The 72,089-nt window shown below is 34.2% G+C and overlaps 2 protein-coding genes and 1 pseudogene across 2 annotated transcripts; all 3 read left to right on the forward strand.

Moving 5' to 3' along the window:
- Positions 1 to 25,154: 25,154 nt before the first annotated feature.
- On the forward strand, positions 25,155 to 26,105 carry LOC120207310. Its single transcript, XM_039206799.1, has 2 exons — positions 25,155 to 25,283; positions 25,647 to 26,105. Exons 1-2 carry the CDS (start codon positions 25,242 to 25,244, stop codon positions 26,088 to 26,090), a joined length of 486 nt encoding a protein of 161 aa, XP_039062730.1. The 5' UTR covers positions 25,155 to 25,241; the 3' UTR covers positions 26,091 to 26,105.
- Positions 26,106 to 26,153: 48 nt separating this feature from the next.
- On the forward strand, positions 26,154 to 26,724 carry LOC120207275. The gene is made up of 3 exons (XM_039206778.1): positions 26,154 to 26,333; positions 26,377 to 26,587; positions 26,672 to 26,724. Exons 1-3 carry the CDS (start codon positions 26,154 to 26,156, stop codon positions 26,722 to 26,724), a joined length of 444 nt encoding a protein of 147 aa, XP_039062709.1.
- Positions 26,725 to 52,343: 25,619 nt separating this feature from the next.
- On the forward strand, positions 52,344 to 53,004 carry LOC120207291 (annotated as a pseudogene).
- Positions 53,005 to 72,089: the final 19,085 nt, after the last annotated feature.

The following is a 72,089-nucleotide window of genomic DNA, read 5'->3' on the forward strand; positions in this document are numbered from 1 at the left end:
TATCGAAGCGAGGTATCACTTTGTGCGGGAGATCTTTGAAGAAGGAAAGATTCTACTTCAAAAAATTACGACATCAGAAAATCCTGCAGATATGATGACCAAGGTGGTAACAGTAATGAAGTTCAATCATTGTCCAATCAATGTAAAACCACATTATTCATGACATGAAATTATAATAAATTATACTATTAAAACTCAACTCTTAAATATAAAACCAATCAGTAATAAATTAATTTAAAACATATCTTAAAAATCAAAACCACGATAAACTGAATAGTTTTAGCAAAAGTATCATAATTATAAAATCCAATACTTTAAAATAGATCCATGTCACCAGAATAAAGTCAACTTGCAAGTTTAAAATATTACAATCAGATATACTTCAAGAGATATGTTGATCCTCCAAGTGCTCGAACCGAGGTATCTAACCAACAGTATCTGAAAGGTGAAAAAATATTTTCGAAAGGTGAGCTAGGCTCAGTGTGTCCCAACATTACCATAAAATCACAATAGGTACATTAAACAAATTATAGTCCAGTAAATCTCACAAATTCGTAAAAGAGTTTAACTTTTGAAAATCATAGTTTAAACCCTTTTCTGGTACACCATCAGTAGTTCCCAAAATTATTTTCCATATAGCTTACTTTATGCACATAGCCAAAAGAAAGCCGACTTAAGGATAGGCTATGAAGCTTGTATCCTTAAGCCCAAGTCAATAAGTCCATATAGCTTACCCTAAGCACACAGCAAAGGAAAGCCGACCTAATGAAACATCTTGGGGCCCTCAAGAGTCACATTAGGCCCGTTTATTAGCTTGATCAGAGCTATACAATTGTAGTTCAATCATTCCAAAATCAATATCCATATACCAGTCATCAAAGTCCATAAATCATCAACAATAAATCGGTGTACCAACAATAATAAACCATAGATTTCAATGTACCATATTTCAAAACATATAAAACCATTATGTATTAAACAGGAACACACCTCGATAATGGGTTCAGATAATAGATCTACTGATTGTTGGTTTCACCACGCTATATTACAGTTTTTGAACGGGTGAATACTGATATACGTGGTTTAACTGATCTAGAAGAGCTGGGTCGAGCTATCGAACGATCCGAAGAGTCTCTTGTACCTTCAAACAATAATAATTAATCAACCCCAAATCTTACTTAATTGTTCAAAGCTAAAATTCTTAAGAATATAGGCATTTTTTGGGTTTTACTATCATTTTGGGCTATTTCGAGTCTGAATTTGGCCAAACGGATTGCGGAATCGGAATCAGGACGTCGAAAAACATAAAGTATTAATTTTCAAAAATTCAGATTCTTGGTCAAAGTCAAAGTCAACCACTTTGACCGTCAATTTGGAGACCTTCGGGTTTGAATTTGACAAAACGGACTTCAGAAACGGATTCGGGATGTCGAAAACTATCAGAATAGGCATACTCGGAAAAGATTTATGGTCGTTTAAGGTCGGTCAAAGCTATTTTAAGTTTTGGTCAAAGGAAGTCAACGGTCACGGTCAACGGTCGGGTCGGGTCGGGTCGGGTCAGTCGGGTCGGGTCAGACCGGTCAAACTGGTTCAGACCGGTCAAAACCGGTTAAAAACCGGTCGAACCGGTTTCCAGCCCTCCACTCTCCCTACGACGGCGCGTGCGGCGCGTGAAGCGTCCTCCGGGGGTCTAAAAATTTCGAAAAAATTTCTAAAAATTATTTTAAGCGATTTCGAGATACTTACAAAGATCGGTTCAAATTTTTGAACGACGGAGAGCTCGATTTCAACTCGGCCGAATCTTTGACTGCTCCACCTCCTCACGCGCCGCCGTTGACGGCGAATAAGGTTGACACCTGCAGACTCGAAACGACACAAGGAACACGATGGTGCAAGAGGCGTCGAAAACCGATCAACAATCGGAGATGAATTTAAGATTTTCCCGGCGGTGGTGCTAAAACAAACGTCGATACTTTGACTCGAAATTCATGGCGTTTGGCAGCGTTTCACTAAAATTGGTTTATTGGGCTTTGTTCACGAGTCGAAGATGAACACGATGGTGGTTTCAATTTGACGATCAGATGTCGAAAGGCGTCGGGATCAGACTTGCAAGAAGGGTTCGAGAGGAGGAATTTTGTTTACAAAAGTTTCTGATTTTAAAATCAGAAACGCAGTGAATGTATAAAACCACATATCCTGTCGACACTCTTTGGCTAAATTCAGGGCTTAGTCCTTGAATTTCCTTTAACTTCTAAAATGGCCTAAAATTTTGAAAACTTCCGATTAAATCCTCAAATTTTGCCAAATTACTTAATTAATAATTTTTTTTCCAAATTTTATTCCGGGTTGTTACAATTCTCCCCCTCTACAAGCAATTTCGTCCTCAAAATTTACCTTATGAGAATAGTTGAGGAAACTGAGCCTCCATTGACTCCAATGTCTCCCAAGTAGCTTCAGAGGGGCCTCGGTTACTCCATTGAACTTTTACCATTGGAATGCGCCTATTCCGAAGAACTCTCTCATCTCTTTCTAAGATCTGAATAGGCTCCTCCTCATATGAAAAATCAGGTCTTAGCTCTACATTCTCAACCTGAATGATGTGATCTGGTTCTGGACGGTATCGCCTCAACATTGATACATGAAAGACATCATGAATACGATTGAGCTGGGAAGGCAACTCAATCTGATATGCAACAGGTCCTACCCTCTTCAAGATACTAAATGGTTTATCCTTACGCCCGAATCTCAATACTTTCTTCCATGGAGATACCTTGAGAAAAACATGATCTTGAACGTCAAACTATATATCCTTCCTCCTTTGATCTGCATAAGATTTCTGCCTATCAAATGCCTCTTTCAGACGGTCACGGATCAATCTGACTGTGTCCTCTGTCTCCCACACTAACTCAGGTCCCAAAGTCTTCCTATCATGCAACTCAGTCCAACAAATTGGGGTACGACACCTACGCCCATAGAGTGCTTAATAGGGTGCCATACGAATGCTGGTCTGGTAACTGTTATTATAAGTGAATTCAGCCAAAGGCAAACAGTTCTCCCAGCTACCATGAAAATCAATTACACAACCCCGTAACATATCCTCCAGAATCTGAATTACTCTCTCAAATTGACCATCATTTTATGGGTGGAAGGAGGTACTATAATCCAATCTCGTACCCAAAGTCGTATGTAGTGCCTTCCAAAATCTCGAAGTAAATCTCAGATCTCGATCTGAAATGATAGATAACGGAACACCATGCAATCTAACAATCTCTGAAATATACAACCTCACCAACTTGTCCAATGTATAATTTACCCGTACAGGAATGAAGTGAGCTGACTTTGTAAGTCTGTTAACAATCACCCAAATTGAGTCCTTTTTCGAAGGAGTCATAGGTAAACCAGTAACAAAATCCATAGTAATACGCTCCCATTTCCATTCAGGAATCTTGATAGGTTATAACAAACCTGATGGATGTTGATGTTCCGCCTTAACTTGCTGACAAGTCAAACACCTCGCCACAAAATTCGAGATGTCCTTCTTCATGCCGACCCAATGATACCTCTCTCTCAAATTCCGATACATCTTATCTCTATCGGGCTGCATAGCATATGGACTACTATGAGCCTCCGTGAGGATAGTCTGCCTCAACTCAGCATCATCCGGCACACAATACCAACCTTTGAAGCATAAAACTTCATCCTGATCAAGGGCGTAATCTGAGCATGTCCCTTGCTCTACTTGCTCAAAGATGGAAAGCAAGGAGCTATCAAGGGGCTGCTTAGCTTTGATCTCATCAACCAAGGTCGGCTTAACTTGTAATTCTGCTAACAGAGTGCCATTCGTCATATAAATTCATCCTGGCCATTAAAGATCTCAACTCTGTTACTCTCTTTCGACTCAAAGCATCCGCTACAATATTAGCTTTACCAGGGTGATAATCAATCACGCAATCATAATCCTTTAGAAGCTCTAGCCAGCGTCACTGTCTCAAATTAAGCTCCTTCTGGGTCAGAAGATACTTTAAACTCTTATGATCCTTGAAAATGTAACACTTCTCTCCATAAAGATAGTGTCTCCAAATCTTCAAGGCAAAAATCACTGCTACTAACTCCAAATCATGAGTAGGATAATTACACTCATGTGGTCGGAGCTGACGGGATGCATAAGCCACCACCTTACCTTCCTGCATTAGAACACAGCCGAGTCCTGAGTGTGACGCATCATTATACACTGTAAAATCCTTCCCAGACTCTGGTTGAATCAACACTGGTGCTTGAGTCAATACTGCCTTTAATTTCTCAAAGCTCTCATGTTGTGCCTCACCCCAGTCAAACGACACATTCTTCCTTAACAACTTTGTCAAAAGAGAAGCAATGATCGAGAAGCCCTCAACAAAACGTCGATAATAACCAGCCAAGCCCAAGAAACTGTGGATTTCAGAGATATTCTTGGGTCGTTTCCAATTCACAATATCCTCGATCTTGCTTGGATCGACCTGAATACCTCGCGCTGAAATAATATGCCCCAGAAATGACACTTCTTGAAGCCAAAATTCACACTTGCTTAGTTTGGCATATAGACGATGCTCTCTCAAAGTCCGCAGAACAATTTTCAAATGCTCGTCATGCTATGCCTCAATACGAGAATAGATCAGAATATCATCAATAAAGACCACCACAAATTGATCCAAATATGGTTGGAACACCCGATTCATCAAATCCATGAAAGCTGCAGGAGCATTCATCAAACCAAAAGGCATCACTAAGAATTCATAGTGACCATATCTAGTGCGAATGGCCGTCTTGGCAACATCAGATCCTTTAACTTTCAATTGATAATAACCCGAACGAAGATCAATCTTAGAGAATATAGTAGCTCATCGCAACTGATCAAATAAGTCATCAATCCTGGGTAGTGGATATTTATTCTTGACCGTCATCTGATTCAATTTCCGATAGTCAATACATAATCTTAGCGATCCATCCTTCTTTTTCACGAACAGAACTGGAGCTCCCCATGGTGAAGTACTATGCCGAATAAATCCTCGATCGAATAATTCTTGCAATTGGACCTTCAACTCCTTAAGTTCTTTTGGAGCCATACGATAAGGTGCCATAGAAATAGGTGCAGATCCCGGATAAGTCCCTATCTCAAACTCTACCTCTCTATCAGGAGGTAAACCAGGCAACTCCTCTGGAAAGACATCAGGAAACTCGCTAACTGTACGGATCTCTTCGATCGTGGACAATGAACCTTTAGTGTTCAAAATACAAGCAATGAAAGTCTCATACCCCTTCCATATCATACGATCAATTTCCATCGCTGAAACTATATTGGAGAGATAGCCACGCCGTTCACCTATTAACACAACGGTCCGACCATCTGAAGTCTTTAGAGTAGCCCGCTTGTATTCGCAATCCAAATTTACCTTATGTTTATTCAACCAATCCATCCCAAGAATTAGATCGAACTCCTCTAAAGGAAGTTCCATAAGATCAGCGAGAAAAATTTCTCCCTGAACCTCGAGAGGACAACACCGAAATACTTTATTCACTAATACCGCTTGTCCTACTGGACTCGTAACTGTAACAGTATTTTCAGTGTTCTCTATCGAAATCTAAAGGTTTCTAGATACCGAGCTCGATACATAGGAGTGAGTGGAGCCATTGTCCAGTAATGCAAAGTATGGAATAGAATAAATAGTAAATGTACCTGCAATAACCTCATGCTCATCTCTGTCATCCCGACGTCTAGTGGCATAAACCAAAGTTGGTTGTCTAGCCTCAGAAACTGTTGGCCCTCTATTTTACTAAGGTCAGGCTCTATTGTCAGTCCTGGACGCTGAACCATGAGCCTTTACTTGGCTACGATCTCTAATTGGAGTCTGTACTGTAGTCTGAGAACGCACAGGAGTCTGAGTAGCGGTCTGCTCAAACGAAGCTAGCTGAGGATAATCCCTTCGAAAATGACCACTAGATCCACACTGATAGTAAAGACCCATCTTCTTACGACACTCTTCTGTGTGTTGTTTACCACAAAACTCACAGAGGAACCCATGATAATACGACGAGGAACCGCCTCGACTACCAACTAACGGTGAGGATGCTGCAGGCCTGAAACGTGTATTGCTTCTCTGAGGGACTGAAGTACGAGTCCTTTTCCCGGACTGTGCTGATGACTCCATCAGGCCTAAAAATTTCTTAGATCGTTCCTGTTCAACACGCTCTCTACCAGAAGCTAAAACCTCCACCTCTTCACCATCTTTGGCTCTGCCCACCAGCACATCAAATATCTCATCCTGATGGGTTACAACTTGCCTACGCAGCTCGTATCTGAGTCCAAGGGCAAATTTACGACATCGATCTCTCTCAGTAGATACCATACTGAATCCATACCTCAACAACTTCAAGAACTCGATCTCATACTCAGAAACAATCATGTCTCCCTGAACCAGGTCTTGAAACTGCTGACGTCTCTGAGCTAAGTAGCGTTCTCCCAGAAAACGACTCCGAAAGCGATCCTTAAAGAAATTCCAGGTCAAACGAACGGTAGGAACACTACTTGTCACTGACTCCCACCAAGTGTAGGCATTGCCATCTAACATCGCCACAGCACCCTGATATCTCTTAGTTGAGTCTAAACCCAACTGATCCATACGTCTCTCTGTATCCTGGAGCCAATCCTCAGCTTCAGTAGGAGCTCCACCAATCTGTCCCCCAAAAGTTCTAACTCCATTGGCAATCAAAGTCTGCGAAATAGGAACCTCTGATACAATACCAGTAGATCTGACTGCTCCCTGTATCAACTGCAAAAATTGTCTACCAAAATTCTCATCCAAAGCAACTCCGGTAGACTCTGACTCAATATCGGTCGCTCCTATGATCGGTGTAGTCATGCCAATACCAGCGGCAGGAGGCAGATTCGTTGGGGTCGTAGGAGCAGGATCACCTATCGGAGGTGGGGGATCTACCCGTATCTTATCAATCGGATCTGCAAATCTAGCCACTCGACCTCATCCACGGCTAGTTCGACGAGCACGTCTAGCACTCATTTTGATGGATCTCAAGTTTACTACAGAAGATAAAACTTAGAGTTAGATAAGCACTTGGAGTCTCGAACACAATTTAAAAATCTTAATAATTTTGTGACATGGCCTTTGTAACTTGTTTTGTAAAAGATTTCAAAACCGTATTTTCAATATGGACTCATACACGGTCCGAGGGTTAAAAACCAAAAGCTCTGATACCAATAAATGTAACCCCCTAGACCCGGCCTATGCGTTTCGACTAAGTCTAGTGGATCACATACATGATTCTTAAAGACATTTTCTGAAACCGTTATCCAATCAATGTAAAATCACATTATTCATGACATGAAATTATAATAAATTATACTATTAAAACTCAACTCTTAAATATAAAACCAATCAGTAATAAATTAATTTAAAACATATCTTAAAAATCAAAACCACAATAAACTGAATAGTTTTAGCAAAAGTATCATAATTATAAAATCCAATACTTTAAAATAGATCCATTTCACCAGAATAAAGTCAACTTGCAAGTTTAAAATATTACAATCAGATATACTTCAAGAGATATGTTGATCCTCCAAGTGCTCGAACCGAGGTATCTAACCAACAATATCTGAAAGGGGAAAAAATATTTTCGAAAGGTGAGCTAGGCTCAGTGTGTCCCAACATTACCATAAAATCACAATAGGTACATTAAAAAAATTATAGTCCAGTAAATCTCACAAATTCGTAAAAGAGTTTAACTTTTGAAAATCATAGTTTAAACCCTTTTCTGGTACACCATCAGTAGTTCCCAAAATTATTTTCCATATAGCTTACTTTATGCACATAGCAAAAAGAAAGCCGACTTAAGGATAGGCTATGAAGCTTGTATCCTTAAGCCCAAGTAAATAAGTCTATATAGCTTACCCTAAGCACACAGCAAAGGAAAGCCGGCCTAATGAAACATCTTGGAGCCCTCAAGAGTTACATTAGGCCCGTTTATTAGCTTGATCAGAGCTATACAATTGTAGTTCAATCATCCCAAAATCAATATCCATATACCAGTCATCAAAGTCCATTAATCATCAACAATAAATCGGTGTACCAACAATAATAAACCATAGATTTCAATGTACCATATTTCAAAACATATAAAACCATTATGTAGTAAACAGGAACACACCTCGATAATGGGTTCATATAGTAGATCTACTGATTGCTGGTTTCACCACGCTTTGTTACAGTTTTCGAACGGGTGAATACTGATATACGTGGTTTAACTGATCTAGAAGAGCTGGGTCAAGCTGTCGAACGATCCGGAGAGTCTCTTGTACCTTCAAACAATAATAATTAATCAACCCCAAATCCTACTTAATTATTCAAAGCTAAAATTCTTAAGTATATAAGCATTTTTCGGGTTTTACTATAATTTTGGGGTATTTCGAGTCTGAATTTGGCCAAACGGATTGCGGAATCGGAATCAAGACGTCGAAAAACATAAAGTATGAATTTTCGAAAATTCAGATTCTTGGTCAAATTCAACCACTTTGACCATCAATTTGGAGACCTTCGGGTTCGAATTTGATGAAACGGACTTCGGAAATAGATTCGGGACGTCGAAAACTATCAGAATAGGTATACTCGAAAAAGATTTACGGTCGTTTAAGGGTCGGTCAAAGCCATTTTAAGTTTTGGTCAAAGGAAGTCAACGGTCAACGGTCGGGTCGGGTCGGGTCAGACCGGTCAAATCGGTTCAGACCGGTCAAACCGGTCGAAATCGGTCAAACCGATCAGAACCGGCGTCCAGCCCTCCACTCTCCCTGCGGCGGCGCGTGAGGCCTTTCCCGGGGGTCTAAAAATTCCGGAAAAATTTCTAAAAATTATTTTAAGCGATTTCGAGATACTTACAAAGATCGGTTCAAATTTTTGAACGGCGGAGAGCTCTTTTTCAACTCGGCCGAATCTTTGACTGCTCTACCTCCTCACGCGCCGCCGTCGACGGCGAACAAGGTTGACACTGGCGGACGCGAAATGACACAAGGAACACGATGGTGCAGGAGGTGTCGAAAACCGATCAACGATCGGAGATGAATTTAAGATTTTCCTGGCGGTGGTGCTAAAAAAAACATCGATACTTTGACTCGAAATTCACGGCGTTTGGCAGCGTTTCACTAAAATTGGTTTATTGGGCTTTGTTCACGAGTCAAAGATGAACACGATGGTGGTTTCAATTTGACGATCGGATGTCGAACGACGTCGGGATCAGACTTGCAAGAAGGGTGCGAGATGAGGAATTTTGTTTACAAAAGTTTCTGATTTTAAAATCAGAAACGTAGTGAATGTATAAAACCACATATCCTGCCGACACTCTTTGGCTAAATTCAGGGCTTAGTCCCTGAATTTCCTTTAACTTCTAAAATGGCCTAAAATTTTGAAAACTTCCCATTAAATCCACAAATTTTGCTAAATTACTTAATTAATAATTTTTTTTTCCAAATTTTATTCCAGGTTGTTACAGTCAGAGCGCTATTCACTTAGCGAAAAATCAAGTCTATCATTCAAGGACTAAGCATATCGAAGCGAGGTATCACTTTGTGCGAGAGATCTTTGAAGAAGGAAAGATTCTACTTCAGAAAATTGCGACATCAGAAAATCCTGCAGATATGATGACCAAGGTGGTAACAGTAATCAAGTTCAATCATTGTTTGAACTTGATTAACATCCTGAAAGTATGAACACCTTCGGGTGTGTGGCGCTTGTGAGCGCAATTATAGGCACTACAAATTTGGGGAGTTTAAGAAGTTGAGTAGGCTTGGTAATTTCAAGCCAAGGTGGAGATTTGTTAGATTTGTCTATAAATTAAGTTGACAAGTTGGAAATTTCATCTTTGTTGGTGGCCAACTTATTGGAAATTTCATCTTGGTTGGTGGCCAAACTTTGAACATGTGAATTTCATATTTGGTGGCTAACTTGTACACATTGGAAAATTCTTTGGTAGGTGACCAAACTTTGAACATATTGTTCTTGAAACTCAACTATAAATAGGCTTAAGTATTTCCATTAGAAATCATCCCAAAAACAAGTTCTCTCTTCCTCTTGTATTCTTCATTCTCCCACTTTGGGAATTCCAAAGAATTCCATTTGTTGTAATATTGGCGATATAGCGAAGTTATCATCCGGTGTGGTGCCCGAGGAGTAGATGATATTCTCGTCGAACCCCGTAAATTTGGTGTGTTCTCTCCTTTATTGTTTTTTATTCGGTTCTTTTCTATTGTGTTTCAATATTCAATAGTTTGACAGGTTTATCCGCTGTGCAACCTTTGGTGGTTTTAATCTTGACATTTTAGGTCAATTTTAAAACTACGTTCGTGTGGGAAATAACCCGTTTTCCCCAACAAACGAATCAATCCAATCAATAATCAATGGGTCGAATCAATCAACGATCTATTCTGTAGCACTCTAATAACTAATATTATTATAATGGAGAATTCTACGGACAAACTAGAAGAGAATTCACCTTCCACCAAACTGAGAGGATTGTGACGAATCTATCCTTAAATGCACTTGCAAAAGCAAGGCAAATAATTTTACGAGATAAGAAGAATTTGCACAACTTTCATAAGAAATGAGAAGAATTGTTAAACAGTGAAAAATAATATATAAAGCTTAAAATATCACGAGATCAAACCGACTCGTAAAAATATTAATTATTTCAAAATATCCTAAAAACACTGAGGAAGTTGATCAAGAATCACTATTCGAATAATCAATTCACTTTTGGAGGAGGAACTGGTGGTGATCGATGGGATTTCAACGACAATATACATTATCGACGTATGTTCATCACAGCTCACAAAGACATCAAAGATATTTATAAAATACATATTCAAGCCAAAAAATGAAAGTATGAATTAAGTGATTTTAATAATTAAAAAATTGTTGTTTCTTTTGAAATTTTAAGTTCGAGCATTGTGTCTTTAAACATATATTTTGTTATCTTTATTCGATATTTATATATAAAAAAACACGAAAAGAGAAAAAGCATGTGGAGCGAAAGAAGAAAAATCTTACTAGTTGATGGAGACGAACGACGTCAACCAACAAGGCAACAATCAAACAATTGTTTACGTGGTAATATAGAATTAAGAGAAGGTTTAGAAAGATTGAGAGAAAAATCCTTTAGAAAAACTTATAACTTAATAAAAATTATTATTTATAAATTATTTTATTACATAAATTTAATATATTAGTTTATTTGGCGATTGCAAAATTATTTGTCAAATTTTGACTTTTGTTAAATTTAAATTAGGTTAATGTTTAAGTTGATGTTTGAATTTCGTTTTTAAATTTATATTGATATTTTAATTTAATTCTTTTATTTCATTGGTTTTTTAATTTTTAAATTTAATATAAATAATTTTGTGAACTTAAAAAATTAATTTAACTTTCAAAAATGATAAAAAAAAAGTAATTCAATCTATATATGTTACGTAATCAGTTATCATAGATCATTGTGTCAACATTGTGAACCGCATCAATGAAAAAAATATTACTTAAGAGGATCATATTAGATTTTGTTTCTAAATGTAAAAACATTTTAAGTGTTATTTTAAATTTTTGGAAACGTTTGAGGCTTGATATTCCATTAAGCCTTATTTTAATATAAGGTGCCACAAATGTGAACGATCAAAGAAGATAAAAAGTGAATTTATTAAAAAATATAAAAAAAATTCATTTATTACAAAAATGACCCCATTAGAATTTATTTAGAAAAATACCTCTAAATTGTCCATGTAGAAATACCTCACATTCTGCAAAACGCATAAAAAGATCTTGTGTTTTGTGCGAGACTCTTCCGACGTGACAGCACTTTTAAATAATACAATTTAATATTTGAAGAAACGACATCACGTTCTGCAAAACGTGAGGCCCACGAGAAATTGAACCATCTGACCAGTTTATCGCTCTTCAAAATAAAATTTTAAAATTCAAATTAAATTCCCTAGGACCTCGCATTTTGCAAGGCACGAGGTATATCTGAAAAGTTATAGACGTGTCTTTTCAATGGATCTAATGCCTTGCATAACGCAAGGTCCCATTATTCTCGCTTCGTAAGGGGTGCAAGAACTCTTATAAATAGGGTCATCATCAACCCTTTTTTCCTCACACCTTTCGAATCCTCTTTGTTTCTTATCAGAAATTTCTCTAAGAAAAATTCAAATATTCGATATTATGAAAGGATTACTAAGGCTAGATCAAAGACACGTGTTCGATTATTGGCGGATAAATCTAGAGGTGTTATACCAAGTGTTTCACATAACCTCATGATGGTTTCTTCTGTATTTGCATGAAGCCGATTTTGGTGACGTTAGCAATATAATTGGTGGTATCAAGTTGCACCCTCCACTTATAAATGCGTTTCTATTAAGGTGGAGGTTGGAGACGCACACGTTTAATTTTCCGTGTGGGGGAGGTGACTATTACCCTTTAAGATGTTGCATTCCATCTTGGATTACATGTTGACGAAACGACAATTACCGATCTTAGCGAAGATAGTAGGTACGACGTGTGGTTCAAACTACACATAATTCCTCCAAACTATTTGGATGGTATTAAGATAAAAATTAAAATTTTGTACTACATAGCTACCCTTGAATGCTACTTGAGAAATTAAGGAGATAATTTTTTAAATTTATTATTATTTATTTTATTTTTTATTTATAAGTTTGAAATTTTATTTTATGTTATTGTAAAAAAAATTATAATTTTTTTATTTTATGATTTTTTTTATTTTTTGTTTGTTTTTGAGTGATTTGCTTGTACTCATATTTTACGAGTTATTGGGGGATCTTGATGCCAACCAAATCCTGGAATAAAGTGCATTTGATGTGGTTGAATCATCTATGTGTTTTGCGAATTCTAAATTTATCAAACCTCGTGCCCTACAGAACGCGAGACCTATTAACATGTCAAATCAAATGTGTATCACGCTAGGAATCTCGACAAACATCGCGTACTGCAAAACGTGAAGTCCCTCCCTATATAACCATAATCTTCTTGTGACTTCTGGCTTAGAGTTGAACCTCAATTAAAGTGGTTCGTATGTGTTATTGTCATATCCATTTTTAACACGAGTTTATCCCCGTTTATAAAAGGAATCCACTTCTAGTGGCATTCTAATGTTGAATGCGAGGTCTCTACTTATAAGGGGCTAATTTTTTGGTGGCACGACTTAGCACAAAACTTATAGATTCTTATGCCAATATTAGTGCTATAAGTTATGCCACTAGAAGGGGATAACTTTTATAAGGACAAGACCCTTTAAAGTTCTCTTGCATAGTCATGGGTAAATATTTCACATTTCTTCCATCAAACATAACCTTCTCGAAACACTTCTCGTTCCATCAAACTCATCTTTCTCATGAATCTTCTTCTTCAATCAAACTTGGCCTTCTCGAGAAACTTCTCATTTCTAAAAAGGTATCCTCTTCTGGTGGCTTCCACTTCTTCTCATTTTTGACGTTGATCTGACAAATGGCATACCTCCACTCATCTTCTTCATCTTTTTGCTATGCATGAAGTATGGAGGGATTCCTTCAAACTCAGTTTATAATATCGATATTTATGTACCATCAAACACGGAAGATTCAGGAAACTTTCATTCCATCAAAAATCAGTTTATATTATCGATATTTATGTACCATAAATATGTAATTCTATTTTATGGTATTGAAATGTATGTTATTTTAATTTCCAGTACTATATTTTATGTTATTTTATTTTCTATACCATTTTCGTCGAGGGTTTAACTCAGCTTATAGTATCGATATTAAAAAAATTTAAATTATTGAACCTCATAGATTAAGTATCAATATTTAAAATTAATTGTCAGTCGATATTTACAATTAACCATCGATCATCATAGCGTACCAGAATGTAGAGTCGAGTGGAGTTTGCCAAGTCACCATAGAATTTGTGTTTTGTAAAACACGAGTTACGTACACGATTCTCACGTTTTGTAGAACGTGAGTTCTCTTTGAACCTTTATTTATATCAAAAGAAGTGAAGGCAATCAAACCACACATAACTGAATGTGTTGCACGTGATAGAGTGCTAAATTTGATACGCAATTTGTGTAAGTATACACAGTCGCACAAGTAATAAAGAGTGAGCGAGTATCATTCACATGAGGATTGGAGGGATTTCGAGTAAAGATATGCACTTAGAATAAAAATAAACTAAATGAGGGTGATATAAACAAATGAATGGGATGGTTGAGGTAAGTGTCAACTATAATAAATTGTTGAAGCAAAGATTAAATGGAAAATGTTGTAAAAAAATTGTAAGTTGATAAATGATGCAGAAATAAGAACACGATTTGACCTCACACTAAAAAAAGTTAGTAAGGCTAAACGGCTAGGTTTATCCCATAATCCTATGTCTTAGCCTTAACAAATGTTAACAATTTCCAGCTTACACAATGCTCAATAGAGTTTTCTAAGGTGTTTCTAAACTATCTATTGCAAGAAACCTAACAGAATAATGCTAAAGTGATACCTCTCATCGCAAACTCTAGCAAAATACTATGTTTAAGATCCATTCCTTTTAGTCCTTGAAACTTACTCCTTATCACTAAGGTAAGTTATGGTTTTACTTGAAAAATCCACCCCATTGTTCACGTAGATCTAAGCTTAACTCTTTCGATATCAATCATCAAATAAAGATAAAGGCTAACTCTCGAAAGCTCTTACATATCTAACCAATAAAACAGTGAACAAAGCATAAGGTAAACTGAAAAATTCTATGACATTTATCAAAAGAAAAACATGTTCATCCAAAATAAACCCAAGCCAACTTATGTTAGTTCATGACTAGGTAACAAGTGTCCATAAGCATCAGTCCAATACAACACATTCATAAATAAATGGAGGAAATAAAGGCAACAAAAGGAGCGAAGAATACTCTTAAGTTGAGAGTTACAGTGGAAACCGTGAACCACCCTAACGATGATGCTTCTCTCAAAGTCTAACAAGCTCTATCCCCTTAGAGCTTCAACAATGAAGGTCACCTCATTGGAGAATAGAAGGTTGAAGAATGGCCACCTCTTCTTATTTTCTCTTTCATATCTCATGCCTTTTTTATTTCCCCTTAACATGGTTCTTTTTTATTTATATAATAGGGGTTTCTAGGGTTTTGTGCCCTCTTTCTCATTATTGTCCTAAGGGAATGTACCCTTCACATGTGGGGCTCAGCTAACAGGTATCATATGCGTGCTTCCAAATTGAAATATCTTCTGTTTTTGTCTTCTAGTGCACCCAGAAATGTTGTCCCTTATGCTACAACATAATCGTCATCTCCTATGGATTTCCCTTAAGCTATATGCACATTACCAAAACAAAGCAACCTTCCTTAAGAACCATCTATTTCAGAAAAATAAAACTCAATACAACAAAACACCACCAAAATGCAAATGAATTCATTATATGCAACTATATGGAATGAAATGAGCTTTTGAACAACCTATAACCTAAGTGAAAAGGAACAAATTATAACCTTTTTTACGAGGTTATCAGAACACAATCAAACTGACCACAAGTAGTACAAAAATGATGATCATCAACTTAATTTGCTAAAGGTCACTTTCAGATAAGTGTTTTAATTGTAAGATTATGAAAGAGAGACTTTTCATTTCTTACATGGTTTGAAGTCATTACAGTTTATCTAATGTTTATTCTTCTCTATGTATGATCGTAAATACTTTGAAAAATATGTCGAGAAGAGGATTTATTATTGCTTTAGTATTCTATGATGGCCATATGATCGATGATGCATCTCTCGATGTCGTCTTTCAGTCCTCAAACACTATTACAATAATGCTCATGAGGAAATAAATGTAATAAGTTGATGAAGGAAGTGAAGAACAATGTTTCACATGCTCGCAAAAAACAACTCGAAATGTAATACCCCAAACATCGGGTCCGTGACTAAAGTATAAGGATTGAAAACTTAATGGTTTAATTTTTATAAATTGAAAAGTTCAAGGACTGATTTGGAAAATTTTATCTAGGACTTGTTATCAAAGATTGAAGAATTGAAGGACATTATGGTCTTTTAGCAGTAAATGAATTTAGAATTCATTTTTAAATATATTAAAGCATGTGAGGATAGAGAAAGGAAAAGAAATATCTCGAAGATTTGGTTCTCTTCTATTCTTCTTCTTCTCCCACCGTAAACCTCCATTGTTAAGGTAAGTTCCTTTAAAGTTGGTTATTCCTTTCATTTTTGAGTTGGTTTTTAGTCCTTGGGTGATATAAAAGCTTAAGGAATCTTAAATATAACTAAAAACCATGGAATTAATGAGTTATTGGTAAACTAGTAAAATGGGTTTTTAAGAAAATTGATGGAAATTGAGTGTATTTGGATTTTTAAAGGAATATTTGACTTTTTAAGGGCTTCGATAAGATGTTAGAAGTGTTAGAAATGATTGAGAACATGTTTTAAGAATTGATATGATTTTTAGTTTAAAGAGTTTTACGGAGAAATTGAGATGTTAAAGGGATTTTAATGGATATAAATTAGTGGTAATAAGTGTAAATGAGTTTAAAGGCATGAATGAAGTTAAAAGTAGGATATTTAGGTAAAATTGGGTAATTTGTTATGTGAAATACATGATTTCTGGGTAAGGGTATTAGTTGTAACACCCCCAACTCATATCCGACTCGAATACGAGTCTGAAGTGTCACATTGACTTTTTAACCACTTGTTACATGCCAACACTCTATACATAACCAAATACCTACTTTTTCAATTACTTTTGATATGATCTTCTAGTAATGATACTTTCTTTGCCACTTCTATTCTTGCTCTTCTCGTTTCTTGGTACCTACGTGTAAATCACTTACACGCTAAGTCATAGACTTAGTGAGGCATATAAAACATATAATAAAATGCATACATATACATATGCCATTAACATACTTATCAGTACTCATATCATTATTACTAATTTCTTTCTATCATGTAAGCATATATTGAACCTTTCTATACTCACCATCGAATATCCATGTCATTTCACAACAAAGCATATATATAGTATCATAACAAGTTATTTATTATCTTTAAAGCCCTTGCACTAGCCCATGTATACATTTGAGAACTTAAGGTATGTGAGTACATTGAGGTTGTGCACTAATGCTGTCACCACAGCTCGTATCAATTCCCTCATAGGGCACCGAACCTTAGTTCAGTATTCGTCCCGAAGGACCAGTCCATAGATCCCGAAGAACCTAGGTAAATAGTCCATATGTCCCGAAGAACATAGGTAAACAATATCATAACTAATATACTCTAATGGTTCACTCTTTAGACCAAGAGAAAAGTCAATTTCATCTTTTAATGAAGGTATGCATCGATGCACTACTGATGCATCGGTGCATAAAATGTATTCTATGTTGTATTATTACTGGGATGCATCGATGCACGAATTGCATTCGATGTTTCATTATTAATGGGATGCATCGATGCATTACTTATGCATCGATGCACGAATTATATTCGATGTATTTATTTTAAAAGAGTGCATCGATGCACTTCCTGTGCATCGATACACCTTCAAACAATTTCTGGGTTTCAACCTTGATGCATCGATGCACAATGAATATGCATCGATGTACTCTACCCAGAATCCTCTTTTTGAACCCGAAAATTCATTCATTTTGGATTAAATCCTTCATATTTGATCCTCTTTTTCATTCTTAACTCTAGTACACATAATTAAACCAATCTATACTCATTTATTTCATCTTAAACCTCAAAATCATATCTTCCATATGTAATTCAATAAGTACATCAATTTTGTAACATGTTTCAAATCCAATTCTATTACTTCATATCTCTTACTTAGATTGATAACAAGTCAAATCCAACTTTCAATTCTTGTTATGAACTATATTCCAATATTTCATTCAAGAACCTCTAATCTTTAATCTTCTCTATCTCCTTTATCTTTTGATCTTAAGATAACTTAAGCTTTCCTTAAGCTTAGTTATCATCTAATGATCAAAACCCAATCTTAAACTTAACAAATAATTAACTAAGTAGAAGACTCACCTTTGAGCTTGGAGATACGGGAGGAGAGGGAAAAGAAGGAGAATAAGTTCTGGAGAAATATCTCCCTATATGCTTATCTATTAATAAAGAGATAAGATAATTATCTTTTAGATAAAAAGACCATTTTTCCCTTTAATTCCTTTAATAATTAATAATAACTTTTAGGATTTATTTCCAGATAAATCATTGAACTAATCCATTCTTCTACTTTAATCACCAAATTCTGAAACTTTACAATTAAGTCACTAACCCATAGTTTGGGATGTTACATTAGTACTCTAAAAACAATACCGATACTATATGGTTAAATTGCAAGAATTGGTATGAACCGGATGAACAATATCGATATTGATTGAAGTAGTATCGATACTGATGTGGAGGTATCGATACCAAGAGTAAGGTATCGATATTGTAATTGAAAATGGATTTCCAGAATACCAAAAATGGTATCGGTACTGAAATGGGTATCGGTACTGTGGGTAGAGTACCGATACTATTTAGTCTGAAATGTTAAATCAGGTGTTTCATTTCGTTTAAGTAATGGCTAATTGATTAGATGACAATTGAGCTTCGATATTCATATTGATCATGTAATGTGTAGATTCGATCGAAAGAAAATGTTGAACGAAGTGAAGTATAAAGTTGGGGAGTTAAAGTGAAAAAGAGTTGGTTAGGGCTTAAGTGAGGCAAAGATGGGTGTATTTTACTGTACTTTTAAATATAATAGGAGGAAGACTTATGATGAGTCAACCTCGATTATTTTGAAAGAAAAATGATTTAAATTTTACTATGAAGCACTTCTATCATGCTTTGATGAAAATAAATTATAAAATGATATGTGGATTTCAATATAATACTATGTGATATACTATGTAAATATTTTCTACGTGAAAATGTTATGTGAATATGTGCTAAGTGAATATGTTCTATGGAACATAAATGATAAGTGAGAAATATTATAAGGAATGTTATCAATGAATACTCTATGTGAATAAAAGATATTTGAATAATAAATGTGAAATAATTATATGAAATAAGCCAAAAGTATATTTTATGAGAATTAGGGGTATAGTTGGCATGCCAAGAGTCAAGGGTTCTAAGCGGTCCTTCGGGACAAATCTATGTGGTCATTCGGAAGAATTCTACATGGTCTTTCGGGATAAATTCTATGCGGTCCTTCGGGGAAAATCTATGTGGCACTTCGGTACAAATTCTACGCGGTACTTCGGTGCAAATTATATGAGCAGTAGTGACTACATTATTGCACAACCTCAATGTACTTGCATACCTTGAGTTCTCAGCGATATATGTTAGACTAATTAAATAATTGGATATAAATTAAGCAAATTGATATGGAGTGAAAAGTGTATAAGTGTATATGTAATTATATGAAATATAAATTGATTTTCATATTAAGTATTTTTCTTTGAAATGTTTATATAAATGTTTTATGGTTTTATATTGTTCATAACGCCTCACTAAGTCATAGAATTAGTGTCTGATTATTTTCACACGTAGGTTCTGAGATGTCAGTAGAGTAAGCAAGGACAAGACAACATACTGGTGAGAATTATTATATCAGAGAGAGATTTGACTTGTATATGTCTTTGTTATTTGAAATGTTGTTGGCATGTACTAATAATGTTTTAAATTGTAGATGCTCTGATATTATGAAGTTTTCATTTTTCTTTATCAAATAAAAGTTAAAAGTCAATGTAACACCTCAGATTCGTATCTGGGTCAGGTACGGGTTGGGGTGTTACATACACTATTGAAATATCTACTACCGATGTCATTAGAACCATTAACCTACTCAATATACACTGTTCAAGACATTGATGATGTGGACATGATTTTGGATTCTCACTTGTAGTATTCATTTGGAGGGCCCTTTGAGCTATAAGCATTTTTGTTATGATAATTATGATACTAGTTTCCCAAATTAGAGACAGGTAGATTTTGACTTCGACCCTAATGTTTAGAGTCTAACAACCAATTTTCCTAACGACTTCAACATATGAAGTACACATAGTACACGCAATGACTTGGACACATCATTGTCTTCGATGCCAAGACATTCTTGCATAGCTAGCTTTGACCTTAACCTCAACCTGCAAATGATACATCATTTAACGTACAATCCATTCATTACTAGTGTGGCAGAGTCATCTTCTCAGCATGACAAAAGGTCATAAGACCATGAAGTGTTTATCCCCTTCGATGATTTCTCATATAGATGATATTCAACGTATATCCCTAGTGTGGATTACGTGTCAACATCTTTGGGGAGACATTCTTGTGCTAGTAATGTCGACTTTGATCTTTGTAATACAGTTCATGAGCGGTTTCATGATTGACGCACAACTACTACACCTGTTATAAATGCATTCGATGATGTAGAATTATTTCAATTTGAGAGGGATAATTCTGATGAAGAACCGGTAAGGGAGACCGGCTGTAATGGTGAAGAGGTATTCCTCTTTAATGAAAAACCAGAAGACCTTGACATACCAATGGGAGCGAATGATGATGACATTCCATATGCTACCGCTCCTTTTTCTTATTATTAACCACCATCCCACTCCATAACCATTCATAGAAGCTTTCAATGCCTTGAAAATTTTGCAACTACCACAGATTTGATACATGCACCACATGTGACTCCAAGCCCAATTACAAGTGGATGGGCCAAATTACTCAAAGATCAACTCCAAACTGCAATCCTCGCCTTCGTCAGCAAAGGCCTCCATGCCCACATGGAGTTTCAAGAATTCACGGAATGAAAATCACTCATTCTTCCTCCCTCATCAACGTGGATAACAACTCAAGTCCTTTCCAAGCCCAATTGTGAATCCCAAGGAGATATGCCCATAATTGAGTTTGAACCACTCTGAGCCCAACATTTTGTAAAGTTACCTAGTACAACATTTATAAAACTGAGATAACTTGTAGTCTTAGTAATTATTAGTATATTTTATTTTAATTTTAGAATAAGGCCCACTTAAGCCATTGAATGTAACTCTTGATGGCTTATTATCCACCTACATAGCCCATCACGCCAAGCCCACCTTCACAGGCCTTGATAACTTATCAAAACCATTTGCCCATACTTATCATAAGCATGTACATCTATCAAGAGCCCCTTCTTATCTATGCCACCTCTTCACTTTCCAGAAGAAAGATCTGGACCGTTCATCAAGTTTTAAAAGCTCTTCTAATCATATTTCATCTACACCATCAGATCAAAGCTTCATCAATGGCTACTATTTAATTTTGCCCACCATACAAGGATTTAGGATAGCTTTTTTCATTATTTTTCTAATAATTTATTATTATTTTATTCATTAATCATGTTTCCCCAAGGACTCCTCAAACACTATATAAGGAGGCTCCCCCCATTGTAAATCACAACTTTTCTTCTTTTATATGCAATACAACGAGAGTTTGTTTTTGTAAGAGCTGATTGCCTTGTGTATTCTAAGCATATTCTTCTTTAGTTATTATGAGTTCTTGAGAGAGAGTTCTTCGCACTCCACTTTGCCTTTTCATTACGGTTAGGAGGGTTGGTTAGAGTCGTATTATTGGGTTTGCCTTTTCATTACAACTAGGAGGGCTCGATAGGACATATCCATCTAATTTAATCATCCATCATCATTCTTAACCTATCTCCATCATCACACCATTACCATAAATAAACCCTAGGGTTTGCGTTACATACCATACTACCAGGTGTAAATTTTCAAATATGTTTTTCTCTTAATTCAGCCATCCGATCTTAATTCCATTTTCACCATCTTCTTCATCTTTTTATCATCTTTTCATCCAAAATTCATCCATCAAAATCCAACAACCCTAACTTTGGGCACCACCTTCAAAAGTGAAGATCTATTATTTCTTTATTACATGTTGTGTTCCTTGTTTTGTCTTGTCTTTATTCTTCTTTAGTCTTATTACCCTTGTTTTTATTGTCTTAATCTTAACTTCTTTGTATATTTTTCAGTAACTAAAGTTTCTTCAAAACCCTAATCTTATCACCACCTTCAAACATTCCAATCAAAGCCTTTTATTTCTTCATCGAATCTAAAACCTTCCAAGGTTTGTTTCCTCAATGAAGCAATATTCACATCATTCGCTGCCGCTTCTCTATCAATATTGAGAAATAGAACCAATGTATTGAGTAATTTAACCAATGTGGTGATGGTAAACTCTATATTAGAATGACTTTTAGGATAAAAGAAGTCATTATTCTGCCACTAAAAAATATATTATACGCCGCTCAGTCACGTGGACTGTGAAAAAAATAGATGCATCCAAGTACATTGATGAATGTGTCTACAAAAAGAAAAGATATAATTGGAGGGTTTATATATCACGTTTAAAGGCAATGAACAACATGTGGAAGCTCACAAAATACGTCTAACCTTATACATGCACCATCAACAACCTCAATCAGGATCATCATAACTTGGATGCGTACGTGCTTTGTGATGTCTTTATTCCATTGGTCAAAAAAAATCCACGTATAACAGTTGGCACTTGTATTGCTGCAATTACATCGCAATACTACTACATAGTTGATTACCATAAAATATGTCATGCAAGGTCTCAGACTCAACAAAAATTATATGGCCAATGGGAGGAATCGTACAAAGAGTTACGACCATGGTTAAAATTGATGTAAAAACACATACCAAGGATTGTGAAACTGAAAATTGTACCAACGTATGAAAATGATCATGTCATACAAGGTATGTGCCAATTCAACTGCTATTTTGGATATTTTCGTAGTGCGTTAATGCATTTTGCAACTGCAAGCTGATGGTTCAGATCGATGATACTTGGTTGTAAAACAAATACACACAAATACAATTATTATTGCACAAAACAACAATAGGAAAACTATTTTCATCACCTTCACAATAGTCGAAAAGAAATATGTAGACTCTGGGGAATTCTTCCTTAAGAACTTACGAAGACATGTTCTATCACATGTTTTTGTGTGGTAGATATGATGAGATATTTGTTATTTTCGACAGAGGCTCAAGGATCAAATACACAATCCAACGTATGAACCAGTCTTGGAAACCACCCTATATTTATCACTAATATTGCTTATTCCATATTGCTGCAAATTATTTGCAAAAGTTTAAGACTGAAGATGAAAATAGTTCTTCGGATCAATACATATTTCACTCTTTTGGGTTTAAGATATCTTTTCATTTATTATTTCTAATTAACTGTTACAATTTTAAAGGGTAGGCCACACGTATTCCATACGTGAAGTTGATGAGTTGCTTTCAAGAATTGAGAGATAATAATCAATAAGGCTATAAATACCTTGCTAAAATCTTGATGGAGATTTGGCTTCGAGTATTTGATGGAGGTAGATGATATGATCACATAACAACCAACTTGACAAAGGCGATCAATTCATCACTGAAGGGAGTATGAGATTGTCATATCACTTTCGTTGTCAAAGCAACATATTATTGGTTGGTAACCCTTTTTGAAACCTTGAGAAAACAAGCATTTGACTGGATGGCAGGTTGTCAAATAGTCCACCCAAACCTTCTTTCAAAATTCCAAACATTTTTCCAACATTCAAATACGATGAATATGACATGTGTCTGTCGCGAACAAAATGAATTTCATGTTTCAGAATATTCGAGGCCATTGGGAGGCATATAGCACAACACATACGTGGTTAATCTACGAGAATGAACATTCGACTGTGGAGTATTCCAAATATTCAAATATCCATGTGTGCACGTTATTACTACTTTTGTTGTACAAATTCACTACATAACATTTGTTGATCCGGTATACTTACTTGAAACTGTATTTAATGTTTATCAATACGAGTTTCCCCCATTGGAAATGAATGGGATTTGGATGAAGTTGATGATTAATACGGTCATATTTTGCACTACGACGAGCAAAAAGGGTCGTCCACAATCAATGCAAATTTACTATGACGAGGATTTGGTTAAACATCGAGAAAGAACCAAAAAAAATAGAAACTACGTACTATCTATAGGAATCCAGGAAACATGAAGAACAAATGTCATAATCGATCATGTCCTTGTATCAATTAATTGTGTGTTTTCATTTTACTACTTTTGTAATTAACAAAATATATTAACCAATTTTCAATTTCTTTTGGTTTCGAACCATTTTCAATACATTTTTTACACCGTTTACAATGCTAATACTAGCCTCAATTGAAACATAAGTACCAATATTACACCTTTAATATTATAAATTGCAAAAATTTTAATATTAATTTCTTTAAAATACTCATCGAACATGCCTATATAGTCATTTTAGCTTATTCTTCATGCACAAAACAAAGTTTTGGAACCATTTTCAATTCAATTTTTACCCCCTTACAATGTTTTGTATGTGCTGATATTACCCTCAATTGAAAGATAAATTACAATAATACGCCTCTAATCTTATAAATTACAAAAATATTTAGATTAACTACCCGAAAATACCCCTTGTATATGTCTTTTAAACCATTTTAGCTTTTTCTACATGCACGAAACAAGTTTTGGAACCTTTTTCAACGCGATTTTTAATCCGCTTACAATATCCTGTATGTATAGATATTGACCTCTACTAAGATAAGTTCTAATACTACACCTCTAATATTATAAAAAAAATTAGATTAACTACCCAAAAATACATTTTGAACATGCCTATAAACACTTGCAATGTGGGCTGGAAATGTACAAACCTCGTATTCTATAGGATGCGAGGTTAAAAATACAACCCGCTATAAATTGCTCAAGCGATTCAATTTCACGTGGATCTAGTGTTTTGTAAAACGCAAAGTCATTTATCCAAATATTAAATTATTTTCTCTAAAAAGTGCTCGCATGTGGAACTTGTCTCGTGCCTTATAAAATACGAGGTCCTTTTATGTATTTTGTAGAACGCGAGATAAAAGGCAAAAGATCAAAGCGTGTCTATCACGCTCATTGAATGGCGGTGGTTGAAAAATAGAATAGCCGATCTCTTTTGATTTGGTAACTTCATGGCCACATAATACGCTCCCTTTCAGATGTAGATTTCTCTCTGATATCTTCTCTATGGTTGCCACAAAACCGAAGCATGACTATTTCTCTTAACTCAGTGTTCGGCTTCAATTTTAAGGTAATAAACCCAAATCTATACCTTGTTTTATAATAATTACTGTTACTACTTTGCTTTTCGTTTCTCTCCGCTTGTTTTAGACAGTTTCTTGTAAATGGATTGGCTTCTTTTGTTTTTACGAAAGCTTATATGCCATTTTCGATTGTTTTTACAATTGGGTTCTCCAATTTTTCACCTTCTCAGCCTCATCAATAGTTGAAAACTTAAGTGGTCGAAGCAATAAGTAAAACGAAAACAAAAATGGATTAATGGAATAACTTGTTTTCTTTGTCCGATTTCCTTTTCCTTTATTTATGTATACTGGTGGCTCTATTCAGTTTCCGTCTATTATCTTATTAATTGAAGTTGTAATTTGAATATCAGTATGTCTGGAGATCTTCTGTTGGAGCTTCAGTACTTAAGGCCAACCCCATGGTTTCTCCCTTGCAAATGTATGGCTCTGGGGGATTTATACACCAAAAAAGATGGGGACTGTGTCTTTCACTGGCGGGCAGCGACCCACTTTCTGCGGATAGCACCATAAAGGATTCCGGAGAGGCTGAGAGACTGGTTTCCGATGATCGGGTTTCGGCCGTGAATCTTCCATCATTGGATGATCAAAATTCTGAGGTTAGTAATGGTTCAATGGTTTCTTCAAATCCAGAGGAGGAGGTGTCGCCATCTCCAAACTTGCAGTCCACGACAAGAAAAGTTTCTCTAACGGCTAAAGAAAGATTAAGGGCAGCCCGGGTTCTCAGCCGTTACACAGAGTCAGGGCCGGCCCAATACATGTGCCAGATGGGCGACAGCCCAAGGCAGCATATTTGAGGGGGCATCATACTGCTGGGGAGAAACTCAACGGATTTGTTACTTTTTTTTTTTAATAAAAAGATGCAGAATCAGGTGAAGTGTAGATGTGGAGAAGAGAAATGCCCAGAATGGGAAAAAATCGAATTACAGGGCGTGATTGAATCGCAGCCTTCTTTCCAAGATCCTCTCCAAGATCTCCAAATTGAACAGCTCTGCCGCCCTTCTTCCCGGGTTCTTTTTGTTTTGCTGTTTCCTCTCTGGGTTATTTACAGTTTTAGGAACTTTTAAAATAGAAATTCTTCAGGGGATCTACACTTTTACGATCGGGTATCATGATCATGAACTAACGGGGTCGAAAGTGGAGCTGAAAAAGCCCATGGTGGTGCTGAAGAAAACCAAGTGCATGGGCGTTGATCGGAGTGACGGCGCTTCTTCATCAAGTGCGGAGCTCGATGTTGTTGGGGTTATTCGCCACAAGATTTTCTTCAAGTCTAGGCCTATAGCCCTCATTTCTGGTACATCTTTAACTTTGATTTCTTAAATTTTCAAGCTTTTCCACAATTTGCAGTTAATGAAGCATGGGTTTTGATCTTTGGCAGTTAAGGAAAAGGCTAACACTACAGATGCTGCTGCACGGAAGCAATCAGTATGAAATCCATTGATACTACTTTTTGACTAATCATAATCAGATATTATAAATGCTCGTATATTTGTCATTTTGATCAATGTTGGTTGTAATTTACTTGTCTGGATGATGGTGTTTTCAGTCTAAAACTGATGTTTCCAAGGGATATCCTTGAATGTATTTGTTCTTGAGAGTTCCATTGGAGAACAATAATGCAAATACCAAAATGTATCATTGGAGAACAATAATGCTAATAATGCTAGCACCTTTCACATTGAATTCTTTCTCAACTTTTATGTTATAATCAGACGGTATTTGGTTCATTTATCGACTTATTTAGATCGAGTAACGCAAAAGTCTATCATGGAGTGATCGTTCTAATTTAATTTACTTCATTCACAATGTTAGAATTTGAATCTCTTTGTTTAAGAAACCTAAAGTTTCGTTCTGTTAAATCAACTAATAATTTGTAAAAATCGATCAACTTTTAATCAACGATAAAATCTAACGTGAACCCAGAGTTTATTTGAAAGAAAGCTACAAGAGCAGGGCAAAGCCAACTTTAACCTGGTATATTTTCACCCCTCTAAAGCTCTAAGGAGTAAGGACCGGCCACACCTGCACGATTTCTCAACATTTCAGTTTTCTTGCTTCTCTCCATTACCTCCACTAACCACTCCGCGCCTTCTTTAATTCCCGTCCTGCAGTCATAAAACAAAAATGAATGTTCATATCTTTTGTAAATGTAAGTGAAAGATTCTGGTGCATCCAGGTAGGCAAATGGAGCTCAACTTGGAGATGAGATTTTTATGAATAAACAAACATACCCATCAAATGCAGAAAAAGGCTCAAAGGAATATTTGTTGATGCCGGGGCGTAAACCAGCCTTTCACTGCCCTCCATACCAAAATTTAGGTTCAAATTGGCCCTTTTATTTGACTACTTGGTTTAACTTGGTAATTGTATTTGGCTTTTTGGATCAAATAGGTTAAATAAGTATCGAATTAAATGAAGAAGCATTCATGTGACAATGTTAAAGGGACTTTTTTTACCATATGCTTTAAAATTTCACTGCTCGATAAGGATAGCAGCGGAGTGATGAACGTTTCTCGTTTTAGGTTTTTGCAAAGTCTTGATTATCGTAAAATAATAGAGGTTTTTGTTTCAAAAAATGCACGAAGACATCGTTTTAGGTGATATTTGTAGCCTTGTAGGTTTTGGTTTGTATTAGTATTGATATTGTTTGATTATAATTTCTATTACATTTTTGTTTTAAAAAAATTATTTATGTTTTGTCTATTATACGGTACAAGTATAGGGGCATAAAATTATTATTTCGCCCAGGGCATTAAAACTCATTGGACCGGCCCTGCACAGAGTCGAATCCATCAAAATCAGAGATGGGAAGTAAAGTACTGGATGCTATGAGGGAAAGTGATAAGGGGAAAAAGAGAAGTCGACTTCCCGAAGCACCAACGAATTTGTTTGATGACAACAAGAGAGGATTACCAAAGCCAGGCCTCACTTTTCAGTTTCCAGGGGGAAACGATCTACTTCTCATCATATTTTCGGTCGTTTTTATCAGCACGGTAATGTTCACTACAACTTACATAGTATGGAAAGTTGGGGCTATACATTTTAATGAGTACTAGGGAACGCACGGTAGGTACTATTGATTCCCAAGTATTATGTGCCTGAATTTTATATTTTGATGAGCCATCTATACATGAATCTAAAAAAACATCAGTTTAGGTATCGTTGGTTGCCTAAACTTCAGGTTTTTCACTCAGTTTTTCGATTTTCTGTAATTTTTTTTACCTCCAGCTGTAGTTGTATGATGTTATTATGAATGAAGTGAACAATTAGAGATTACAATTTAAGGGAGCTGTTAAATGTCCTGCAGCCAGACTGAGTCCCTGCCTTCTGCGTAGTTTCGGTAGGATTTAGAGCTGCATCGCTCAACACAGCATATCCGGTTTTGGATTTTCAAAAGTGAAATTTTAGCTGCCTGCATATGCATTGTTATGGATTTGCTCCATGTTCTTGTAATGAATGGAGCACGAGTTTTCACTTAACTTGATGAATTTGATCATTGCTTGCTATTAAGTACGTTAAGATTAGAGCTGTAAATGTGTCGAGTCGAGTGCGAGTATTTCGACTTAATCCAAAAAGTTTAAAATTGAGCTCGACTCGACTTGACTCGAACTCAAAAATAAAAAAGAAAATTGAACATATGGTGAACTTTAGAGTTTAAATTGTGAAGCCTAAGGACCTTAAGGACTATTGGTGTAATTTTAGCATTTCCTTTGACTTACAAATAAAAATTTGAAAAGAGAGTGTTGCTTTTCGAACATTAAACGTACATTAAACAAGCATATTCGCGAATGCTAAAAGAACGAATACGAACATTTTCAAAAATTAAATAAACAAACATGAACATGATACTGAAAATTTAAATAAACACGAACTGAACATGAACATCTTCAAAAATAAACAAATTAACACAAATATAACTTTATTCGTTCAAGCTTGAGAAGGAAGAGATGTTTTTAGTTGTTTCTTTTCCCCTCCTATTTAGTGTAAGTCTCTTCTTTTCCATTTAAAATATTCCTTAATATTAACTAATAAATCTATTTTTTCCATTTAAATATTCCTTAATATTATTGAATCCAAGGTCTATTATTAGATATGTAAAGTTCGTCTAGATCCAATGGTCATTAACAATTGTTTGTATAAGTTTCCATAAACTTATAAGTGAAAATTATTCATTAAAAAGTATCACTTTTGTCTTTTTTCACTTTAGACTTAGACTTAAATAATTATTTTCTTTTACTTTAATCCTTATTCTTCTATGAAATCAATTTCTAGAATTTAATCCTTTATTTAATATTCATATTTAACAACGTGATTTAAGGAAATTATTCCACTAGCCATGAACTTGTTTTTAAAAATATTGGTTTTGTCCTTAAAGGATCTCTAAGTTCTTACAACTCTTCCCCTTAAGAAAACTTAGTCCTCAAATTTTCTTATTTGGTCCAAATAGCTATGGATGTTGTTGCTCATAGCTTGTAACACCCTAATCCGATCCGATCTGAAGATGAAAGGATTAAAGCATTAAATGGAACAACCGAAGTGGCTAACCCAAATTTTTTCTTTTGAAACGACATTATAATCATCATAAATTATTGTCATTTGAAATCATGTATGGAAAACATAAGTATAACAAGTTTACAAAAACGGGAAGCTCTCAAATACATCCCAAAATAACATCATAATAATTATATCAAAATAGAGTTACAACTCAAATACATAAAGGTCTATGAATAGTACATGCCCTCTAAGATATACTCAAGACATACTCTGATGCCTCGGTGACTCGGTGAATCTAGAACATGAACCAACGATAAGCTCCTTGAGAAACCTTCTAAGAACCTATGCACAGAAACAAAATTATGAATGTTGAGCTCACAAGCTTAGTGTGACACAAATAACTCTACTATGCTACATGCTTTCATCACAGGGGCATGCTAACAGGTATAACCATAAATATACAAGGACATTAAACACACAAGTTGAGGCAAGCTTCATGGTTTGGTCGGAGGGTTTACTGCTCTTATGACTCACACCCCTTTAGCCTACCTAAGATACCCTAGAGTACCTAAGGTGAGATCTGAATTCCTGCATTAGAAACATGCACCTGGCTAACTTACTCCTTGTGAGTACTAGGGCATATGTGCCTAACTAGAAAAATAAGTGCCTTAGCACTAGCTGAGGTATATCTGAATATTTCTAATCAAACAAGACGATTGTCATACTTATTAAAGTAACTTGGGTGTCCTTGTTATTTCCCGAGCGTCACACAAAGGCATAAGTTTTAGCGTTCTTATTCGTATAACGTATTTAGTCATTGTTCTCAATTGCAAGCTTATTTGAGAAGTTTTGAAAATTTTTAACCCTTTCCCGAGACCCTAAACTAGATCTAGGATTCTTGCCAAAATATGTCTGATGGTATCAATACTAAGCCTTCCAGTATCAATAATAACCCTTGGGTATCAGTACTTACTCTTGGTACTGATACTGTTTTTACATTCGATGTTTTGAGGAAACCCTTTAGTATCAATACTCTTATATGGAGTACCAATACTTCTCTCTTAGGGTACCGATATCATTTTAGATATGTGTAATACCCCAAATTTTGTCTAGTGACTAAAATGTAAGTTTTGAAAATTTAGTGGCTAAAGTATAAACTTTGAAAAGTTTGGAGACCAAAATTATAATTTTTAAAAGTTATATATTTTAGCATTTAAGTGAAAAGTTTGGATTAAAACAAAAAATTTTGTGGGAATTAGATTTTCAGTACGGGGTTTGTGTTAAAAGCTATAAAGTGGTAAAGATCGATATTGAACTCATATATTCGGATCGAACCAAAATTTTACAAAAATTTTAAATATGTTAGAAAATAGTTGGAAATATTATTTTTCATAATTTAGATCAGAGAAAATTGGCTCAGAACAGTGCAATTTTTCAGATTTGATTGAAATAATGGAATTTTAATGATTAAAATGCAATTTTAAAAAAATTGCATGGCCAAAGTGAAAAGTCAAACCCAAGTTGATTCATCTTTGACGAAGGAATATTTTAATGGGTAATATGACAATGGCAATTGATAATTTTTAAGTTTCATTAATGGAAAAATGGAATTTCTTAATAATTGAATAAAAAATTCAATTATATTATTATTAAGCCATGTGTTAGGATTAATTATTATTAGAATAATCAAGAAACTTTATCATTTTCAGCAGCAAACTCTCCAAGGGCCGAAACTTGAAGTTCTTCAAGGTAAGAATTTTTAGTTTTATTTTTGAAGCTATTTACTTTATTTTTGAGTTTAGCTATTACATAGAGAATTAATCTACAGGAAATTCTTCATCATTTGGTACCATAATTTCACGGTGAAGATGATTGTGTGATTAGATTTGATGATTAGGTTTATGAAGAGTTTGTGATTTTAAAGAGTTGTTGAAGGATTTTTTATGTTTTTAATGTTAATGATGATTTGTAAAGCATGTACAATAGTTATAATTAATTGTACATGTGTAAATAAGATTTGGCCATGTTAGGGTTTGTGAGAATGATGAGATTTTGATTCAGTTTGATGTTGTGATGATTGAAAATGAATGAATTTAATCATAGGAGGTTGAATTCATGCTTGAAATTGAACAAAAAGTCTCCCTAGGTGACTTGAATGTATTCGGCCATATGGAAGAAAATTGGGGAAAAATGTTGAAAATTTTCCTATGGATTAGAAATGAAATTAGAAGTATTCTATGTTGTTTGGAGATTGATTTGGATCAATTTAGAACCTTAAAAGTGCAAAAAGGTTAGTTTACAAGTTTTTAGAATTGTGGGATATTATTGTAAGATTGAAATACTTGAAGGATTCAATGTTGATTTTGATATTTATAATACTGGAATTTTAGTTGGAAAGTTTTTGAAAACCAAATTGCAAATTTGGTAAATCTTGAGGTAGAATTCGAAAGGTTCCAAAACCTTGGGGACTTGTTTGCAAGTTCTTAAATGTAGAAGTATTATTTGACTAAATTATTGAATGCTAGAAAATTTATTAGTATGCTGAATTTTGAATTAAATATTGAGTTGGGGTTGAATTACAAATTTATAAAGTTAGGTGGTTGAAAATAAAAAATTAGGAAAGTTTGAGTTGAAATTTTAAATGTTTGGAATGTTGAGGTATTGATTTGAGCATTTTATTAAAGTGCTGGAATTTTTATAATTAATGTGCAATGATCTTAATGGTGAAGGACCATTATGAACTAAATGGAAATGTTGAGGTGAATTCTAAAACGAATTCACAACTTGTGGCTTATTTGTGTAAATTAGCAAAAGACGAAGGGTTAATGATGAAAATAAAATATTCATGGATTTGTATGAGCATTTTGAGAAGTTAGTAATTACAGTAGAGATATGATTTAGTGTGATATCGTTTTAATTCCGATTTTTATTTTATATATTTTTTAATGTTAAAATCAGCTTATATTAGTACGATACTAATATGTAGTTCGAACACTTTGTATTATTATTTGGTTTTTTCAAACCACGATAAATCTAGCAATCTGGATGATTTGAAAGAAAAACGAAAAGCAAGTGATTAGGAATATCGCGTAAAGGGTACTATAGTGAGGCATATGTGAGTGCAGTTTATTTATTTAATTATTTTGATCGAGGATGACTTGCGATAAGTCAACCTCATTCCAATTTACAGTACAATTTATAAAGCTTATAAAGAATGTTTTTATAATATTTTATATCAATTTTATGAATGATTTAGAGTATGAACATCCCAAACATGATATTTTTTTAATGATTGATTGATTTATGATACATGAGCCCATTGTATGTATAATGAGAATTATTGGTAGACTTTACATGCTATTAGTTGAGTACTTATCAATTATCAGCTTTGGTACATTCATGTACCAATGTTATCAGTTATCATAACAGCTTTGGTACATTCGTGTACTAATGTCCAGCACCGTTGGTGCTCAGGTTATGATTGCACTGAAGTGGATCATATCTCAATATCAGTTATGACTTGCAACGTGTTGTGCATAGTGCTCACCTTACTCGTGTATCTTATGTTCTCATAAATATGCATTAGGCTATGAAAATGAAGATGAAAGTTTGAATGATTTCTAGTTCACATAAAGCATGATATGCTTATTTTATCAGATATTCTTTATCAGAATATTCATGAGTTCATGACTTATAAGAAATTGCAAGTCTTAGTGAAGAAATCTACTTGGATAAGTTGGTTTGACAGTTTAATGTTTTAATTTGAATTATTTTATTTATGTTTATGATATTTTCAGATTTTTCTCACCTTAGATTACTACTGCCTCTCTAAGTTATACTTAGCGCGTGATGATTTTCATGCGCAAGTTCTAATAAGGATAAGTACGAGCATCAAGGAGCCACCAAAGCATCTTTTTGCAAAGACATACATATCATCAGTATCAGTAACACATCTATGATGTTACTTTTGACTTTTAGTGGCATGTATAATTCTATCAGTAGTTTCTATTTTAAATAATCTGTAATAGTAACCTAGAACTATTTTAGTTTATTTTACTTAGTCTAGTTTTATCAGTATTTATGCATGAAAAGAACACATTATATTATTATTATGTTTTTAAAAAGATTTCACGAAAAGCCATGAATTGGTATAATCACTGGTTAACAAATGGATTTATTTTTCTACGACAAGAATTTATTTATAAGTTGAGATATCTTTAAAATATTTTTTAAAGTTAAAATAGAAACGTTTTAAAATGAAACAAATTTTTACGTAAATTTCAGTTCAGTAAATGTTTTATGAGTTGATGTAACATATTTGACTCATATATTGAGACGTTACGAGTTAAGGGTGTTACAGTATGATATAAATTTTGGATTTGATGTTCGGAAAAAATTTATTAAGTATCGATACTTCTTCTTTGTGTGGTACTAATACTCCTAGAGTACCGATATCGAATCCGGCTATTGAAATTAGCAATTTAACGATGGTACCGATACCCCACCCTTGGGTATCAATACTCAAGGAAAAATATTAATACTTTATGAACAGAGTACTGATACTATCGAACTAAATCCTTTTGTTTTAGCTATCTGAAGTATAGTATCGATTCTGTTCATCCAGTACCGATACTCAAATCTAAAAATACTTTGTTTTGCAAGAAAATGCCTCTCTAACTCTACCCCTAAGCCCCCTAAGACCCTTAAACATTATTTAAAGCTTATCTAAGATTAAATGGGTCATAATAAGTCATTTAGCATGCTTCATAACATCAAAAGTCATATTCTACCATGAATGCACTTACATTCTATAATAACCCACACAAGCTAACCAACACACATAATGACTTACAAGTGGTATAGACGAGTTAGAAATGCGCTACATTACTCCTAAGTTGCTGGAAAACAACCATAACTCAACCAAGAACAAGCTTCTCATTTCCCTTTCTCTTAGAACTTTCCCCAACCTCTTTCACTAATCATAAGACAAGTAAATGAGTTATTAACTCACTTAGGAGCTTAGAAAGAAATTAATATGGTTTCCCAAGACTCAAAATTAAAAATAAAATAAGCTGGTTTAGTAAGGGTTTCTAAACTCCTGCCTATGACCACAATGGCCAACTAGAGAGAAAAGAAACATGGCAGAAAACTCTTAGGATAGAGATTACAACACTTACCTCAGAATTTCGGACTAAGAAGATGAGAGGATAAAGTTTCTTTCTTTGTTACTCAACTTGAATAAGGAAACGAATGTGAAGAAAAGAAGAAAAGCAGACAAAGAGGTGTGAAGAAAAATGAGAGAGATGGACAACCTATTTTCATCTGTCCCTTTGTTGATTACATCATCAATTTAATAGGACAACATCCTTTACAATTCTCAATCGTATAATTATCTTCTAGGTCTCTTAAACTTTTCCCCCAACACAAAAATATCCCTTTTATCTATATTTGGGCTTAACTCAAGTCCAAACCAAAACTGTTGAAAACATTTTGATGTTTCGATATAACAAATTAAGTTAAATGAATTTTAAGATTTTACAAATGATTTTCTAAGTATATTCGATTTAATTACTCGAATATCAAATTATTACTCCAAGTCTTCAAGATCAATTTCAAACCTTACTAAATGTGTAAAATTGTGTTTTATACTTAATATATATTTTTGAAACAATTTTCACAAAGCATTTTGAACCAAAATCAAGCTTAAAATCAATTTTTCATAGTGATGCACCGATGCACCAATTCATGCATCGATGCACCATGAAATAAATTTGAACATCGAATGCATTTCATGCATCGATGCACATATTATGCATCGATGCACTGAGGATTTTATGAAAACATCGAATGCATTTGATGTATCAATGCACCAGCCATACATCGATGCACTCTGGCTATTTTGAAACATCGAATGCACTTGATGCATTGATGCACTCTTAGTGCATCGATGCACTAAGGGTCCAACCGTAAAAATATTTGAATTTATGCTTGATGCACCGATGTACCATGGATATGCATTAATGCACTGACGCTCCCAACTGAATTTATTAATTGTTTTCACATTAAACGACTCTATTGAATCCACTAAGCATCCCCAACATTCAGAATCAATTGAAGGAGTATTTAAACAAGTTCTAAAGCCATTGATCAACAACAAGAAAGAAGAAATCATAGAGAATCAAAGAGAAAGCATCAAACCTCAAGTTTGAGCATTTTAAGCTTATTTTTTCATTCAATATTTATTTTTCTTTCAATAACACTACTTGTACTCAATTATATTCATTTTTGTGTGTTCTTTTCTTTGTTCTAGAATTGTGCAAACAATCTACCTTGTGAGGATTTCCTTGTAAGTTTGCAAATTTGTAATCTTCTCTTTGAGAAAGAGTGGTCTCAAGAATTGGGGTATATTCTTGAGGGAGTTGTAAGGTTATCTCTTTGGCCTCAAAAGAAAGAACAAATTAGTGAATTTGTTGGAAAAGCCTTAGTATGGATAGCTAAGGTAGTGGACGTAGACTTTGGTTGAGAAAGTCGAACCACTCTAAATCGCTGTACAAATCTTTTTAATTTTCTGCAAAATGTTCCACTAAAATTTTTAATTGTCAATTCACCCCCTCTTGGCCAATTCCGTCGATAGATTAACTCAACAATTGGTATCAGATCCTCACTCATTTGAAGGTTTAATCGCCTCTTGAGTCGATTCGGGAAGAGTTACTTCGATTATCAAGTCATCAATGGCCTCTACTTCAAATGTCGACTCCGATCTCGATTCGATGCCCGTTAACAAGCCTTCTTTCTTCAATAGAGCTAACTATGCCTATTGAAAGAATAGGATGATGTATTTCATTCAAGCAAGTGACATGGGAGTATGGAATGTTGTAGAAGACGGATATATCAAGCCTCTCACTCATCCAAGATTGTGGAGTGAAAGAGAGACAAGAATGTTCCAGCTCAACTCCAAAGCCATCCATATCATATTTTGTGCTCTTGGACCAGATGAATATGGAAGAGTTTCATCTTGTACAACCGCCAAAGATATATGGGATAAACTACAAGTCACTCATGAAGGCACCGACGAGGTAAAAGAATCTAAAATTAGTCTTCTAACACATATCTATGAAAATTTTAGGATGAAACCAAATGAAGATATCAAAGCTATGACGGATAGATTCTCAACGATTGTCAATGGTCTCAAATCATATGGAGAGATCATTCCAAACGAAAAGCTTGTGAGGAAGTTAGTTTACTCACTTCCAAAATCGTGGCAATCCAAGAAGACATCAATCATCGAGGCTAAGAACCTAAAGTCCTTAACTCTTGAAGAGCTTATCAGTTCCCACCTCACTCATAAAATGATGCTTGAATATGAGGTGGACCTCAATAAGATTGACGAGACACCAAAGGAGAAGGAGAAGAAGAAAAACATTAGAGTTGCTCTCAAATCCACAAAAGATGAGAGTGATTCGGATAAAGATGACGATGACGAGGAAATGACATTGTTTGCCAAACGGTTCAGAAAAATGATGAGACCTTACCGAGGAAGAAAATTCAAACGAAATGAAGGCCTCAAAAATGAACCAAAAGAGAAGGACCCTATCATTTGCTATGAATGCAAAAAGTTAGGGCATGTCAAATATGATTACCCATAATTGAAGAGAAAGGGTCAATCAAAGAATAAGCACAAGGCTCATGTGGCTACATGGAACAACGAAGAAGGTTATGATGAAGTGGAACAAGAAGTAGCAAACTTGTGCTTGATGGCATTCGGGGAAGATTCTAAGGTAACGTCTAACTCATTTGAATTAGATGATTTATCTTATGATGAGTTATTAGAGGAATATAATGGTTTGGCTTCGGATTATGAGAAATTGTTTTTAAAATATAAAAATGATGTCTCAAAATTAAAAAATGAAAATAAGCTCATATCCAAGACCAACAATGATTTTGAAAGTAAAATCAAAGATTTGCAAATCAAACTAGAAGAGTTTGAAAAAAATCGGATTTTCAAAATTTACTTTCAAAGGTCAATGATGATCATCAAAAGAAAATTGTTGATCTTAAAGCTTCATTTGATAAAGTTTGAACAAAACGTTTTGAAAATGGAGAAAATTCAAAATCCAACTTTGTTAGAAAAAGTTTTAAAAACTACAATCATAGAGGTTCCCGAAGAACCTCTAATGGAAAAATCGTTAGAAGTATATGGGTTCCTAAAGGACTCATTACTACTAAAGATAAGGATATCCTACATGTCGTAACCGTCTTTCGGTTGGGCCCCGGAATTGGGCTTCGACTTGAAAAATATGGATTGGAGTCGCCACAGACCATTTTAAAACGAATTTAGGTGGGTCGGACACCATTTTACCTAATCTGCGTTTTTACCAGAAATGTGTCAGGTTCGGGAATCGGTTATGGTCAAGGAAGGATTAGCACCCTTGAACCGCCCTTTCGATACCAATTAATTTCCGGTTGTCTTAGTTGCGAAAAATCAAAATTTAAATTAAAATTTAACAGACCCGATTCAAATTACTTTCAATTGATTGATTTGAATACCCTTAAAAGATAAAAACGTTAGATTCGTAGCGGAGTGTAAAATCGAATTACGATAGTAAGTGTTCAAACATGAGAATAATAAATAAAACAAGAAAAAATAGAAAATAACAAAACACGTAAAAAATAATAAAAATAAACAAAATGAATAAAATGTTAAAAAAAATACACAGATAAAGGGAAAAAATTAATGGAGTAAAAAAAAGGTAAAATGAATTAAAAAGGAATAAAAATAATGTGTACTATAAAGTAGTATTTACTAAAACAAATAAAAATAATAAATATATAATACTAAGTAAAACAAGTAAAAAATAAAGATATACATGATATTAAGAAAAAAATAAAATAAAGTAAAAATATAATATATATATATATATAAATAAATAAAAACAAAAATAGAATATTAAGAAAATATATATATATAAACGTATAAAATATAATATTAAGAAAAAATATATATACATAGTAAATGGAGAAAAATTAATACATCTATACATATATATATATATATATATATGTATATATATATAATGATATAAGATATATATAATAAAAATAATATAATATAAATAAAAAAAAAGAGGAATATAGTAAATAAATAAAAAATATAATTAAATATATATAATATAGGAGACGAAATTAATATAAAAGTAAAATTAAAGGGTAAATTTCAAGGTAAATTAAAGATTAAGATTGACTTAGGGGGAATATCAAATACTTAAAAAAATGAACATGCCTCGGGAGTAGATCTAGGTTCGAAACCTCACCCCTTTTTGGTCATCGGCGTAACCCACGCTTTGGGTTATTCAAACCAAATCTCAAGAAACATAACATGCACATGTGAGAAATGAACGAATCAATGTAAAAAAGATACTACCTTTTATTTCCTTTTCGAATCGTTTATAATAGCTTTTTTCTTTGTATTTTTTCGTGTTTTCCTCTGTATCTTGTATGTAAATTGTCCATTACAAATGGGGAGGATTACATGTATTTATAGTGAAAAAAACTAACTATTTTTAGAATCCTATTAACAATAGAATCCTAATGTAACTAGACTCCTTGCTCGGTTGTTGCACGTTTGTTGGTGTGGTTGTTACTTTAAAAGATATGGTGGTGGAAGAGTCCTCTTAGGAGATGAACTCTTACTAGTTCTATCTTTTAAGAAAATGGGTGTCTACACTACACAAATGGATACCTAAGGGGACTAGGATTTTGGAAACTAATGAATATGGACCCAAAAGAATTTGGGTACCAAAAATTAGAAATTAATCTATGTTTGTAGGAAAAGGAGCATTGCTACAAGGCACGGGAAACAAATTCAAACTCATGGTACCTTGATAGTGGATGCTCAAGACACATGACCAGAGACAAAAGCCGGTTCATAGAGCTTAACGCCAAAAATGGAGTAGAAGTGACTTTTGGTGATAATTCAAAAGGTCACATTGAAGGTATAGGTACAATAGGCAATACCTCTTCCATACAAATTAAGAATGTTTTATATGTGAATGGATTAAAGCATAATCTCTTGAGTATTAGTTAATTTTGTGATAAGGGATTCAATGTCATGCTTGAAACTAATAGTTGTAAAGTTATTGACATTGCATCTAATCGGATTATGCTTGTTGGTCATAGAATAAGAAACATTTATATGGTGTATTTAGATTCTATTGATATGACTAATTTCTGCCTAGTTGCTAAGGATGAGCATGATAGTTGGTTATGGTATAGGAGACTAGGACATGCTAGAATGAGCGTTTTGCAACGGCTAATTCAAGGTGATTTAGTTCGAGGGTTGCCTAAACTAAAATTTGATAATGATAAAATTTGTGATGCTTGTGCTAAAGGAAAACAGAAGCGAGTTTCTTTTAAATCCATTAACGATGTATCAACTAGTAGAGTATTACAATTGATCCACTTAGATCTTTTTGGGCCATCTAGAACTACTAGCTTGGGTGGAAAACATTATGCATTTGTCTTGGTAGATGACTATTCTAGATATACTTAGGTTTTATTCTAAAGTACTAAAGATGAAGCACTAGAAAAATTCATCAAGTTTTCAAAAGTAATCCAAAACGAAAAAGGTTACTCTATAACTAGTGTTAGGAGTGATCATGGAACTGAATTTGAAAATCTTGGATTTACTGAATTTTGTAATTCAAATGGTATTAGCCATAATTTTTCAGCACCTAGAACCCCTCAACAAAATGGAGTTGTTGAGAGGAAAATCAAACTTTAGAAGAAATGGCTAGAACCATGCTTTGTGAAAACAATTTGCCAAAATATTTTTGGGCGGAAGCCACAAATACCGCTTGTTATGTTATTAATAGAGTAATTATTAGGACTATTTTAAAGAAAACTCCATATGAACTTTTTAAAAATAAAAAGCCTAACATTAGCTATTTTCATCCTTTTGGATGTAAATGTTTTGTTTTAAACAACGGTAAAGACAATCTTGGCAAATTTGATGCTAAAAGTGATGAAGGAATTTTTCTGGGATATTCCTTAAATTCTAAAGCTTATCGAGTATTTAATAAAAGAACTTTGGTTGTAGAAGAGTCTATACATATTGTTTTCGATGATAATCTCCTTCCGAGGAAGGATTCTTGTTTGAATGATGATGTAGGTGTTATAAATACAAATGACGTTGGAGAATCATCATCAAAGGAAGAAACGAAAGATGAGGAAACCCATGATCCTCTCGAGAATCCAACCATTGAAGAAAGGGAAGTATCTTACCCAAGAGAGTACAACTATGTCAAGGATGGTGAAATTATCGGTGATCCATCAAAAGGGGTAACAACTCGATCTTCTCTTAGAAATATTTGTAATTTTGTTGCATTTATCTCATGCATAGAGCCTAATAATATTAAAGAAGCATTAAAAGGTGAATATTGGATTATGGCTATGCAAGAAGAGTTAAATCAATTTGATAGAAGTAAAGTATGGACATTAGTTGAAAGGCCTAGTAATAAATCTAATGTAGGTACTAGATGGGTATTTAGGAATAAGCTTGATGAAAGAGGTAATATAGTGATAAACAAGGCTAGCCTTGTTGCTCAAGGATATACTCAAGAAGAAGACATAGACTATGATGAAACATACGCTCCTGTAGCTAGGATGGAAGCAATTAGAATGTTATTAGCATTTGCATGTTTTCATGAATTTAAATTATATCAAATGGGTGTTAAAAGTGCATTTTGAAATGGTTTTATAAAAGAAGAAGTGTGTGTGGAACAACCTCCTGGTTTTGAAGATTCAAAATTTCCAGATCATGTTCTTAAATTGACAAAAGCGCTTTACGGTTTAAAACAAGCTCCTAGAGCTTGGTATGAAAGATTGTCAAACTTTTTAATTGAAAAAGATTTTTCAAAAGGGAAGGTTGACACTACATTGTTTTTAAAGCATAAAGGTAAAGATTTATTAGTAGTTCAAATTTATGTTGATGATATAATATTTGGTTCTACTAATGATGTTCTTTGCCAAGAATTTTCTAAGCTAATGCAAAGTGAATTCGAGATGAGCATGATGGGGGAGCTCTCATTTTTCTTGGGACTCCAAATCAAGCAAAGAAAAGATGGCATCTTCATCAATCAAGCTAAGTACGTCAAAGACATGCTCAAGAAGTTTGGACTGGAAAATGGGAAACCACATGACACTCCAATGAGCTCATCAACAAAGCATGACATAGATGAAGGAGGTAAATGTGTGGATGTTAAATTATATAGGTCAATGATTGGTTCTTTGCTTTATCTAACTGCAAGTAGACCGAACATTATGTTTAGTGTTTGCTTATGTGCTAGATTTCAATCATGCCCTAAGGAATCACGTTTACTAGCTGTTAAGAGAATCTTTAGATACGTTAAGGACACTCCTAATTTAGGACTTTGGTATCCTAGAGACTCTAGTTTTAGCTTGCATGCCTTCTCTGATGCGGATTATGGAGGATGCAAATTAGATAGGAAAAGCACCTCCGGTACTTGCTAATTCCTTGGAAATATGCTAATCTTTTGGTTTTCAAAGAAACAAAATTGTGTTGCATTATCTACCACTGAAGCGGAATATATTTCAGCCGCTAGTTGTTGTGCACAAGTTTTATGGATTAAACAACAACTTATTGATTATGGAATTGAAGTAGGTACCATTTCTATAAAGTGTGACAATACTAGTGCTATTTGTCTCACTAAAAATCCCATCCAACACTCTAAAACTAAGCATATTGAAATAAGACATCACTTCATTAGAGACCATGTCGCTAAGGAAGATGTAGTTCTAGAATTTGTTGATACTTTGCATCAATTAGTGGATATCTTTACAAAACCTTTAGACAAAGAAAGATTTTCGACACTTCGGAGAGAATTAGGTTTAACTGATCTATCTTCACTTAGTGTTTAAAATAATTTTAGCACTTTTAAGAATAAATGAAAAATGCTTATAATAGTAATGTTTGATTGCATTCTTTGCTATTAGTTAGGGGGAGTTTATGTTCTTTTGTGAAAATTAATTTTATGTTCAAATGTAGTTTAAGGATTAAAATTTATTGATTGAACATGATTAATTTTCAATATATGAGTTTCTAGTACCACTAGAACTAATTAATTTAGCATTTTGAGTGTTTAAAATGGATTTTTGACATTTTTGTGCTTAATGCATTGATACACCTAACAGTGCATCGATGCATCCTTGAATGTGCATCGATACACCATGAAGTTTCACCGATGCACGCCTTGAATGTGCATCGATGCACAAGGTCATGCATCGATGCATTCGTTGGGTTTTGGGGTTTAAAAGGCTTATTTTCACATTTGTCCCAAACCCTAAAACTACACCCTCTTCAGTCACACGCCTCTCTCACTCTCTAAAATTCTCCTCTTGCTCAAAATCAACGAAATTCTGTCGGAATCTTCAAGCTTTTCATCTCTATATCATGCTACTATCATTAAATCGTGAAAAACAACTTCTCATTCTCATCAATCCGAAATTTTCAAGGTAATTTTCTAAAAACCTCTATTTTATCATATTTTGATTTTAGAACTAGTTTAGATTAGTTCTAGGATGAACATTATATCGGGCATTGATTGTTTGATGATTTCAAACTAGATTTTACAACCAATTTCATCAAAAACTCACAAAATTTCAAAGAATTTTTGAATTTTCGAAAATCTGAATTTAATTTTTAAATTTGATGTTTTTGTTATAATTATGTTGTTTTCATGAAAAACTATACATATTATAAATTTTTCAAACATTGGTTTATAAATAGTTTTTCAAAACTATGCCCATTAGGATTTGATTTAGAGAACCTTGAATTATTGAGGACTCAATTGAGTTTTGGGATTGATTAAATTGCATACATATGTTTCAATTTGCAGGTTATATTCCTTTTTCCGATTCCTAAACATTTCTAATCCCAAACGCCCTAGAATGTCATCGAGTCGTTCTCGTTCAAACCAACCTCCAAATCTCGTTCCTCCTACACCTAATAGTCTAATAGGATCTTGTTTTAATATGCCTGAACGTCGTAGAGACGAATTGTACTCTATGTGCAGAAATTCTTTCCAATCCTATAGAATCCGGGAAGAGCGTATTCCTTCTCTTTAAGCCATGATTGATATTGACTTCGAATACCTTCCGATTCTTAAAACTTGGAAGTTTGATAAATTATTTCACCTCAAACCTATCGTCTATCAACAATTAGTCCGCATCTTCCACTCCAATGCGGTATGCATTCAAAACCAAACTTATTGTGGGACTATAGCCATTAGATCCTATCTTTTAGGCCAATATATTAATATTGACCCCGAGACTATAGCTTTCTGTTTTGGGTTAGATGATGATGGGTTATATAATGAGAATGAAAATACAGAATATCCCTATGTTCCAAACTCTAGTGTTAGTACTCTACGATCTCATCACGATCGTTTTCCTCATTTGATGATCTCTTGGTGGTTTAGACCATCCAGAGGTAGGTACTCCACTCTTCGTACTAGGGATTTATGGTGGATGCACTGTATTAAGAATAAGATCAAAATAAATCAGCCCCATATTATATTTAGTCAACTAGTGGACATCATAAACATTGTTCCTTCAAAACATGTCGAAACATTGATTTATGGATGTCTTCTTAGTAACCTTTTTATCAAACTCGATCTAAACGTCTCTCTCGACAATCCTATCGCTCTCCAAAATCAAATCAATCTCACCTCATTGAAGAAAACGGATTGGAAACAAGACGAGGAAACTGGTCTTTGGGTATTTTGACCCGGTAAGCAAACTCCCGGAGCTAGTTCTTCACGAGATGCTCCTAGCTCTTCTCGGGCTCCTCCTCCTCTGGCACCGGCTACTGAGGATGATCCCGAGTTTCAACAACTTATGCAAGATATCGACGATCATGTACCAGACGATGAGCCTGCACCGGAACCAGCACGACAAGAAGATCAAACGCCACCCTATTTTCAATCTTTCTTAGAGTCGTTTAATATGAGGTTTGTCTCCATAGAGTCTCAGATTACTGAGTTTCAGTAGGAGACGCGTGTACATATGGACGCTCTCACTCTTGAAGTTCAAGCTCATTATCCTCCTCCTCTCGATCCTCCGATGGAGTGAATTTGTTTCCTTGTTATGCTTTCTTGGTTTTCTAAAACTTGGATTGATTTTGATGTTTCTGGATTGTTTATTTTGGATCCTTAAATGTTTGAATTTGTTAGGAGTTATGATTTGGATGCTTGGCTGATTTAACTTATTATATATTTGGTTTGATTTTAACTCTATTATTTTGAGCTTAATGTTTCTTATTTTTGCATCATATTAGTTCATTATGACCAATTATGCCATTTCACATTTGATTATGAATATTGATTATGAAACTAATGGCTAATCTCTCTTTTGATCTTTGATTTTAGCAGCTTAAGCTATATATATATTTAATCAATTGGCTATGTTTTTCAAAACCTTGTTTAAATTGATTTTTTAAGTCTTTTTGATTTAACAAAAAGGGGGATAAGTGTTAAAGTAAGGGGGAGTAATTTCAAACTTAATTTTTCAAAATTTATTTTCAAAGAAAATCTTAAATTACACACATGTTTTGTTATATCAAAAAGGGGGAGATTGTTGAAAACATTTTGATGTTTCGATATAACAAATTAAGTTAAATGAATTTTAAGATTTTACAAATGATTTTCTAAGTATATTCGATTTAATTACTCGAATATCAAATTATTACTCCAAATCTTCAAGATCAATTTCAACCCTTACTAAATGTGTAAATTTGTGTTTTATACTTAATATATTTTTGAAAGTATTTTCACAAATTATTTTGAATCAGAATCAAGCCTAAAATCAATTTTTCATAGTGATGCACCAATTCATGCATCGATACACCATGAAATAAATTGAACATAGAATGCATTTCATGCATCAATGCACATACCATGCATCGATGCACTAAGGATTTTATGAAAACATCGAATGCATTTGATGCATCGATGCACCAGCCATGCATCGATGCACTCTGGCTATTTTGAAACATCGAATGCACTTGATGCATCGATGCACTCTTAGTGCACTGGTGCACTAAGGGTCCAACGGTCAAAATATTTGAATTTACACTTGATGCACCGATGCACTGACGCTCCCAACTGAATTTATTAATTGTTTTTACACTTAAACGACTCTATTGACTCCACTAAGCATCCCCAATGTTCAGAATCAATTGAAGGAGTATTTAAACAAGTTCTAAAGCCATTAATCAACAACAAGAAAGAAGAAATCATAGAGAATCAAAGAGAAAGCATCAAACCTCAAGTTTGAGCATTTTAAGCATATTTTTCATTCAATATTCATTTTGCTTTCAAGAACACTACTTGTACTCAATTGTATTCATTTTTTAGTGTTCTTTTCTTTGTTCTAGAATTGTGCAAACAATCTACCTTCTGATGATTTCCTTGTAAGTTTGCAAATTTGTAATCTTCTCTTTGAGAAAAAGTGTTCTAAAGATTTGGGGTATATTCTTAAGGGAGTTGTAAGGTTATCTCTTTGGCCTCAAAAGAAAGAACAAATTAGTGAATTTGTTGGAAAATCCTTAGTGTGGATAGCTAAGGTAGTGGACGTAGACTTTGGTTGAGAAAGTCGAACCACTCTAAATCATTGTGCAAATCTTTTCAATTTTCTGCAAAAGCTTCCACCAAAATTTTTAATTGCCGATTCACCCCCCTCTTGGCCGATTCTATCGATCGATTAACTCAACAAAAACAAATTTGGACCAAGATTTCCTACAAAGCTAATTACTTTATCCAAAACCCTCTTGGGTTAAGCTAAAACTACTAACCCAAGCTTTGAGCGTTACATAGCTTCCTTGGATTGCTTTTTCGACATTGTGATTCATCTATAAAACTTTCACCAATGGAATTGAATTGACCCTCAGTTCTTTGATCTCATATTCAAGGATTCTTACTAGCTCTTTCTCGTAACTTAAATTTGGTTGAATTTCTATAACTTCTAGAGTTATAGTATGTAAGGAATTTGAACGATACCTTCTTAGGGTAGTCATATAAAAAACATTGTGGATTCTAGCCAGCTTCAGAGGTACTACTAACTTACAAGTTATTAAGCCAACTCTATTCAAAATCTCATAAGAGTCAATAAATTGGGGAATGAGTTTTTTTCCTTTCAAATCGAAATACTTTCTACAATGAGACTTTGAGAAATACTTTCTCTCCAACCACATACTCAATATTTTTTCCCTTCAAACCGAAGTAAGATTTTTGTTCGTCAGAAGCCATCTTGAGATTGCCTTGAATAACCTTCACCTCGTCCCTGAAACCCCTAACCAAATAGGTTCGATTACTTGATAATCACAGAGTTCGAACAAATTCAAAGGAATTCAACATCTCATACCATACAATGTCTCGTATGGAACCATGTTGATACTTGACTCGTAGTTATTGTCATGCGCAAACTTGACTAATGATAATTACTTTTCCCAAGAGCCATCAAATTCTATCACACAAGCACGTTATATATCTTCAAGAATTTAAATAACTCTCTCAGATTAACCATTGTCCGAAGATAGAACATAGTGCTAACATTTAACCGCGTCTCCAAGTTACTTTAACCATAAATTTGTTTATTTTTTAAGGCTGATTCAACTTTTGTATTTTCTAATTATCTATATTATCAGCTACAAGTTGTTTAGAAGTAAAGTAATAAGTCGTCCAATCATCATTTTTACTACTCACGAGTTAATTAGAGGTTAAATAGGATAAACTACTATATTCTTATTTTTTTACATTAAAAACATAGTTTCTTCTTAGTTTTCTAAGCTTTGAGATCTTAAATTTTTCTCCATTTTAGGTTTCGTATCACTTAATTTGCGTTCACCACCTTGAGCTTGAAATTAACAATTCACAATAACCACAACAATGACTATATTTTCACAATTTAATCACCTAATTGAACCACTCAAATTCCATAATTACTAATTTGAAAACTTGATTTGCACTGTTCCTTCTTCCTCACGACAGCTACCCAAAGTCCCCCATAATTACACTTTCCTCTTAAGCTCACTAATATTTGGGTAGTAGGGATTATTAAAATTGATCAAGAAAGCCATCAAATTTCCTATAATTTTTTGATGAATCTCTCACCAATTTCCCTCCTTGATTCAGTTAACTTCAAGAAAAAGATGAAGAATGGGCTTTTAACATTAAAGAGATCCCCACTTAACACATCTGACAGTCTACAATTTTTAGGATTTAAAATTGATTAAATCTAACAGTATAAATCATCAGTTTTTTTCTATTAGTACAGAGTGATTATAAGATAATACATGTATGAAAGTTTTTTAATCATTTGATAATGAATGCTCAAATACCTTATATATGATGTGTTTGAACCCAAGACTTTTAGATATAACAACCATACCCTTAACCACTGAGATTGTTTAATTCATAAGTCTTCCCCATTACTTATCCCTTTTGAATTAATAATCCTTTGTTCGATTGTCAAATTACTCACTTAGGGCTAGTTTAGTATAACTTTTGAAAAGTGACTTTTAAAAGTGATATAGAAACGAACTTTTAAAAGTTCTACACAAAAGTGCAGTTTAAAATTTAATTGTTTGAAATTGCTTTTAAAAAATGAGCTTGAAAACATAAAATATTCATTATAGACATTATGTTGTAAATTAAAAATATATCATTTAAACTATATTTACACTTATATATGAATCATATCAATTTAAACTATAATAAATTTAAAAGAAAATTATTATATATGAATTATATTAATTTAAACTTTAATAAAAATATAAAAATATAAATACAAATATAATTATAATAAAAATATATTTTATATAACTCACTATTAATATTTTAATATATAAATCATGAATTTTAATTATTTATAAGTTATGAAAATAAATTATTAATTGGAATAAATTGTTTTTTAAGGATGTTTCCTCATGAAATTGGCATTCAATTTGATTCATGATCATGAGCAGCGTTGGGCGAGTGTGTGTTACGATCGAAATACAAAATTCAGGATTTGGTGCCGGATAGCTTAACTCGCACTGTTTGTTCAAGACTAAGGAAGGGGCTATCGATTGTATTGGAGGACATTAAGCAAAATATTGTCCGGAATTTACAGAATGGTTCGCATTGACTTCTGGTATAGTGCATGGCTTGGCAACCTGGGACCCCTAGTAAACTACTCCCCGCAAACTGCTTTACCTGCTAAGGGCATTACTCTGTGCTCCATGGTTACTGCGGATGATGAATGGGATTGGAATCGGATTCAAAATCACGCTCCAGATTTTGTCCGGTTGTCTCTTTTTGCTGTCCAACCTCCTTTATCGTCTTGGGGACCGGACACTGTCGGTTTGCAGTTTGGAAAATGGACGAAGTTATTGGTGTCATCGGCTTACAAGGAGCGTATGGGTTTCGGTAATGAAGCAGCGGAGGACCCGTGGGATACGATTGAGAAGTACACAGGTCTTCCTCGTATTAAAAAGCTACTGTGGAAGCTCTGCAAAGGTCGCCTGCTATCTAATGAAGAGCGAGCACCGCGTCACCTTACGGGAGATCCCAGTTGCTCCATTTGTGGGGTTCCGGTTGAGAGCAGCTCCCATATTGTTCGTGAGTGCCCTTTGGCTTTGACTACCTGGAAAGCTTTAGTTAAACCCAACATGCTGCATGAGTTTTTAAATGTGGACCTGCGAACGTGGGTTGTAATGAATCTCCGTCAACCCGGCTTTTATCCGCTGGCTGCGGATGACTGGGATATTCGCTTCGGATCAGTGGTATGGTGTTTATGGAATAGAAGGAATAAATTAATTTTTGATGCAAGCTTTATGGAAAGTGAGAACATTATCCAAAAGAGTTGTGGACTGTCTGAGGAAGTGATTAACGGTCTGCATAGGAAAAAATCGCATTCGCATCGCTGTTCTACTGTTAACAGGGAGGTGAGGTCGGTTGCTCCGGCGAGCGGTTGGTTGAAGCTGAATGTAGATGGAGCACGTAGGTGCTCGTCCGGAATGGTTATATGTGGGGGTGTTATTTGGAATCAAAATGCGGTTTGGATAATGGGTTTCTCTAAACGGATAGGTCTTTGCTCGGTTCTCGATGCGGAGTTACGGGGCATTTTCCTAGGGTTGCAATGGCATAGGAGTGTGATTCCAGGCAAATTATTGTCGAGTCCGATAATAAAGAGGCTGTTGTGCTCCTTACACGACAAGCTACGGGTGACGAAGGCTCCATGTTGTTACCTCATCTTTATGAGCTGATGGAACGGGTCTGGTGTTTGTAGTTTTGCTTAGTATCAAGATAGTGCAACGTGGAGCATGGATGGAGATTTCCAGCAATTTATCGCTACACCTGAGGATTTTCTGGAACAAATTCAAGGTGATGCTAGATCTGGTTTAGACGATTAAAAGCTGTTGCATTTCATTTGTATTAAAATATAAAATGTAAATACATAATTGAGTGGAGCCCATGCTGCTATGATTCTGATTGTGTGTCCGCGTCATATATGTCGTTTCCTAATCGTAACTCAACATTATGTTGTGACCCACAAGTTATATAGAACTAGGAACCAACCAACAATACAATAAAATGGAAAGGATGTGGTAAGGTATGGATTGTGACCCTCTAGCTATAAAGAGCTCGGAATCAACAATATAAACAAATGGAAATGGATTGAATTCCACAAGATCAACTTGAAGCCGATAAAGTTCTTAACAAGAATAAAAAAAAAAAGCAACTCTCAAAGTGGATTTATAATGTTCGAAGTTGTATGATACAAGTGAATGTGCCTATTTATAGTGTTCATAGGCACCACATGAAGAGTCTTGCACAAAGAGAATGAATGCTCATTTTTATGGTGATGAATGCTCATGAATGCATTGTTTTCCCTTCTGTCTTTAAGTGGCTGAATATTTTAGAGCCTTAGGATGAATTTAAACTTAATTTAGGCTGAATATAGACTTAATTTCGTCCAAAGGGTGAAGGACTCTTGAGATGCCTTGTCTTGCTTGATTATGAGATAAAAAAGGAATTGAATGGATGCTTTGAATGGTTGTAACACTCTTGCCATCCACTTTGGAGTGTCTTTTCCCATTCCATGCTGATATTCATCACTTAATTATCCTAATAAGTGAAATAAACCATCCTACATTGATGCTCTCTTGAAGAACATGAACAGCCCTTTATATTGGATGATAATTTAGCCTTGAACGCCATGCATGTGCAAATAAAGATGGCCTTGATTGCATGAGTAAAATCAGCTTTGAATAGCCTTGAGTAGGTGAATAAAGAAGGCCTTCAATTGCTTGTCTCTTGGCTGAAGATGAAAGGACTCTTCCTCGGCTCAAACTCTTTCAAATCTTCCTAGCATAAAATTCCCGTAGTGAAAATTTCAGTCTACACTGTCTTCGGTAAATCAATCATATCTCAAACTCCTAATATCGGATTGAGGTGATTCAGAAGGAAATGAAAAGATAAGAGATAGAGGAATAAAATCTAATTGATTTCATGACCCAAACACATTTGTATCGCATCCAGAAATGGAATATATTCCGACTGAATTGTTTTGACTGTTCAACTTCCTTCATGCACTTATACACAAAAGTAGGTTTTATTCAAACTTTTAAATAAAAACAAGGATGAAACAATTATGAGCTAGTTTTATTAATGAACTAGTTAAATGAATAAACTAGTTTAATCAATGAACTCATTTAAATGAACTAAATGCATGAATGAACAACTTCCCTAAATGAATTAAACTTGAATGCAATGCATGCTTTTATTAACTAGATGTTAAATGTAACACACTTAATGAACATCATGCTTATTTATTCTAGCAAATTTAAGACATGCAAATGATTAATACTCATACAAATTCATGCACAAGTAAAAGATGGATAACGAAGAACTCCCTTAGAATTAACCTTGAAGGTCTTCGATGATGGTGGAGGTTCTTCCTTTAGGTTGAAATATGCTTTCAAGACTTCAATCTTGCCTCGAACACCATAGACTTTTAACAATCTACAATCCTTACCCTTCAATGATAACTTCACGACAATATAATATATCCTCATTTTCTTTTATTTATATAAGGTGATTACATATAATATATATCCTTATTTCTTAAAGTCATTATCATGTATCTTTTTTCTTCAAATAATTTGAAAAGTAAGATATTCATTTATTTATTTATTTTTTGAAAAAGAGGCAGTTATAACTTCCTTTCCACTTCCAAACCAACTCTATCCATGAAAACAACAAACGCAACTGAACTAATTTATTAATTAAAAAACAGTTTATTTATTATTAATTTAAATATCAAGAGAGAAGCTGAAACTAACGCCCATAAACAAAGCACCAAAGTCGTTATTTCAACGGGGCGGTTTTACGGCTCACTCAACCAACGACCACCGTTTAATATTAAAACCATGTTTCTCTTCTCAAAATATCACGCTTTCGTTTTGGATTTTGAGTTTTTCCTTTTATTCATTGTTGAAAATGATCAATGATGAAGATCGTGTCAAAGATTCATGGAGCCCACAAGAAGATGCTAACCTGATCAAGCTAGAGGAACAACATGGTCCCAGGACCTGGTCAATGATAAGCTCCGCAATACCTGGAAGATCCGGCAAATTTTGCCGGATACGGTGGTGCAATCAGCTCAGTCCCGCCGTACAGCAACGTCCTTTTACAGCTGCAGAGGATGCTGTTATTATTCAAGCGCATGCTGTTCATGGGAATAAATGGGCTACAATTGCTATTCTGTTACTGGCAATAAAAAAACCATTGGAACTCGACTTTGAATCGGAAAAAAAACCGAGTTGTCGTCCGGGTCATCAGAGTCGATCTCCGGGGTGAAACGGCCGAGCCTGGATGCGTCCGAGTCTCAGTGGGGAACATAAAGCAGTGTTTAGGATTGATGATGCGCGAGCATGAGGTAGGGTTGTTGGGGCCGAAGACGTTGCTGACGCTGTCCCCACCAGGAGAGAGCGTGGCGGCGGAGGAGGAGCGAAAGGAGGTGGTGGTGGTAGCAAAAAGTGAGGAAAGTGGTGACGGCAGATAGGAGAAAAAGAGAGCGGCGGCTACTGAGGAAACAACTTGCTTGTTGAACATCATGCAACGTATGATTAAAGAAGAGATTAGGAGATACATTGATTGAGTAATATTTGATCTAAAGTAAAGAAAGTGAATGTTACAAAACGAACAATCCCTCTCTTTTATTTCGTTTTTCCTTCTTCCTTTGTTTACTTTTTTAGTTTGTAATGCGATAACTTAGAACACTTCAAAATGTTGACATGAAAAAGCGAACATATTTAAAAAAAGAAAACTCGCATCATTTTTGAAGAATATGAAAATGGTTCAAAAAAAAGTACCCATCAAAAAACAGAAAATGTAAAGAGGAGCAATCCACTTTATTAGGTGTAAATAGGAATGAAACTACTTAGATCTTTGCCTCATCTTTCTTCTCTTCCTCTTCAACCTCCTCATACGTTTCTTCTTCCACTGCAAATTTCCCTCAAATGAATAACCCAAATCAGAAATTCAATCAATTACAAATACAAGAAAGATCGAAAAGGAAAGTAATGGCCCAAAAATTGAAGCTTTCACCTTAGCTCTCATGTGGAAATGGCTTCTAAATCTCTGCTTTGATGTTCTACTACAGAGACGGCAGCGCCACTGAGTTCAAGACAAAACTGAGGGTTTCAGGTTTTAGATTAATAGTAAACTTGAAACACCCCTTCAGCATTGGTAGTTTGGGTTTAGTTAACTTTCGCCCATTTATCACGCTCTCGTTTGCTATGATGACTAATAGAGTCGAATTGAAGTACGGCAGAAAACAAGATTTGAGTTATTCAAATGTAATTCGATTTAAGTTCAGTTAATATTAAAATCAAATGGATTTTATTTGAGTTCTTAATGAAATTAGTAATTTGATACTTAAATATTTTATAAGCAACTCAAAAAATAATATTTTAAGTTTTTAATTTTAAAATTAAATTATTAATTTTATATATTGATTTTTTTTTTAAAAATACAATACAAGGCTTTTTATGTACTTAAGGTTTAGGTTCGAATTCGAATTCAAGTTCGAGTTTAAACCAAGCTCGGGTTTGAGTTCAATCGAGCTAAATGTGAGAATATTTTGAGTTCAACTTTTATTGAGTTCGGATCGAACTTCAAAATTTTAAGCTTGAAAGCTTCTGAATCAAGCCGAGCTTCAATTTTTTTATATTTCAAATTCAAGCTAAACTTGACAACTTTAAGCATGCGAGCTTTCTAGTTGATTTAAGCTCAATTTTAAACTTCTTGATTCAAATCGAGTTCAGCAATATTCATGTTCGACTCTACTTATTTACAACCCTAAAAGTAAGAACTTTTTAACCAACTCCAGTCGTTGAATCTATCTTGTTTAAATTAAAAAAAATAAGTGCTGAAGAAAAAAGAGAGAAGTGATTAATGCTCGTTGTTGGCATTTCATAGTATAAATTACCAATGAATTTAAGAAATTAACTTAGAATCAGTTTTGTAAATTTAGTAGTTTTAATACATTGTACTTTTAAATGACTAACAAAAATAGTTAAAATAGACAAACACTACAGCAAAATAGATACATAACGACATTTTTTGTGGTGTTTTTTAGTAATCGCCGCTACATTTTTACATCTCGCAGCATTTGCAAAAAAATCACTAAATTATAAAATTTGTGGCATTTATAGTAATGCGCTACAATATTTATGTACCTATAGTGTCGTTTGTAGATAAAATGCCACAATAAACTAATATATGGTGACGTTTTTAGAAAAATACAGCTATAGACTCAACTTTTAGTGGCATTTGTTAAACAAATGCCACAATATTTCATCATCTGATTTAATTTATTATTTCTTTAAATTTTCTCCATTTATGGTTTTAAGACACTCAAGATAGCTAACACCGAGTAGAAAGAGTAGAGTGATGCGGTGGAGATGCTCGTTCTGATAGATCCATCACATTCCAAGTTGCGAGCCAGCCTTTCTTCGAAGGCCTGGGTAACTCAGGAGAAGGTGCTTGGAGTCCTCAATCGTTTGGATTGCTAAGAGTGTTGTCTTACCCCAATTGAAACCTTAAACACTTTGTTTCCTGAGCAACGATCCAATCCCATCCCAGAGACCAAGCCAAATTGAAGAGAAGGCATTGGTTCTGTCTCCTCCGCTTTCCTTTGAATCATCTTAAATCTATATTTTCATTGGTATATTTTATGTTCGTATTTCACATTTCTTAAAATTTGAAGGCTTTTTTGTTTCAACATATTTTTAACTTTTCTTGCATGTATTTATTCTTTATTAATCTATTTTTAGGCGGGAGAAGCTCTGATTTTTGGACATTTCGACATCAGGTACAGAAGTAGAAAGTAGAAACGCACAGTGCAGTTAGAGCTACACCTAAGTATAGAGCTGCGTATGAACTAATTGGTTCTTCCCATCTGCAAAATCTAGAGTTTTTGTTGTATCTTTCATTTCGAAAAGTAAATTTGAGTAAATCTTGTACGCTTTTCTGAAACCAAGGAAGATTTTTTGTTTTTGTTTTTCATGTTCCTTAACTCAGATGAAGAGAATAAAGAATTTGACAAGCAGACAAGTAACGTTTTCAAAGAGAAAGAATGGACTACTGAAAAAGACCTTTGAGTTACCATTGCTTTGATATGCTGAAATTGCACATATCATCTTCTCCATCAGAGGGAAACTATATGAGTATTCTAGTTCTGGGTGCGTTTTTCTCTCCATATTACATAGAGATTAATATTTACTTATATGACAATACTTAATTAAATCTGGGATGATACGAATAAGCTATCAAACTTTTATATTATAGAGAGGCTGCTAGGCGAGTACTAAGAGTACATTGCTTATTTCAGGCTTTATAACATAAGAAATCTGAATCTCTGATCTCTGTTCGTCTAGTTTATTTATTTTTCATTAAAATCAAATCCAACTAGGTGATTTAGTTCTGATGAGATTTCTTGTTACTTTTTTGTTAGTGAAAAAAAGAAAGACTAATATAATGTTTTTTAACGTTAAAATTTGCTCAGATTAGTCACTAAAGTTTTATGTGTTTAGCCATATGGAAGCAAGTTTGTTGGATCATAAACTTGATCCATTATGGGAGCCTAAACCCAAACCCAAACTAAATTGATGTCATTACTTACATCATTTAATTAAAGATGTCATTGCTTACATCATTTAATTAATGATGTCATTGCTTACATCAATTTAGTTAGGTGAGAGTTAGATATTTGTTGAATTTGCAATGGTTTAAATTAGTTTATTTGTGTGGTGTAGGATTGTTCTTGAGTAGTATAAATACCCCTTCCCATTTTAGTTTTAAGCATTAAGAAAAATTAAGAGCTTCTAAGTGAGTGAAGAAGCAAAGTCTTATAAGAGTGAGTTGTAGTTCTTGTTTTTGAGTGAGAGTACTCTTGTAATATTTGTTTGAGTTTCAATAAAAGTTGTTTGTGTGAGTGTTTTATTTCCAACAAAGTGGCATCAGAGAGAGTTGGAAAGATCGAAGGTCTCGACGAGAGGAATACGAAGCCGCCAGAATTTTCTCAATCTGAGTTCTGACGCATCGCCACGTACCGCCGGAAGACTGCTGCCAGAAAATCTAGTTGACTCACCGAGTTGAGCCGAGTCAGCCGAGTTGGAGCCCTTGACCGAGTTGTCCAAGTCCCTCCAAAGTTTTTTTTCATCGTTCCAGATTCATCCGTGCAATCGAATTTTACAAAATCTCATTATATTAAGAGATATGGCAAATGGTATGGCACCATTCCAAGTTCCGACACTCAACAACAACAATTACGACAATTGGAGTATCAAAATGAAGGCACTTCTTGGATCACAAGATGTGTGGGATATCATAGAGAAAGGCTATAATGAGCCTGCGGATGATGATGATTTTGCTACTCTTACACCAGATCAAAAGACAACTTTGAAGGATTCAAGAAAGAGAGACAAGAAGGCTCTCTACCTCATCTATCAAACATTAGATGATGATGGTTTTGAAAAGATTTCAAGTGCAAGCTCTAGCAAGGAAGCGTGGGAGAAGCTGCAAACCTCTTACAAAGGATCCGAGCAAGTGAAGAAGGTTCGTCTCCAAACATTAAGAGGTGAATTCGAATCCTTAAACATGAAAGCATCTGAGTCTATTTCAGATTATTTCTCAAGAGTAGTAGCTGTTTCTAATCAATTAAAAAGAAATGGTGAAAAGTTAGACGATGTGAGGATAATAGAGAAGATACTCCGTTCGTTGGATCCCAAATTTGAGCACATCGTCGTGACGATTAAAGAAACTAAAGACTTGGAAGAAATGAAGATCGAACAGCTCCAAGGATCATTGCAAGCATACGAAGAGAAGCATAAAAAGAAGCATGAGTTTACTGAGCAACTCCTCAAGCTGCAACTCAAGGATATGCATGAGAGCCAACGCAATGATAGAAACCAACGTGGCCAAGGCAGAGGTAGAGGCCATGGACGAGGTGGAAGTCGAGGTCGTGGAGGAGGCTGGAATTACAACAATAACAATTCCAACAATAACTATGAGAAAGGAGAAAGCTCAACACGAGGCCGTGGAAGAATTAATCCAAACTCAAAGTATGACAAATCTCAAATTCGATGTTATAATTGTCAAAAATTTGGGCATTATGCTTCAGAATGTAGAGCTCCCAACAACAAAATTGAGGAGAAGGCCAATTACGTGGAGGAAAAGACAGATGGCAAAGAAACTCTTCTTCTAGCACGAAAGGAAACTGATGGTGGCCAAGCAAATTCCTGGTATCTTGACAGTGGTGCAAGCAATCACATGTGTGGAAGGAAAGACATGTTTGTGGAGCTAGACGAGTCAGTAAGTGGAAATGTTTCGTTTGGAGATGATTCCACAATAGCAGTGAAAGGGAGAGGTAACATTCTTATCCGTTTGAAAGATGGGAGACATCAATTTATTTCAAATGTCTACTATGTGCCCAATATGAAAAGTAACATTTTAAGTTTAGGGCAACTGGTAGAGAAAGGTTATGATATTCATATAAATAATTATAATCTTTCTATAAAAGATGATAAGAATAACTTCATTGCTAAAGTGCCGATGTCAAAGAATAGAATGTTCTTGATCAACATACAAAATGATGTTGCAAAGTGCCTGAAAGCATGCTACAAAGATGCATCATGGCTTTGGCATCTTCGATTTGGGCATCTCAATTTTGGAGGTCTAGAGCTATTATCTAAGAAGGAGATGGTGAAAGGACTACCTCACATCAACCATCCTGACCAGCTCTGTGAAGGGTGTCTAGTCGGGAAACAATTCAGGAAAAGCTTTCCAAAGGAGTCAGAGACAAGAGCTAAGAAGCCACTTGAGCTCATCCATACCGATGTGTGTGGACCGATCAAGCCAAGCTCTCTCGGTAACAATAACTATTTTCTTCTCTTCATTGATGATTTTTCAAGAAAAACCTGGGTATATTTCTTGAAACAGAAGTCAGAAGTTTTTGAAGTCTTCAAGAAGTTCAAAGCAGTAGTGGAGAGAGAAAGCGGTAGAAAGATCAAAGCCATGAGATCCAATCGAGGTGGAGAATTTACTTCCAGGGAGTTTCAAGAGTTCTGTGAAGCAAATGGAATTCGTCGACCAATGACAGTTCCTAGATCCCCCCAACAAAATGGTGTGGCAGAAAGAAAGAATAGAACAATCCTCGACATGGCACGAAGCATGCTCAAAAGCAAGAAACTACCCAAAGAATTTTGGGCGGAAGCAGTATCGTGTGCAGTCTACTTGTCAAATCGATCTCCAACAAGAAGTGTATGGGGAAAGACACCGCAAGAGGCATGGAGTGGAAGAAAGCCTGACATTTCCCACTTGAGAACCTTTGGAAGTATAGCCCATGTTCACGTACCAGACGAGAGAAGAACGAAGCTTGATGATAAAAGCGGGAGTTTTATCTTCATCGGCTATGATGCTAATTCGAAGGGCTACAAGTTGTACAATCCAGACAATAAGAAGTTTGTGATTAGTCGAGATGTGGTCTTCAACGAAGAAGGAGAATGGGATTTTAACTCTCATACAGATGACTTCAATTTCTTTCCTCTGTTTGAAGAAGATGAGCAGACAATGAGGGAGCAACTAGATGAATCTCAACAAGAGCTTGCAACTCCACCCACTTCACCAACATCAACCACTCAAGGAGACTCATCACCTTCATCCTCGTCAAATGGGAGTCAAAGTGAAAGAGTTGTGCAACGCACAAGAAGCCTTAGAGATCTCTATGAGGTAACTGAACGACAAGATAATCTTACATTATTTTGTTTGTTTGCCGATTGTGAACCAGTGAGCTTTCAAGAAGCGGTACAAGAAAAGAAATGGAGAGATGTGATGGACGAAGAAATCAAGGCCATCGAGAAGAATGACACATGGGAACTTACCTCACTTCCCAAGGGACATAAGGCGATAGGTGTCAAATGGGTGTACAAAACAAAGCAAAATGCCAAAGATGAGATTGAAAGGCACAAGGCGAGGCTAGTTGCTAAAGGCTATAGTCAAAAGGCTGGAATTGACTATGATGAGGTATTTGCTCCTGTTGCTCAATTGGAGACTATCAGACTAATCATTTCTTTGGCAGCTCAAAACAAGTGGAAGATACAACAGATGGATGTAAAGTCCGCCTTCCTAAATGGAGTTCTTGAAGAGGAACTTTACATTCAGTAACCATCAGGCTATGAAGTCAAAGGGCATGAAGACAAGGTGTTGAAGTTGAAGAAGGCTCTTTACGGGATAAAACAAGCACCAAGGGCATGGAATAGCCGAATCGACAAGTACTTCCAAGAGAATGGTTTCAACAAATGTCCCTACGAGCATGCTCTATATATCAAGATCAAAGATGAAGATATTTTGATCGTGTGCCTCTACGTGGACGATTTGATCTTCACTGGAAGCAACCCAAGCATGTTTAATGAATTCAAGGATGTGATGATGAAAGAATTCGAGATGACAGACATGGGGCTCATGGCGTACTACCTTGGCATTGAAGTTAAGCAACAAAATGATGGAATTTTCATTTCACAGGAAAGCTATGCAAAGGAGATACTGAAGAAGTTCAAGATGGAGAACTGTAAGCCAATAAGCACACCGGCAGAATACGGGATCAAGATGACCAAACATGAAGAAGGCGAAAGTGTAGATCCAACATTCTTCAAAAGTTTGGTAGGAAGTCTACGCTATCTAACTTGCACGAGACCCGATATTCTTCACGCAGTTGGATTGGTTAGTCGCTACATGGAATCCCCAACAACCACCCATTTTAAAGCTGCAAAGAGAATTCTTCGCTATCTGAAAGGTACAATTGACTTTGGCTTGTTCTATTCAGTTTCTAATGATTACAAGCTTGTTGGATATAGCGATAGTGATTGGGGTGGAGACATAGATAATCGAAGGAGCACTACTGGATTCGTATTTTTCATGGGAGATATTGCATTCACATGGATGTCAAAGAAACAACCGATTGTCACATTGTCCACTTGTGAAGCGGAATATGTTGCTGCTACCTCATGTGTTTGTCATACAATTTGGCTTAGAAATCTATTGAAGGAGATTGGTTTGATACAAGAAGAGCCTACCAAGGTTTGTGTCGACAACAAGTCAGCCATTGCCTTAGCGAAGAATCCAGTATTCCATGATCGAAGCAAGCACATTGATATTCGCTACCACTATATAAGGGAGTGTGTTGCAAGAAAAGATGTGGAAGTTGAATATGTGAAGTCACAAGATCAAGTTGCTGATATTTTTACCAAGCCACTGACCAGCGAAGACTTCTTAAGATTAAGGAACCTACTAGGGGTCACGAGATCAAGTTTAAGGGAGGGTGTTGGATCATAAACTTGATCCATTATGGGAGCCTAAACCCAAACCCAAACTAAATTGATGTCATTACTTACATCATTTAATTAAAGATGTCATTGCTTACATCATTTAATTAATGATGTCATTGCTTACATCAATTTAGTTAGGTGAGAGTTAGATATTTGTTGAATTTGTAATGGTTTAAATTAGTTTATTTGTGTGGTGTAGGATTGTTCTTGAGTAGTATAAATACCCCTTCCCATTTTAGTTTTAAGCATCAAGAAAAATTAAGAGCTTCTAAGTGAGTGAAGAAGCAAAGTCTTATAAGAGTGAGAGTACTCTTGTAATATTTGTTTGAGTTTCAATAAAAGTTGTTTGTGTGAGTGTTTTATTTCCAACAAGGTTTACCCTAAGCTAGCTTCGGAACTGTTTTAACTGGCTGATTTTATAAGAATACTTCAAGTTTAAACCTTGGTTTATTTTCAAAATTTCTTATAAGAGCCAAAAAGGCCATCCAAAAATAAAGAAAAGTAGAAGAAGATAAATTAGTAAAGATAAAATCATGGCTGTTTCGGACGGACTCTGAGCAAGAGTTGAGTTTATACTTCTTACAAGCTACTCCCACCATCTTGTTTTTAGCGTTAGCAACAACCGTGATTGTTTTAAGACCGCGTGATTTGTTAAAACTAAAATAGACATAATATTACTCATCAATAATTGAGGCTATACTATAGAGTAATATAGACCACTAGGTAGAGAACACCTGTTAATCTTGAGGAGACTTATTTGATTTCATCTTCAAAAATATTAAAATGGGGTGTTTAACTACATGGACAGACTCATACATAGACCCATTCGACTAGGTTTTAGAATAGTTAAAATATTTAGTTGGACTACACAGGAAGACTTTTTCTATATTGCTTTTGATTTCTTTTGCTGAGATGTCATTTAGGTTTTAATAGAAACCTTCTGTGATCACATAAATCTTATGGTAAATAATGATAGATTTATATCTTTTGCAAAAATGTTAGTATGCATGTAATTCTGTGTTGGTTTACATTGTGAATCTTTTGTTTAGTGAGAATCTTTTAACATGAATTGAACCCAAAAACATGTTCATAACTCGAAAAAAATGTTTGATGATGGAATTGCTGATAAAATTCATGTCTTCTTCAATTTATAAGTGTAGAGGTCAAGACAAGCCGATTGAGCATATTTTTCAAATATCCCAGGAGAAAACAATGAGTTTGGGTCTAAGCTTCATTCATTAGGATATGAGTCTGATGGAAACCATTGAAAGCTTGAAGGAGAAAGGCTTCTTAAGCATATGAATTCTCATTGTAATGTCCATCTTGTTGGTTTTGGAACATGATGTTTCTAGTAACATAGCTGTAAAACACCCCAAAAACCTTAAAATATATCATGTTATCAGTATTCATCAAGAATAATTATATTACATTTCACTTTAATGTTTATAAAGTTTTATTTATTTTTGTTGATAAGTAATTTTATTTAATTTGCGTCGTAATTAAATTTCAAGTTTGTTATTATTGGTAATGTTGCATGATATTAAATTTGAATAACAAAGAGTAAAACTGATACATGTCAAACCAATTAAGCTTTGCAATGTACATTTGCGGAGTTTGTCAAGTAAAACGCTACTATACACATATTCAATAACAACTATTTTTGTATTAAAAAACCACTACAAACACAACCTATAGCGGTGTTTGGCTTAACAAATGCCACTAAAGACAAGGTAATTTGTGGCATTTTGAAAACAAATGGCGCTATATATCATGACAATTAGCGGTCTTTGTTCCCTAAACGCCGCTATAGATAATGACCTTTTGCGGCATTTTTCTTTGCAAATGCCGCTAACTTTTGCGACACTTATTTTAGCGGTATTTCTTGAGACACTCTAGCTAACACCGAGAAGGTTTTTAGCGGCAGTTAAAAATGCCGTTATAAGACTAAAAATGCTACTAAAAACCTATTTTGCTATAGTGAAATAAAAATATAAAATTATAATAAAATAAATAAGAAAAAGAATATACGTAACCCATAATGGAATCGTTTGAATTATCTGAAACCTCTTTTGAACTCAGGGTCCCCTAAAAACGTCGCCATAGGGATAAAGCCCTTCCTGATCTTTCCCCCTTGCTGATATCTCTTCACCCTGATGATGGAATGTGATTTCACTATTACTCCCCGGTCCATCTCCTATAAGGGCATTGTTACTAAGTCCAATGGCTCTCCCCATTTTGAAATATTTTTTTGATTTAAATGATGATGATATCGATCTTCTTGATGATGATGTTACCATTGGTCGTCAGAAGGCATTGTTGGAACTAGATCATTTTAAATATGAAAATAATGAGGATCTAATCATGCTAAATCATCAAGAATAAAATAAGTATTAGATTTACGGAAGCGTACCTGAATTAATTGATAGGTTGAAATCTTTGAGACTTTCTTGGGTTGTGATCTTCTAAGTAGATAGGTTTGCTCTTGCGTAAAAACTCTCTAGCAAGGATAAGAGCAATATGAGTTAACCTATTTCTTGGGTACCACTACCTCTTTATATAGATTGAATATTAGGTTAATCTTTTAAGTATTTATAATTTTTCCCCTAATCAAATTATAAATACAACTTCTGGTATTTACACTTTGATTCCATGACACTTTAATACATATAACACATGTAACATAATTGGTCACTTAATTTGTGTCATACTTTATTATAACATAGTACATTATACATATGTGCCCACAAATATAGATTTTACTACAACAATCTCCCACTAGGACAACATATGTTTCTTGATAAAGGTACAACCTTAAGAGTTCAAAATTTTCTATAACAATCTCATCCATCAACTATATCTATATAAGATCAAAGCGGTCTTTGTCATATCAATCATGACTAGACCCATCAATGGTCATATATACAAGCACAATCAAATGACATATATCAATCATTAAGTGTAGCATAGAAATTACATGAATGTAAACCACACATTTCTATTTCCAACTTGTCCTCTTTAAACATTAATGAGATCAAATTTTACCAAAACAGAGTGCGGATAAACCAAAAAACTCTTTATTTCTGCATAAAATAACTTTAACATGGAATTGTATTTATAACAAACAAGCATTTAAATTACAAACTCCCACTAAAACTGAATATCCATAAATGACATCACACCCACATGAGTAGTGTGCTCATGAAAGACCTAGGGTGACAGTTTCTTAGTAAGCTCGCAATTATGAGTTTGTACCAATATGCTCTATAAACACATAATCACTCTGAATTTTTCTTTAACAACCAGAAACATAATGTCTAAGTGCTTAGACTTTAATGTTTTCTGTTATATATATGAAATAAATGACTGTAATTTAGTTGCCACAAAATAATTCAAGTGGTCTTTCTTATCAATCCATAATTAGCACTTCATGTGACAAAATTTTGCATCCATATTCCAATAAGTCAGAGTCTATAAACTTGATGATCTCTTACTTACTATACCTCCGATATGTGAGCATGCAACATTTTCTGTTCTTAATTGTGTTATATGAACCAATTTGACTGATATCCAATGATTCATACCCAAATTGATTAAATACCTGCTTAATATCCTAAAATCATACGCTATGTCCGAATGCGTATAAAGTTGAGTATACATTAAACTCCTTATTTATTGAAGCGTAAGGAACTTTCAATATTCCTTTAGTTTCAAAATCATTCTTAGGGCATTTATCAAGACTAAACTTATTTCTTTTAGCAATAAGGGGTATTATTTAGTTTACTCTCACTGAACTTATAGTATATATAGTTGTAAACCAAATTCATTTCAAAACCAAATGAGATAATCACTTGGTGAAATTTGTTCTACAATTAACAGAGGTCATACTTAAACTCATAAATGGAATTTCTTAATTTACATATCATTTTGTATCATAAGACACAATTTTCTAATTGATTCATATAAAATATTTCATCAATATTACCATTGAGAAACACACTTTTGAAATCCAACTTATGTAACTCAAAATCAAATATGAGCAACAAGTATCATAATTATCCTAAAAGAGTCTTTCAATGACACCAAAGAGAAAGTCTCTACAAAATCAATGTATTCTTTATGAGTATATCCTTTAGATAGAATACATTCCTTATACATGCCAACATCACCATTTGCAACCAATCAGCTTTGCGCCTACAGGTAATGAGACAAGTTCTCAAACATTATTATATTCTATAAAACTTATACTCTTGTTACATGACATTAATAGACTTTTGAGAGTCAAAACTTTTATGACTTAATGAAAGTATATTATATCATTCTCCATCATTCCACTGTCATCCTTATTTCTTGGAGAAATACAACACAATAATCTAAATATTATTTATCTCATCTCGTGGATCTTCTTAATGACACTTGTTCTCTGAGGTTGTTGAGTTTGTTCTCCCAAAATAATTTATCATCTTAAATGGGGAGTTGTAAAAAATAACCTTATTGAGATTCTAGATTCACTTCTTGATTAACTACAAGTATAAATACATGGATATCATCAAAAGGGATAATAGGAATTGAGTTATAATCCAATTTGACCTTAAAATCAATTCCTTAAACCTTATTTCTCCCTCCAAACTCAACATACTCAAAATAATAATATAGATCTTATCTTAAAAAATATTCCTAATTATGAAATCATAAAACTTATAACCCCTAAATCACAGAAAATAACCATAGTAGTTGCTTATTGTTTTAGAATTTAATTTCTCCCCATATGTCCTAACTTATTACAAAAGAGAACAACCGTTTATAATATATTATTGTCTCTTTAGAGTTGGACCCTTAACAAATACATTCTGGTTTTATTTTTTCTCTTATATTAATATGCACTTTGCAAGTGAGTACTTTCAAACATATTATGCTTCAACCTTTCTTCCTCTTGCACACAATGAAAAATGAGCTCATTTAGAGTTCATTTCTCCCTTTGAGTTGATTAAACTCTATAGGAAGCAATACTGAAATCACAAGAACAAGTAATTCTTTAGGAAAAACTGGATCTTAAGTACCTTAAGTTTTGAAGCAATATGAAACATATCCATAACGTACTCTCTCGCATTTCCTTGACCCTTATACTTTATAGACATCAAAGAAGTCAAAAATGATGTCATATAAAACTTATTGTTTTGGGAAAATATTTCTCAATTTCGTCAAGGAAACCATTGGCCTAAGTAATCTTTTCAGATTATGTTCCTCTAAAGGCTTCTAAAATGTTGTGTTTCATAACCATTAAACTTATGCAATTTGAATAAATTTTACCTCTCAAAATCAAATTAAGGATGCTATCCACCATGAGAGTGAAAATTGTTCTTTCCTTAGTGTAAATTTATGTTCATACAAACAAAAATTTATGTAAGTGCATTTTCCATTCCTTGATATTCTTTTTCTTAAGCATGAGCAAAAAATGTAGAATAGCATATATTATGATAGCAATAAATAAGTAATTAGCTGAACAAAATATAAAAAAAATTGAAGCTCACATCTTAAGTAAATAAATAAATTCAAAATTATGGCTAATCTCAACTCAAGATACTAAACACTACATCAATATCAAGTTTTTGGACAATAATAGTAACAGTAAACGGTACTTTTGTTATAGTAATCAAGCATTGACAATAAGCTGTGTCGAACAAAAGTCTAATCTTTGGGCTAATGTAATGTTCATATTAAATACCTTATAATTGTCACATATTATTACCACATGTGTCACTTGAAATCCGGCCAAATATTAACTTTCCTTTGGGTCCACTAATAAATGCATGAATAACAAGAAACACATAATCATCTTGACATTCTAAATAAATCAATCTACGCAAAAGGGGTCACTTTGGCGACATTACGTTTCAACTAATCTATCAAAATATCAAACCTAGCCAAAATATGAATTAATTTGTTTCAATATATATTTTAATAACTAACAACCAAATTTTTTTTTATCAAACCGAATTGAATATATACATATATTTGCAATATATATATATATATATCATTATCGTTAATCAATCAATTTCTCTTAGTTTTATCTTTTAATTAAAAGATAACCAAAATAATATTAAATTTGAATACACTTAAACTTTATCTCAAAATATCAAATACTCCATTAATATTTCATCTGTAGGCAAAATATTCACCTTAGTGATATTTGGTGCGATAGTCAAACACTAATAATAAGAACATGTCCATCAAAAATCTTTCTTTGGGCTGATTTATTACTTACACATCAAACCAAATAATTACCACATGCTTATTACCAAGTTGTACATGCAATTATGTCAACTATTAATCTTCCTTTGGGTCAATCAATACTAACATATCCTTAGTTACATGTACATAACCTTTATATATGAAAAATAAAATATTTTCCATAATAGAGACCACTTTAACGATTTATTACTTTAATTAAGTCGTCTCAAAATTAGTATTCAAGTTTAATATTTTTATAACAATCAAAGGTCAAAAACTAAAATTTATTATTATACTATAGTATTGGAAATAACCCAAAATAAAGTTACATAAATGGTGTTATCCAAAATTGAAAACTCAAGTCTTTGATTGTTTCTGAAGAATTTCTTAAACATGCATTTAATTCATAACTTCGTAAATAACCAAAGAGAAACCAAATTCAAAATAATAAATATTTATCCAAAAGTCAAAATCAAGAGTACATACCAATGAATTAAATATTTTAATCAAACTAAATCAAATATCAATACTAAATATATATTCTATAATCCATAGCAGTTAAAAATCAAAACTGAATTTTCTAATCACATCATTGTTTCTGAAAAACTGAAATAATCCATAATAAGGTTGTCTAAACGACGTTCTTAGAAACCAAAAACTTAATCTTTGATTGTTTCTCAGGAATTTATTAATCATAGATTCACTAAATTAAATCAGAACATGATTTACCTAAATTTTGAGTGTTTATTTCTCCTCTTTCGTCATCCAATTGTTGATTCCTCCGATGATGTCGAAAATAGATGGTTTTAAATCCCAAAAAAATAAAGATGAAAACAAAGAGATACAATATATTAGATATCATCATAATATTATTGAGGGACAACTACATATAACCCTGTGAAGAAAAAACCATAAATTGAATCCATAACAACATAAAACATAATGACCAAATTTATTTTGAATTCGCCGAATATATATATATATAATAAGAAAGCATTAAATATTCCCATGTGAGAATCTGGAAAGCAACCATAGAGTCGCGGCACTAAATCTATATGATACAATCTAGAAAGTAATTTATTGTTTAATCAATAAAACAAAAGTGGAAGTTTCATAAATTCATATGAAAAGCAAACAATCACAGCTGCCATACTATTATAATAGTATATTAAATTAGATAATGTTGTAATCATGGCCGAAACTAAACTTATAAAATCTATATAAATTTTCTTTCACAAAACCATGAAATATAAATCACAGAATATCAAAATCAATTCATAAGATCAAACTATTTTTTTTATTTTTTTACCATTAATGCAACTTTAATGTATAAAGAAATAATACACAACATGTTTTTCACGATTTCCAGAGAAAGCTAATTGATTTAATATGGATCGAATCCATGCATATTCAAGTATATATATATATATATATATATATATATATTAGCAATTGCTTAATGCATTTGCAAATGAATCCCATAATTACAACATGCAGGGTTACCTCATAATTAGAAAAGTTTAAAAAATATATTAGAAGTGAACCCCAAATATTTAGATCTTAAAAACATGACGAGACTCGGATACCATTTGATGGAACTAAATAATATTAAATATGAAAATAATCAGGATCTAATCATTTTAAACCATCAAGAATAAAATAAATACTAGATTTGTGGAAGCGTACCTGAATTAATTGATAGGTTAAAATCTTTTAGTCTCTCTTTGGTTGTGATCTTCCAAGAAGATAGGTTTGCTCTTGCCGTAAAAACTCTTTGACAGAGATAAGAGTAATACGAGTTAACCTATTTCTTGGGGGCCACTACCTCTTTATATAGATTGAATATTAGGTCAATCTTTTAAGTATTTATAATTCTTCCCCTCATCAAATTATAAATACAACTTATGGTATCTACATATTGATTCCATGACACTGTAATACATATAACACACGTAACATAATTGGTTACTTAATTTTGTGTCATACTTTATGATAACATTGTACATTATATATATTTGTCTAAAAATATAGATTTTACTCCAACATGCATTCCTACCATAGACTTTTCTGATAGAATCCAGTTCCTAGCCATCAAAAGCATGAACCCACTCTTGTTGACGTGTTGGTTAAAACACACTCCAAAACTAAATGTAAAACATATAGAAACCGATGCATCCTATAACACCTCAAATTATGGGCTAGTAGTTTTGGGTTTACACGAACAATAATTGGACCTCGTGAAATTCATGAGTAAAGTTGTTTCGCTTAATTGGGTTTGGACTTGGGACTAATTAGCCATAAAAAGGGGATTTCAAATTGTAGAAAAAAAGGAAGGACTAATTATGCAATTGCCCCATTTTGCAAAGATGAGGGTTTTATATCTCATCTTATTTCTTGTTTCATATTCTCTAAGTAGTAAAGATGAGGGTTTTATATTTCCTCTTCCTTATCTTCTCTAAGTAGCCATAGCTCCAAGGTAAGGTCTTAAACATATTTTCTTATTTCATTATCATTCTGAATCCCCCTTGCAACATAATTTTAAAGAATCAAAGTCTTGGATTATACCTAGCTAAAGAAAAGTGGGGTTTTTCATCTAAATCACCAAAGAGAAGAGTGTGGCTAAGGAATGAGCTCAATTTCGGGATTCAAACATCAAGGTAGTGTATTTCTAATCCTTTGGAGTATTAAGTTTTCATAAATTTAGAGATTTTCCTAAGATTTGGTATTTGAGCATTTTAGGATTTATATTTGATTTCTCAAGCAAATCACGTTTTAGGTGTTACTAATACGTTTTTATGATACCTTCATACCCTAAATAACTTACTAAAGTTTTAGAATAAGTTTAGAAACTAAACCAAGTCATTTGGGATGATTTTTGAATGCTTGTTTAGCCTAAATAAACTATTTCAGAGTTCAAGTATCGATATTGGGATGAATAATATCGATATTGGTTAAATTTGGGCTAAAATTAGAGATTTCAAAAGGGAGTATCGATGCTGTCAGGGAGAGTACAAATACGCAGGGTGACAGTATCAATACTGAGGCCTCATTTTTGCAACAGAATACAATTTTGGTATCGATACTCATAGGGGCATCCATACTTGACCTTAGGGTATCAATAATACTCACTTTGGATGGTTAGATTTGACCCGTTTAAGGCCCTGTAAGAGCTAAATATGATCAATAATAGTAAGACTTAGTCCGTGAGGGATACGAATGACCAATCAACATAGCTAAAAATACTCGTAAGAGCATGCTACAACAGATGTAACCATATTAAGCATAATACTTCAAAGTATCTTCATTCAAAGACGTATATGGATAGTTAGAATCGAGGATTATTATAGGATATATTTGATAAACAATACAATGAATATGTTAGAGTTAGTGGTAGCGAAAATCATGAGCTTTGAGAATGTTAGTGAACCCAGGAAGAGTAAGTCGTCCCTTTCAATTTAAAAGGTTTTTAAGGGAAATACGATAAGATCAAATATAGTAACGCTATTAAAAAATGAACCCAAGCCAGATATCGGGCTAGCCAGATCCACAGTTAATAAATAAGCCTTCGTAAAACGTTTTAGATGAGAGAATGAGCAAGATAGCAACTAGTGTGAAGTTGACTTTACTTTAGTGAGTCCATCTATGTTAAGGTATACCCATGTTACCTTAGTGGGGCATTCTCAGTGTATGAGGCACTTTAGGGGCTAACTGAGGTGCAGGGCTCGAACACTCGCGAGGAGTGGGTTAGCGATGTTAGTGTTATCTAGCCTGTGGGCCTTAAATATGAATGGGTAGTAATGTTAGTTCAGTACAGTCCAGTAAGCTTCAGTGCACGTAAAATTTTGATTCTTACCCCCAGGCTATTTATTATTCAAGGTAGGTTTGGGTGTTTCTCCGAGATTCATATAAAATTCCTCTGACCACACCACTAGACTTACCTCATGTCTGTTTGTATCAGTCAAGCATATATAGTCTCATCAGTATGATTTTTCAATTACGTTAAAGCTTGGCTTAAAGGTTATATGAGACCGAACCAATGCTTAAGTTTGTATGGGAATTGTATCCATGCTATGTGACATCAGGTTCCCCATCAATGATCTACCTGATGGCTATGTGAGGACCAAAAGATCATTCAGTATGTTTGGTGGGAATTGCACTGATGTTATGTGACATCAGGTTCCCTCAGTATCTAGTGTCTCATGGCTATGTGAGACTATATACTAGTTAGGTTTTCATTCAGATAATGCACAATATGTTCAGGTTTTCATTCAGATAATGCACAGTATGTTCAGATTTGCATTCAGACAATGCACAAGAGTATTAATGTTGTATTTAGATAATTTGTAGCAGTACATGCATTAGGGTTAGATGTCCTTTAGAGGTGTAATCATGGCGAGGCCCTTAGTAGAGGACTAAGGGAAGCATGAAACACCTACTTTAGTGATAGAATAGAAAAGCCTTAAGTAGGTAGCACTTGATCTAGATCATGCATGTACCTACTGTTTAGTAACATGTCTTCAGCATGCTTGTGTTTATGAAATTTTTATGATGCTCTAGATTAGCGATTATATTGCTAGGCTTTTTAAGTTCAACCTTCAGATGTTTTTCGTTGGCAGGTCAGTAGCTTGGACAATCGCGGAGCACCGTCGAGCAGTATTCTCAGTATCTCCGTTAGAGTATTGTATTATAGTTTTAGTGGCCATGTGTATTCACATAACTTTACTTATGTATTTGAGTTGTAAAATTCAATATATATTATTTTATTTTAAATTGTTTCACGTAGCTCTGATTTTGTAAAATACTTTTATAAGAATTATTTATGTTTTATTTATGATATCATTCAATATGTTTGAAAAGGAAATGAACATGTTTTGAAAAGGAAATGAACATGTTTTGAAAATCAAGGGTTGCATCATTAGCCCAGTATGTCACTTTAGGCCTAATCAGGTTTAGGGTGTTACACATCCTCTCAAGTTGATAGACATAAAGAATGATTATTTTCTTGGTTAAGTTCAATGATTGTGGAGATTATCTTAAAGTTTTAACCAAAGGTCCTTGGACTATCTTTGGTCACTACATCATAGTTGAACCTTGGCCAATTAACTTCAATCCTTCTCAAGCTTCT

This window comes from Hibiscus syriacus, unplaced genomic scaffold, assembly GCF_006381635.1.
Source record: "Hibiscus syriacus cultivar Baekdansim isolate YM2019G1 unplaced genomic scaffold, ASM638163v2 tig00014444_pilon, whole genome shotgun sequence".
NCBI lineage: Eukaryota > Viridiplantae > Streptophyta > Magnoliopsida > Malvales > Malvaceae > Hibiscus > Hibiscus syriacus.

Excerpts from the sequence above, each read along its gene's own strand:
- LOC120207310 (XM_039206799.1), top strand. The coding sequence starts at position 25,242 with ATGACTATTTCTCTTAACTCAGTGTTCGGCTTCAATTTTAAG. Across the intron at positions 25,284-25,646 it reads TGTTCGGCTTCAATTTTAAG|TATGTCTGGAGATCTTCTGT; the intron begins GTAATAAACCCA and ends TTTGAATATCAG.
- LOC120207275 (XM_039206778.1), top strand. The coding sequence starts at position 26,154 with ATGCAGAATCAGGTGAAGTGTAGATGTGGAGAAGAGAAATGCCCAGAA. Across the intron at positions 26,334-26,376 it reads TTTTGCTGTTTCCTCTCTGG|GGGATCTACACTTTTACGAT; the intron begins GTTATTTACAGT and ends GAAATTCTTCAG. Across the intron at positions 26,588-26,671 it reads GCCTATAGCCCTCATTTCTG|TTAAGGAAAAGGCTAACACT; the intron begins GTACATCTTTAA and ends GATCTTTGGCAG.